Raw genomic sequence first — 72,089 nt, forward strand, 5'->3', positions numbered from 1 at the left:
AGATCTCCAAGTTCCTGTACCAGATCTGTCTTTTAGGGAACCACCCATACATCTTTGGGTGTGATTTTTATGTAGTTGACAGTTAAATTCTCAAAATGTTTCTTCAGACTCTCTCTAAAATGACAGTTAACTTTCCAAGTTCCCTACAAATTTGTTCTCTCTTGGTACTTGACCATCCAAGTCTCAGCAAAAATTACTCTTAGTCCTCTATTCCCTCAAAGGTGACAGTTAAGTGTCAGTCCTCAAGAGTCTATTCTCTCTCTATTAAAGACATAGTAATAATATTCAAAGACTCTGGGCTATTTAAGCAGGGGTTACACAGAAATCATCAAGACTGAAATTTGCCATTGCAGAATTGGACATAAGGTCTCTAGAATTTCCAGTTTTTCTGTCTGCTTAATTTACCCACCAAAATGCTCTCCAATATTCCCACCTATCATAGTACTATTTTTAAGGATATGTTCCCTGTTAATTTCTCTATGACTGTGTTGGGAATCCTTACTTCTGATGGCTTTGTATCTTCTCCTTCCTTCAGTGCAGATGAACATTTTTTATTTTCAGGAGGTCATCAGGTTCTACAAAATGCTTGGAGACAGGGCATGAACAATGAACCTCTTGCTAGTAGTTCCCATTTTGCTAGTGTTTTACAGTTCACAAAGTCAATTCTTTACAAAAATCCTGTCAAGTGGGTCATGCGAGCTCATAAGCTTGAATTATTCCTCTCCCTGCCCGTTGCTACTGCTTCAGGGCTCAGGAGGCTTTTGGGGAAGGGGCAGTTTGGTCAGTGATGTGAAGAGCAGGAGTAGGTTTTATGACCCATGCTTTTCTAAAACTCATAAAAGAAAAAGCTTGGGGCCCATCATGAGACACTAAGGGTGTAGGGTGGTTATATTGGTATGGTCAAGGTATGGAGGAGGGTTTATGACAAAATATACAGCTGGATTTCAGACACTGGTGTGATGGAGACAACTCAGTCCCAATTGCCAGGAAAGATTGTATTCCTTTAGATAGCAATTCCTGGAGAGTTAAGGGTAAAACTATGTCTCAGAGTCAATGGAAGATACCACTGGTCTGTGGGAGTGATGATTTTAGGATCATGACAGATGGAAGGAGGAGATACATGATCCTGAGAGAGGACTCCAACTGCACCTAACATCTAGATTACAGGAGGCTCTTGTCAGTATTCCCACTTCAGTGTGGGGAATTCTTGGGTTTCATTACTTATACCTCAAGGATAACTTAGTGAAATAGACAAGGGCTAGGTTTTTTTTTTAATTAAGGAAAAGATAGGTTCTTACTATGTCATGATTAATTGATTTTTCTGCCTCTGATTTCAAAGGTAGTCAATTAGCAAAGTTGAGTAAAAGCAAGGGCCATAGACCATGGGACCAGTAAAGGTGTGGAGGTACAGGTTGGAGTAAGGGACAAGTCTAGAGTAGAAGCATCCCCTCATAAGACAGGCTAGGTCCCCCAGATATGGCTTTTTTTCTTCAATCTACCACAATCCTCATTTAGCAGATGGAGAGACTGTACCTTAGAGACATGAAGTCACTTATGTAAAGATCATACATGTAGGAAATGGCATCTTACTTCATCTACTTCCCAGTTCAGCTCTCTTTTTACTCATTTTCTGTCAGAGACTTATATGTTCTCTTGCCATAGAATATTGGGGAGGGCGTTTAATAGAAGTTAGGTTTTCTTCCTATCTGGAATATTTGTGTTCACTTAGGTTGTCATCCTATTGGTCCCTTACCCCCACCGAGCTATTTTTCCAAACAGGGTTGGCCTTACTAAGAAGCAAAGTAGGTAGTTGCCTATAAGGTGTGATTTCCAACTTCTGTACCCAAAACTCTTTTCTTTGGCCTATTCACCGATTCCTGACATCCCTATGTCAGGTAACAGAGAATTTGATTACACAGAAATAAGGCATATATATATATATATATATATATGCATGTATGTATATATGTGTGTGTGTATATATATGTGTATGTACACACATATACACACATGCCTTTTATATACACCTTATTCCTATGTACATATACCTTGTTTCTCTCTCTCTATGCCATACATACATATATGTATATATATGTACATATACATATATTTCTATGTACATACACGGTAGGGGTAAAAAGGATGATTTGAATTTACATGAAGACTTAGAGGATTGATATCAGAACTTTCAAAAAAGCAGATTTTGATACTGTTCTGTTGAAAGTAGGGGTAAAAATTAGACAAACCCTGGCCCAAATTCCAAAGAATAGTATAGGTATAATCCTAAGTACTTGACATTCATATCCTAGAATTTATTTCTATCATTAGAATTATGTTATATAAAATTATCGCATTTTTATTACATATATAATTTTAGAGATAAAAGACTAATCATAAAGAGGATAACAACATCTAGAATTGATATAGCACCTTTAAGTTTGCAATGCAATTTTACAAACATTGTATCATTTTATCCTTAGAACAACCCTGGGAGGTAAAGGCTAATATTATATTCATTTTACAGATGAGGAAATTGAAGCAGACAGAGGTTAAGTTACTTGTTCAGAGTCACACAATGTGTGACGCAGGATTTGAACTCAGGTCTTCCTAACTCCAGGTCCCCTACTTTATCCGTTGCCCCAAGAGAAGTAGACAATTGAAAAATCAAATTGCAGTTAAAATGAAGAAGAGACTGTGAGAGTTTGGCTATGGCTGAAATCACCAGCATTCTGAAGAAACTTCTTAGATCACAGAGCTGGAAGGGACCTTTACAGCATGGATAGAATTCAGGGACTCAGTTTCCCCAACTGTAAAATGGAGCACCTACATCACAGAATTGTGAGGATCAAATGAGATACTATTAGTGAAGTGTTTAACATTGTACCTGTTACATAGTAGATGCTTAATAAAATGCTTGTTTCCCTCCTTTCTAGTCCAACTCTTTTATTTTACAGATGAGGAAACTGAGACCCTGAGAGGGAAATGAATTGGGCCAAGGTCACACCAGTAGTATGTGACAGAGACAGGACTGGACAATTTCTGGGTATATCCTACTCCTCCCCTTTCCTGGGCCTCAGCAAAGCTCCATGTAGAGATGCCATCTAGGAAAACATGGCAAGAAAATTGGGCTCCTGATCTAATTCATTAAATTATCAGGTAGAGAACTTAAGAGAATGTCTCCCTCAGAGCAGGTAGAGTTGGTTTTCATATAACCAAAGGGAAGCCTTCAGGGCTTGTCAAGCTTATTGTAGATATCACTTATATTTATCTTCATTCACCTAAAACTACACTGCTTCATTTATTTCTTATTAAGCAATATAACATCTTTTTGTTTTGTTTTGTTTTGCAGGCCAATGGGGGTTAAGTGACTTTCCCAGGGTCACACAGCTAGTAAGTGTCAAGTGTCTGAGGTCAGTTTTGAACTCAGGTCCTCCTGAATCCAGGGCTGGTGCTTTATCCACTGTGCCACCTAGCTGCCCCAGCAATATAACATCTTTAGGAGCAAAACACAATTCCTTTTCTTCTGTCTCATCAGAAAGACTATTTCCTTTTCTCTCATTTACAAAGAGGCAAACAAGCCATCAGAGTTGTGATTGTAAGTGCTTTGAGATCCTTAAACAAGAAGGATAGGATACAAAGTACCAGGTTCCCCTTTGCCATAATTTTGTGGGTTGGCTATCTTGATACCAGATTCTAAGACTATTATGGAAAGGATGCCCTTAAGAGTAAGCGTAAGCCCTCAGGGTATAGTTTCAGATAAGGAGGAGATAGCTGAGCCTGAAGGTATTTGGCTGGTTGCTGGCTAGTCCCTACAGGTCTGATCTGACCATATTACTGAGCTGCTTTTCTAAGTAGTTGAAGATATACTAGAGAATAAAGACTTTTATAACCACTCTCTCAGGAACATACATGGGAGGCATGAGAACATCATCTTGGGTGGTCTCTGAAACTTGAGGATAGTACCAATTGGTGCAGAGAATTTACAAAAGAGACAAGGGAATTGTGTATTGCCGTAGCTATGGTATTGATTTGGTATTCCATTCTCTTTTGTGTGATAGCTAGAATTGACATAGCACTTCAAGATTTGCAAAGTGTCTTACATGTGTGTCATTTCATCATTTTATTCCCATTTTTCAGATAAGGGAACTGAGTCTGAAGGAGATTAAATGACTTGTCCAGATTCACAGCTAGTAAATGGTAGTGAAATTTCCAAAAGTGTTTTCTGCTCAAAGTGAAAGCTCAGTTTTGATGGCATATAATTGGGCAGAATGAGTCTTAATAATATTGCCCAATTATATGCCAGTAAAACTGATAATCTAAGTGAAGTAGGTGATTCTATACAAAACTATAAACTGCTCAGATTAACAGAAGAGGAAATAGAATACTTTAATAACCCTTAGAAAAAAAGAAATTGAATAAGTTATTAATGGGCTCCCTAAAAAATATCCCCAGGAGCAGATGGATTTACAAGTGAATTCTACCAAATATTTAAGAAACAATTAATACCAATACTATATGAAGTATTTAGAAAAAAAGGTAAAGAAGGAGTCCTACTGAATTCCTTTTATGATATAAATGTGGTTTTGATACTTAAACGAGGTAGAGCAAAAACCAGAGAGAAAAGTATAGACTAATTTCCTTAATGTTGATGCAAAAATTTTAAATAAAATACATTTAATACAAATTTAAATAAATTTAAATAAGATACTAGCAAGATAATTACAGCAATATATCAAAAATATCTATCCTTTGACAAGGTGGCATTTAAAACAGGAATGCAGAACTGGTTCAATATTATGAAAACATTGGCAAAATTGACCATATCATATTGACCAATAAAAAATCAACAAAAATCATATGATTATATCAATAGATGCAGAAAAAGCCTTTGACAAAATATAATACTCTTAAAAAACAACTAGGAAGCATGGGAATCAGTGGAGCCTTTTTGAAAGTGATAAGTAGTTATCTATATAAAACCAAGAGGAAGCATTATCTGTAACAGGGATAAACTTGAAGCTTTCCCAATAAGATCATGGGTGATGTCCACCACTATTATTCAATATTGTACTAGAAATGCTAACTATAGCAATAAGACAAGAAAAAGAAATTGGACAAATAAATATAGACAATGGGGAAACAAAGCTATGACTCTTACTCTTTACAGATAATATTATGGAAGTTTAGAAAACCCTAGAGAATTAGCTAAAAAACCTAGTTGAAACAATTGACAACTTTAGCAAAGTTACAGGATATAAAATAAAATGAAATAAATCATTAGTATTTCTATATACTACCAACGACATTCAGTGGGAAAAGATAGAAAGAGCAATTCCATTTAAAATAACTGAAGACAATATAAAATACTTGGGAATCTACCTTCCAAGACAAGCCCAGGGACTATGTGAACACAATTATAAAAATACTTTTCACACAAAGACATATCTAAATGATTGGAGAACTATTAATTGCTCATAGGTAGACTGAACTAATAAGATAAAAATGATAATTCTACCAAAGTTATTTATATATTCAGTGCCATTCTGATCAAAATGCTAAAGAATAATTTTATAGAAGAAAAAATAATAATTCATTTGGAAGAATAAAAGGTCAAAATATCAAGGGAATCAATGAAAAAATAAGAAGGAAGGTGCCATAGCAGTGCCAGATTTAAAATTATATTATAAAGTGATAATCATTACCCTAATCTGAATATGGGCTAAGAAATAGAGTGGTGGATGAGCAGAATAGGGTAGGTACACATTACACAGTAGTAAATGACCATACTAATCTAGTGCTTGATAACCCAAAGATCCAAGCAAGTTTTGGACCATTTGACAAAAATTGCCGGGAAAACTGGAAATCAGTTTAAGAGAAACTAGGCCTAAGGGGCAGCTAGATGGCACAGTGGATAGAGCACTGGCCCTGGATTCAGGAGTACCTGAGTTCAAATCCGGTCTCAGACACTTAATACTTACTAGCTGTGTGACCCTGAGCAAGTCGCTTAACCCCAATTGCCTCACTAAAAAAAAAAAAAAAAAAAAAGAGAAACTAGGCCTAGACCAGCATCTCACACTCTATACCAATATAAGGCTGAAATGGATAAATGATTTAGACATAATGGGTGATATCATAAGTAAATTAGGAGATCATGGAAAAAAGATACCTGTTAGATTTATGAATAAGGGAAGACTTTATAACTAAACAAGATATAGAGTGATCCACGGGAAGTAAAATGGATAATTTTGATGAAATTAAAAAGGTCTTCTCAAGCAAAACTAATGTAGCCAAAATTAAAAAGAAAATAGAAAACTGGGAAATATTTCTTTTTGCATCAAGTTTCTCTAATAAAGGCCTTATTTCTTAAATATATAGGGAACTGAGCCAAATTTATAAAAATACAAGTCATTCCCTAGTCAAAGGATATGAAAGGCAGTTTTCAGAATAAAAAATAAATGCTATCTATAGTCACATAAAAAAATGCTTTTTCCCGACTGACTAGAGAATGTAAATTAACATAAATCTGAGGTACCACCTCATACCCATCAGATTGGCTAATGCAAAAGAAAAGGAAAATGAGAAATACTGAAGGAAAAAATAAGGACAGTAATAGATTGTTGATCGAGTTGTTAACAAATCCAACAATTCTAGAGAACAATTTGAACCTATCCTCAAAGGGCTATAAAACTTTGTATGCCTTTTGACACAGCAATACCACTACTTGATCTGTACCCAAAGAGATCAAAGAAAATGTAAATGGACCTACTTATACAAAATATTTATAGCAGCTCTCTTTGTGGTGGCAAAAAATTGGAAATTGAGAAGATGCACATCAGTGGGTGATTGGCTAAACAAGTATGGTATATAATTGTGATGGAATAGTATTACGTTTTAAGAATTGATGAGCAAGATGCTTTCAGAAAAACCTCAGAAGACATAGGAATTGATCTAAAATGAAGCAGAACCAGGAGACCACTGTACATGGTAATAACAATATTGTAAGGGTGATCAATTGTGAAACTCTTAGTTACTCTGATCAATAGAATGATTTAAGACAAATCCAAAGGACCCATAATGAAAAATGCAAATGACTTCCAAAGAAAGAACCAATGAACTCTGAATGCTGATTGAAGCATCCTTTTTTGACATTCTTTATCTTTTTTTTTTTTTGCATTTTCTTTTGCAACATGGCTAATATGGAAATAGGTTTTGCACAATTTCACATGTATAAATTGATATCAAATTGCTTGCCTTTGGTGGGAAAGTGATGGAAGGAGGGAGGGTGAGAATTTGGAACCAAAAATTTAAAAAAACCACATGAAATATTAAAATTTTTACATGTAATTTGGAAGTTTTTAATAAAATAAATGAAAAAATATTTTTAAAGAAGTGAAAGTTCATTTTCATTTCCAGATATGGGAACTAACTGGATAAGGCTGACCAGGAAGGGTCAGAATTGGGAGTCTAGCTAAAGAAGAAGCTGTTGAGTTCAGGTACAGCAATTAAGGAGGGGGAAGTCAATACAATATTAGAACCTTGATTAGCAGTGAGGCCCTTCATAAGTCACTTATCATATCTTAGTGTCATCTGTAAATGAGGATAATAATACTTGTAGCACTTACCTTAGCAGTTATAAGTGATTAAATGAGATTATGTGTATATGTATATATGTATATGTACATATGCATATATACATGCATACATATTTACAGATATGTTTATTTATGTGTGTATATAGTGCTCCAAAAGTTTTATATTAAAACTTAAAACTGCATTAATACTTTTGGGATAACCTGGAAATGGCTATGTGTATCCACACATATATATAGATATGTCCACATACAGAAATATGGGTATGTGTTTATATGTATGCATACATATGCTTTGTGACCCCCTAAAGTGCTTTCTTAATGTCAGTTATTATCCCAATAATATCAATTTAATTAGAAGCAGTCCAGGGGGCAAGGCCAGAGAGATTTGGGTTGCCTCTCATTCTTACCTTTTACTATATCAACACTGACCTCTTAAAGCTTCAGAGCCCTAGAAAAGCAAATTTCCTAGGGACTCTGATGTTCTACTATTATATAAAAAGATTCATATGATAGGAAAGCCTCCTTCAGGAACACTGGCCCAGATAGTCAGACGTAAAAGTGTCCTGGGAGTAGATTGAGTTTTCATTTCACTGCTTCTTCAGTGCTTATAATTTGCCACCTGTAGGTTAGATTACAATGAACCAGATTCTTTCCTCACCTTCCTGCCCAGGGCAATCGCTGACTAGCTAGAGGTGAGCATGAGCAAAATAATAGAAAAAAATTGGCATGGTGGTGATTAAAATAAATATGGCTTAACAGAGGGCCCCGTTCCTGTCTCTATCTATATTCCATGTCATGGGGCTGGCTTTATGACGACAGAGAGACTGTTTCTTATGCTATGTCCATGCTTGCTCTTCATTTCCCAATGACGGAGGAAATATATCTGCATTCTGCATTTGAATAGGGCTTTGTACTGGAGATGGATTTTGGAGTCCTGTGAACTCTAAATCTTAGGGCTCTTTTCCCAGGTGGCACAGACTGTCTTCCATTCCCCTGTGATGGAGAGTTTTGCTGGGAAGAACAGTTTCATTCAGAGATTACAATGGACAAGAGGGAATCAGTAATTCCCAGTCTGAGTCTGGGCCTTGTCACAAACTCTTTGTGAGACCTTAAATAAGTTCCTTAATGCATCCTTCCTGCTGGGTGTCAGGGGCTGAGACAGAGGCTAAGTGCTCCAGGCTCTTTGAGAACAGCTCCTGGGGATCAGGGCACTTAGGGAAGTCAATGTTCAATTTAATTGTAAAAAAAATTCTGACAAGGAGGCTTTGAGAACTTTTATAACTCTTCAGAGAGCCTAGTCCTCAGCCAGGACTGAAGTCATCAGCCACAAGTACCTCAAAATCCCTGCCTTGCTTAGGGAAGAAACAGGATCATGGGATAATAGCTAAAAGCTAGCATTTCTATCCTGTGAACTTCACAATACCCTTATGATATAGGTGCTCTGGTTATCCCCATTTTACAGAGGAGGAAACTGAGGCTTAGAGTGTCCAGGCCGAATTCCAGTTTTCTTCATGACAGCCTTGGAACTCACGCATTGGAAGTACCTTTCACCCCACCACCTCTTGCACTTATTGGATGGCTCTTCCCAGAACCTCTATTTAAAGTGGGCACCTGGTAACAGCTAGGTGGCACAGTGGTTTAAGCACTGGCCCTGGATTCAGGAGGACCTGAGTTCAAATCTGGCCTCAAACACTTGACACTTACTAGCTGTGTGACCCTGGGCAAGTCACTTAACCTTCATTGCCCTGCAAAAACAAACGAAAGCAAAACAAAACAAAAATAAAAAAAAAAAGTGGGCACCCATGCTAGTCTGGCCTCTTGCCTAGTCACTTTGTCTTTCCCCACCTTCCTCCCAATTGCTTTGTATATTTTGTATGTGCTTAAATATTTTTCTGAGACACTTATGAGATGGACAACTTTGGGCAAATCATCTAACTTTTCTGAGTCTCACTTTCTCTGTCCATACATTGATGGGCAGCTAGGTGGTGCAGTGGATAAGAGTATTGAGCCTGGAGCCAGGACTGAGTTCAAATCCAGCCTTAAACACTTACCAGCTGTGTGACCCTGGCCAAATCACTTAAGCCTGTAAGATAAGCTAGAGAGGGAAATGGCAAACCACTTCAGTATCTTTGCCAAGAAAACCTCAAATGGGGTCACAAAGAGTCAGACATGACTGAAACAACTGAACAACAACAATAACAATAATGGCAACAATGATAGGACATACTTCATAGTATTGCTTTAAGAATCAAATTATATAATATATACACATATAGTGCTCTGTAATTCTTTTTTTAAAATAAAATTATTTTTATTATTTTCCAGTTACATGTAGAGATAGGCTTCAACATTTGTTTTCATAAGATTTCCAGTTTCAAACTCTTCTCCCTCCCTCCCCTCCCTCCCTCCTCCCCAAGATAGCAGACAATCTGATATAGATTATATATGTATAATAACATTAAACATATTTCTGCATTTGTCCTGTTAAAAGAGAAGAGTCAGAGCAAAAAGGAAAAACCTCAAAAAAAAAAGAAAAACAACAGCACCAAAAAAGAAATAGTATGGTTCGATCTGCATCCATATTCCACAGTTCTTTTTTTTCCCCTGGATTTGGAGAGCATCCTCCATCATGAATCCCCTGGAACCATCTTGTACTGTTGCATTGCTGAGAAGAATCAAGTCCATCACAGCTAATCAACACACAATGTTGATTCTGTAGTGCTCTGTAATTCTTAAAGTACTCTATATATAGAATCTCATTATTTCCGTGGGCTTGGATCTGAATCCTGTTCTAATTAATAGCTATCATTTATATAGTACTATGTTCCAGGCACTGTGCTAAGGGCTTTTACAATTATTATCTAATTTGGTCTTCACAACAATCCTGGAAGCTTAGGTGTTGTTATTGTCCCTGTTTTACAGATGAGGAAACTGAGGCAAAATTTAAGTGATTTGCTCAAGTTAAGTGTCTGAGACTTAATTTGAACTCAGGTCTTCCTAACTCCAGGCCTGGTGCTCTATTCACTGTACTACTTAGCTGACTCAATTACTTCTAAATTAAAACAAAACAACAAAAAAACCATTTCTCATAATTTGAGCCTTATGAGTCTTAATGCTTGTGGGGAATTGTAGAGACCTGGAGACTTTTGGAAATTGTGTCTGATACTGAAGTTTGCAGATTGTCTGCACCAGATCTTATGAAATCTTATATGTACAACCTATTCAGCCCCAGTTTCTACCTGTTTAAGACTGTTGCTTTTCAGTCAGATGATACTTCTGGACCCTTCTGACCCATTTGGGTCTCTGGCCACTGACCTTGGCTGCCTTAATGTAGCCATAAGTCTCTATCTCATCTGGCTCCTCTGATTGAATCCAGCATTGTAGATTATGACCTTGACTTCATCACCCAGATGCATCTGGCCTCTTACCCTAGTAACTGGCTTTGTCTATTGCAGCCTATCACTCCATTGGCCTGGATTGGCTCCAGCATAGACTCCTCCTGCAGGAACTTACAGATGGTATTCTTTGAGGTAGTGTTGAGAATAGGAGGGGAGCCAAAAAAACTGGAGATGGACAAATGGTGTCCCAATTTTCAAAAAAGGGGAAGAGATTGGATTTTAAAAAGGACAAATTGATGACCTTGACATTAATCAATTCCCTTCCTCTCTTAGACTTCATGTGTCCTTTTGTAGCTTTCTAATTATTCGTTTTAGAACTCTCTAATGCACTTATTATTTAGTATTGCACATTAGAATCATCTGAATTGATATCCTATTTTCCTTGTTGTTCTTCAGTAATTTAAGTTGTGTTTGACTCTTCAAGATGCCATTTGGGCTTTTCTTGGCAAAGATACTAGAGTGCTTTGCCATTCCCTTCTCCAGCTCCTTTTACAGATGACAAAACTGAGGCAAACAGGGTTAAGTGACTTGTCCAGGGTAACACAGTTGCTAAATGTCTGAGGCCAGATTTGAACTCAGAAAGAGGAGTCTTCTTGATTCTAAACCCTTTCTTCCTGTTGTAATGTAAACTCCACAGAGGTAGGAAACAGACCTTCTCTAAACTGAATTTCCTCCAGAATCTATTGTGCACTGGAGGAAAGGATATCCACAATAAATGCTCATTATTGTAATATTTTGTAATATGGATAATAGAGTGATAGGAAGCTCAGAAATGAGCAGTGAGTGGGAAAGGGTACAGGTGGTGGCTGGTGAAGGGTGTGAGACATTTCCCTGCATGACTTCTTTGGTGCTGGGGCCATAGTGAGGCACTTATCTCAGTGGAGGCTGGAGGGAGTATTTAGCAGAGCCAGATGGTGGGTGTTTCCTTGTATCAGACCAGCTTCTACTTGGAGGTGAAAAAGAATGTGTGGAGGGGTTACGAAGAATGAATGCAGAAGGACTTGCTATGGTTTCAAGGCTCAGTTATACATGCAGTGCCCATGGTTAATAAGGCACGGATATCTCTCTCTTTGCCTATCTCTGAAGACATATAGGGAGAGATGGACTGGATTTGAGTCAGAGTATCTTTGTTTGGATCCCAAGTTCACTATTTTCTACCTCTATAATCCCGAGGAAGTGACAACCTCTCTGGGTCTCAGTTTCTTCATTTTTAAAATGACAGCATGTGACTATGATGTCATAGGTCCTTTCCCACTATAAATCCTATAATTGAATTTTCTCATGGGTGCTTGTGTTGGTCCAACATTGAGACTGATTTTGTTATAGAGTCCATACACAAATGTATATCAGTGTTAAAGTAGTAGGCTAATATAGAATAAGCTATCTGAACTATATTTGTTCACCTTACTGCCCTTTGAAAAGGGTTGCCCCAAAGGAAGCATATGACATTCATTTTACTCCCTTCCCCTTTCTTGTCACTTCACTGTTCTCAGTGAGCTTGCATTCTATGTGAGGAGGAGAAAAATATACAGAATAAAAAAATAAATGCAAGGTAGCTAAAAATAAGGTAGTTAAGGAAGGAGAGCAGTAGCAGTTATGGGATTAGGAAAGGCTTTCTGTGGGAGATGTTTGGGCTATATTTCTCTACCCCTTCTCTCCCCTATCCCCATTTCCAATTGCCCTCAAGAGTACTGACCTGAGAGTCTATTGCTGTAACGATGACTTACTCTCATCGGAATGAGACTGTAGGATATAAACTGGTGGGATTTTATCATACCCTAATTTGATGTTTTAGACATAAATGAGCTTCAAATCCATGGAGAATGTCAGTGAAAGTGGATATCTTCTTGTCCCAGGGACCACTTTTCAAAGGACCTCATTTTCCTGAGGATTGGAATAAAGATGTGAACATCTCCAATCAAGTCCCTACTTTTCTTTGCAGTGAGTGGAAAGGGTTTTTGTGAATGCACGAGGGATACCCACTTGTCCTGAGAGAGCAGGAGCTAAGTCTGTAGGAAAGTACAGTTTTATAGAAGAGTCTCAAGATGCAGCCACATCCATAGGACAAACCCACCAGAAGAAGAAATTTGCTCTACAACTTGAGTAGTTGGAAGTTGGGCAAAAGGCAACATGGTACAGTGGTTAGAGGGCCAGTTTTGGAGCCAGGAAGACTTGGTTGAAAGTCTGGCCTCTGATACATACTGGCTTTGGGATCTTGGTCAAGTCACTTAACCTGTATTCTAGGGGACTCTACGAGATGACAACTTATAGATGAGTTGCTACTTTACATTGGTGGTTGGAGTTTTCTACAGTGATGAAACCAACAATCCATACACTCTCAATAAAAATGTTAATCTCTCCAGTCTCCATCTCCTGATCTATAAAATAAAGGGTACAGAATAGATATTCTTTAAGTTCTTTTCTAGCTCTAACACTCTCTGTTCGTGTAATTTGAAATTCCATCAGCTAGGCATTATCTCTAGCTCCTGAATTGATCTGTGCAGTATTATGTGGGTGGGAAGTATGTATGGGGTCAAACCTAAACCATGCTTCCCCTTTACTACTGAACTATGACTATCATGAACAATGGCTACCTATTATATTGGATGAAAATTGTGGCTTTCAATAAAATGACTTCTTTTCAAATATTTCTCCCTTTATCTATTTTGTAGCTGTCATTACTTTCCTGTCTTGCCAAGAAGGAAGGCAACAAAGCAGATGCCTATTGATAGATGGAGTAATAAAGCTCTCACTGAAATCCAAGATTGCTTTTGTTTTGGAGTCAAAACAGGATCATTAAGAGAGATAAGTAAATAATGCCTTATAAAAATGACAAAACACAAACCCTGTCCTTTAAAGGAGTTCCCAATGTTGGCTTTTGATAAATGGACTGCCTGTCTTTGGATAACTGGCATCTCCATAAGATTGGAATGTTACATACCTTTGAATGTCTCTCAAAAAAGATAAAATATATTGATTGTCCCTATATTTTGGGTCCTGTACCTGTAATAAAATGTCAGTACTCTGGTTGCCAGATGCTACCAAAGGGGATAAGATTTTAATTAGCAGTCAATAAAATGCATTCTCATTTTTCATCATAATGGACCTGAAAGATGTTATTTCCACATATTCGCTATTCAGCCTGACTTAAAATGTCAGTAGTTAGGTGGTAACCTCCACCTATCAAAGAGTTTATTCACCACTAGCTTTTCCAGGTCTCCCTCAGACAGTCTTCTTATTCCATGCGGGTTTCTAGAAGAGATGGCAATATTTTATCCTGCCACGTATACTGAAACTTCACTCAAAAACTTTGTTTTCTTATATTGCCCCTAGTTCTTGTATACTGGATGAATGAGCTTCCCTCCACATCTCTGTTTCTCTCTGCCACTTTGTGCTTAATATCCCAAGAGCCCCTCAGTATGTCATGGGGATATTTTTTTCTTTGGGGCTTTATTTTCAGCTCTCTCCTAACTGCCATCATCCCATAGGAACTGCATTTGCCTTGGTACCACAGCCTCTGTAGCTCTTAATGAAAGTTGACAGGAGATCAGTGGGAAGATACAAACCCATTAGAACTTCCTTAAGAATCAGGACAGAGGAGACTGGGAGCCTGAGAAATTCAATGACATTTAGATAGACTCCTGCCCATTCTCCTTCCATAGTCAGATACTATTAAACCAACACTTTGTAAATCCCCATCAGGCTGTGGAGTTGACAATGAGAGCTTAGATGATTGAAGCATGCAGCAGTTAATACCAGCTTATTACAAGGCTGTGGGCGATTATTTCTCTTTCAATATTTCCCTTTTTATTATCCCCTGGTTTTTTTTAAGCTTAAATACTCTGTTTGGCCAGAGATATTTCCTAGTCCCCAAGCCACCTTCCATCTAATCTGAATCTATTTTATAGATTTTATTGTAGTAGTTGTTGTTTAGTTGTGTCCAACTCTTCATGACCTCATGTATCGTAGCATGCCCATATTTGTTCATGGGGTTTTCTTAGCAAAGGAACTGGAGTGATTTGGCATATCCTTCTCCAGCTAATTTTATAGATGAAGAAACTGAGGCAAACAGGGTAAAGTAACTTGCTCAGGGTCACACAGCCAATATGTGTCTGAAGCCAGATTTAAATGCAGGCAGGTCTAGGCCCAGTTCTCAATCCACTGAGCCATCTAGCTGCCTTTATCTTACAGGAACCTATTTACAAATATGTTGTACTCTTACCCTTCATTAGAAAGTATTCTCCTTGAGAGAGCAGACGATTTTGCCTTGTCTGGTACATAGCAAGTATATAATATATTTTTGCTGATTAATTCAACTCTTATTTCTAGTGCCTTGCCTCTGTTGATTATCTCCAATTTATCTTGCTTGCACATAGTTAGTTGTTTGCGTGTTGTCTTCCCTATAGGACTGTGCACTCCTTGAAAGCAGGTCCTGACTTTTACTTTTCTTTGTATCTATGCTGTGCATAGTGCCTGGCACCTAGTTGGCATTTAGCATGCGATTGATTGATTTAATTCTTAATTCTAGTACTTTCTATTGATTATTTTCTATTTTTCATGCATGTAGCTTGTTTGTCCATAGTTATTTGCATGTTGTCTTCATCATTGGATTGTGAGCTCCTTGAGAGCAGGGACTGTCTTTATTCTTTGTATCTCTAGCACTTGTGTAGTGATAGGTACATAATAGGTGATTAATAAATGTTTATTGACTAATAGACCACTGATGCTTTATGGGTGATGCCATAGATACCTTTCTTGTTGTATTGCAACATGAGGCCAAAGAAGATGTATTAAACTAAAATTTGAATGTGATTTTTTTTCTCTTCTGAGGCTGTGTGTGGTATGTTATTTGGCAAAGCCCGAGGATGTCACTTTGGGCTTGGCCAGACTCAGCATCATGGGGGGTGGATTTGAGAAAGGGATAGAGGGGTAAGAGAATAGAGGCTTAAGTGAGTTGCCCAAGATAATGTGGAAAATGAGTCATAGGCTTGAGATTTGAACCCAAATCTTCCAAGTCTGAATACAATTCCACATTGCAATTAATGTCACCTCTAGGACTTTTCACTCATTTGAAAAATTTGACCAGCAAAGCAAAAGAGTAATAGGGAGAGAGATGGAAAGCCAAGAATGTAAGAGTAGGGAAAGGGCAACAATAAGGCTTAAGGACATGGAATTATTTCAGAGTATTCTTTCATGATCTCTACAAAGCTTGCTGGATAAATTCCCACAATAACTGCTTATGAGATGTAGTTTTATACCCTGGTGGCTCATAGTCATAACTCTTTGCTGCAGCTGCTTCCTCCCTGCTAAAGAAAGTGAAGGGGTAGCTAGGAGGCTCAGTGGATAGAGCACCAACCCTGGATTAAGGAGGACCTAAATTCAAATCCAGCCTTAGACACTTGACACTTTTAGCTGTGTGACCCTGGGCAAGTCACTTAACCCTCATTGTCCCACAAAAAAGTACAAAAGTCTTGGGTCTTGGTCACCTCAGTTACTACTGGGAAAATTCACAAAGGACCCAGAGAGCAGTCATCCTTGATTATGAGGATGACATACTCATCATTTCTATTCCCAGCTATTTTCAGTGATTAGCAATTAGTGATGCCACATAGAATAATGTAAAGACCAGTGAACTTGGAGTTAGGAGAGACTCAAGGTCTAATTCTGTCCCTCATACTCACTAGCTTTTTGGCCCTAGGCAGTCCACTTAATGTTTTATTTTCCTCATCTGTAAAATGGGGATAATACTACTTGTTGTACCTACTTCATAAGATTGTTGAGGCCAAATGAGAACATTTAGATAAAGTCAAGTCAAGTCAAGTCAAGTCAAGTCAAGTCAAGTCAAGTCAAGTCAAGTCAAGAAGGATTTATTAAGCAAATGCTGTGTTCCAAGCACAAATAAAGACAAAAACTATCACTCTACAAGGGTTAGAGAGACAATCCAATCCCCAATCTAATGAAGGAGGCATTGTGCAAGCAGCTATGTACAAGCAAGATATAGATAGGATAAATTGGAGGTAGTCTTAGAGGGAAAGGGGTCCCAAAAAGACTTAAAGCCCAACATTAGCATCAGCTCTATTTCTATTATTTTATGATTAATGCACTCAGTGAGTATATTTATCATAATTTTCATTTGTTGAGTTAACTTATCTTCAGGGAAACCAATGTTAATTTCCCACCTTGGATATATTCAAATGTCTAGGCCCTGTGTAATTGACCTTGAGACTATACTTGACTGTTCAGGGTTCTCTTAACTTGTCACATAACCTGGAGTTACTTGAGATGATGCAATAACACCTGAGAAGACTGTCCTGCTTGATAGAATAAACTTTCTATTATCCATCAGAGTCAGGGGGTGTGGTAATAATAATTATAATAGCTAATATGTATAGATAATAAATGAGTTGGCATGTGTAATATGCTTTGTAAACCTCGAAGCACTATACAAATACCAGCTATCCTCCTTTCCATCATCGTCAACCATCATGCAGCCTTTTAAAATTTGCAAAGAACTTTACATATGCTATCTTATTTGATGCTCATAGTAATTTTGTAAGATAGGTGCTATCATTTTCCCCATTTTAGAAGGGATAGTTAAGTGATTTACCAAAGGTCTCATAGCTAGTAAGTATCTGAAACAGGATTTGAACTCATATCTTCCTGACTTCAAGTCTTTCTGCTATGACATGTAGCTGTTATATGGTATACTTTAAGTAAGAAAACTTTGGTTCAAGTCTTCATGCTTCCATTCAGAGTTGTAACTAGTACAGGAGGGATTAGGCTGTGCTGAGATTTGGAAAGGGTATACATACACACACACACATAAATATATATATATATATATAAAGAGAGAGAGAGATACACACATCTATCTATCTATCTATCTATCTATCTATCTATCTATCTATCTATCTATCTATCTATCTATCTATCTATCTACTTTTTTTTCCTTCAGCAATATTTGTCGCCTCATCTTACATCTTACCTTGTCCTCTACTAGCCCACACTGTTGGGGGGCATAAGTACCTACACACCCCCTCCATGCTGTCACTGAGGAATCCCATATCTATTGTACTTCTGTCCCTGATTCCAATATTCTATGTATGCTTTTGGGAAAAGGGCATTATGGTAAATTTGTTTTGTATGTTGTAGAGGATATTCACATGTTTTTTGGGGGTGGGGGAGTCAAGTTGGACCATATCATGAAGGGGGCAACATGATATGGTGAAAGGAAATCTTGACTTAGAATCAGAGGACTTGGCTTTGAACTATTCATGTGACCTTGGGTAAATCATTTTACTTTTCTTGGCCTCAATTTCTTAATCTGTAAAATGAGGGCGCTGGGCTTGATAATTCAAAAGGCCACTTTCAGCTTTAAATTTATGATTATATGAGTCTTTCATCTCCGAAATTCTAGGATTCAGTGTCCTGATTAGTGAGAGCTATTATGTATAACATATATGGTTGATTAATTGTCAAAGGATTAGCATGAGAAAATTCATTTAATGCTAAATACAATTGAATGTGATGTTACTCATTTTTATGATTTCCAGGGCACCTTGGGATTTTGAAGCACTTCAGGGGCATCACTGTTAACTATAATTATCTTTCCGTAGCTGAAATACAACTTAATAGCATGTTTTGGTTGGTAGGATAATAATAATGACAATAATAATATGCTTTACATAGTGCATTAAGGTTTGCAATGTGCCTTTCATACTTCATCTCATTTGATTCTAACAATAACTATGTGAGGTAAATTCTACAGTTTGCACATTTTTTATGGATGAGGAAACTGTCTCAGAAAAGTCACACAATTAATAAGTGTCAGAGGTGGAGTTTGAACTCAGATATCTCCTGACCCCAGATCCAGTATTCTTTTCACAACATTACTCTGGCCCATTTACAATATTCATAGAAATAAAAAAGAACCAAAGGTGCTCAGTAAATGCGGTCACTTTTCCAGGGAGGCAAGCCACCACGGACAAGAGTGTCTGCTGCTTCTAAGTCTTCTGCATCCCACTCTTAGGACACTGGGGATGCGAACAGGGATGGGAGTAAGGATAAGGAGAGAATAGGAGGCATATGAAAAGTTGTATACCTATGGTCTGAACACAAGGAACTTTAGCCCAAGGCAAGGAGCTGGGGGTGGGTGGGGTTAAGGGCAGGAGAACAAAACCATTGGGGAGTGAGTGTCAGGACCTTTGTTGTTTAACGTGTGTGTGTGTGTGTGTATGTGTGCAGTGATGATATTATTAAAATTATAATTTGAAAATGTGTATATATATTCATTCATGGTTTAGAGTAAAATATGTATGTATATATATGCACATACATCCATATAATATACATATGTATGTATACATAATATGTATATATGTATATACATATATATGTGCATATGCATACATATATACAAATATACACATACACACATATAAAGATCTCTAAAATTCTTCCCTTATAACCTAGAAAAGTAGGCAATACAAATATTAATGGGCCTGTTTTATGAATAAGCAAACTAAACCAGTAGAGAAATGAAGTGACCCACTAGGGTCACAGAGCAGATAGATCTAAGGTGGTGTCCTTTTTTTTACTAAGACAATTTTATTAACAGAAAGGGAAATAATAAAGGATGATCAGGTGAGAGACTGGAAACAAAGCATCTCCTCAGAGAAAGGTACTTATTCAGGGTCAAGATGACCTAAGTGTCTTTTTTTCCAGCATATATTTTATATCCAACTGACTCAATGATATTGAGATTCAAAACTGGGAAACTCTGAAACCTAGAACTATTTGTTGACTGTGGGTCAACTGTGTACTGCCTGTTTGTGGTGTGGCTGACAGAAACCCAGACTGAGGGTTCTTACAATAAGATAGAGGTGAGTCATTTCACACTTTGGTACTTTGGTACTGTGATTTGACCAAGACTTGAGAAAAATCCACAAAGCTGGGTCTAAGAAATGACCTCAGAAATGGGTCACAGAAAGAATTCAGAGCATGTACTTCCATAACACGGCATGGAAATGCTGATTGGAGGGAAAGCATTGCCTATTGAGGGGAAGGTAAAAGTAATCTATCACTTTAGAAGTGGAAACTCTCTTAACATTCCCCACCCTCCCTTCCCCCTCCCTTTGAAGAACAGCTTTTGATTGAAAGAATGTGATACTGCCTTAGAACCAGCCAAGGGGAGAAACCTGGACAAGGCCTGAAGATTTCAGGATTAGGATTCCCACTTTTCTAAAAGAGCTTGTCATTGCTCCAAAGACCATAAAAACAGCCCAGCAGGAGAGCTGAGAGGTTTAGAAGAGGAGTAGCACTACCTATCAATGAGCTGTGGAAGTAGCTGCCTCATATAAAAGTTACCCGTAGGACTGACCACATGAGCAGAGCTGTAGTTATAGTAGAGTGGCCTCCCCCATTTCTCTACCTGACACTGCTGGGGTGCAGTTTGGGGTGAGTACAGAATGGCTCTCTCTTGACTCCATAGTTCAGTGATCTTTATGTGAGGATATGTGGTACACAACATGAAGTCACTTTGCCAGAGGGTTGCTCGATATTCTTCCCTTCAGGATTCTAGGCATCACCCTGAAGGGCTGGGGTTTCTAGTACTCTAATTCAAGAACTTGAATGGGTGTACTTCCTATTGATTATCAGCCAGTAAGTAGCCTTAATTAGATTTTTAGTAAAGGGATTTACTGAGAAATTATAGTAAATACAGTTGGTAAAAACATTGCCCCCAAATTTTGGGTACTTTCCCCACTTACACAAGAGAGGCTTGGCTCCAACTGTCTGGTTCACTGTTGAAATCTGCCCCCCCCCACCCCATTTAAAACCCTCAGCAGGAGAGTGGCTAGTTCCTTGGGTGAGCTAAACATTACTCCTAGACACAATCAAAAACCATCCTGTTCATACATTTAAAACCTCATCAAGTATGACCACCTTTATACTTAAAGCCTTATAATCACATCAACCAGGACAATAGCAGCTCAGGACATCAGGACAGGACTTTATGTAGAAGAATTTGAGCTGATATTGGAGAGATGGGGAGGAAGATAGAAAGGAGATGGAGTGTTATATATGAGGAACAGCAAGAAGACTGCATGTTAGTTGGACTGCAGAGTGTGGAAAGGGAAGTAAATATGTAGTAAGGTTAGAAAGGAACATTGTGTCTTTGTATCACCAACTCATAAAACAGTATCCATCACATAGTAGGTACTTAATAAATGCTTGCCAATTGGTTGACTCAAGGCAAAAGAGTTGGCCTTAGCACAGTGCCTGGCATATAATAGGAACTTAATAAATTATTATTGATTGACTGAAAGAAGAGTTAGGACCGTTGTCTTTAACAAGTCTCTCTCCTCCCCCCCCTCTGTCTCTGTCTCTGCCTCTGTCTATGTCTCTCTCTCACACACACACACACACACACACAGATATATACACATACAGAATTCCTAGGATCATAGAATAATAGATATATAGCTGAAAGGGACAACCCACCCCCCCCCAAGATGCATAGAGTTGAGTTTGCAGAGGTTACCCAAATACGAACTTGCAAAGCCAGAATCAGCATATAGGTGTCACATCCAATTGCATTTTCCCACATGAACACATTCATTCAGTTTGGTGATATCAAGGCCATGATCCATGATACCTTCAGGAAGGCTGGAAATATTGATGATAATGATTATAGATACTAGAAAGTTGCAAAATGAGAAGAGAAAAACCAAATGACTTGGTTTAGCTTTGTAAAATAATACTAATTACCATCATTTGCATGAATGCGTTACTACTTATGCTTAATTACCATGCATGATAATGATTAGGTATATATTAGCACAACTTTCTATTTTACTTAATTGGAACAATGTACATATTGTCTATGTTTATGTATGGTTGTTCACTTAGCAATGTCCTCTGTTTACAATCTAAAATAGACAGAGAAGTCATTATTCTGAACCCTACATCCCCATAGAGAACAATTTAACATCTTCTATAAACATTTTAATTTTGATTCACTGAACATCTAAAAAGCAGTTTACTCAGCCCTGTGGGTGATGTGAAAGACTCCTATACTCAGAGAAAGAGGGACTTGAGACATCAGATAATATACCTTCCCTCCCCATCTTTCCACAGATATGAAAACAGTTCTCAAGAGAGGAAATGATGTAGCCAAGGTCACAGAATCACAGAATTTTGGTCTTCATCTTTTTCATGCCACTTCTAAGGCACAAATCATCATTGGACTGGAAAAGAGCACAACTGGGTAATAAACCAAGAACAAAGGGTAACTGATGGGCAGCTTAGCTGTTTCATTGGTACCCATGAAATAGTAAATGATCTCTAGGAAGGCCTCCAATATGTTGGTTATACCATATAAGAATCACATAATCCTAATTTATCTACTACAACCCATACCCCCAAAGGGTTCTCTACTATGCCATACCCAAATGGTAGTCATCTGGCCTCCTTTTGAATGCCTACAAAGAAGAGAAACCACTAAACACAGGTCTGCACATGTGACACCCCTGCTCAAGAATCTACACTGACTCCCTATTGCTTGTATCATATAATGCAAACTCCTCTTTTCTGGTATTGAAAAGTTACTCCAAATCTGACTCCAGCCCACCATACTTACATCATTATTCTCCTTCACACGAATATGGTTTCTGCTTGCTATTCTCTGTATATGACATTTCATTTTCTATCTCTATTCTTTCTATGGGCCCTACACTTATGCCTGGAATGGGCTCCCTTCTAATTGCTATATGGAATCCTTGACTTTCTTCAAGGTCCAGCTTTGGTGCCATATCTCATAGGAAGCCAATCCTTCTCTCCACATTTGCTAGTATTCAGCAACCCCCCTTGAGTTATTTTGTATAGACTTTTTGGTATAGACTTTTAAATAGATTTTGTATTTAATTTGCTTCATACATGTTTTCTGCCAATAGAACATAAGATTCTTGAGTGCAAGTACTGTTTCATTATTTTTTTTGTCTTTGTGTTCCCAATATTTAACATAGAAGGTACCACATTCATTGTTGTTCAGTCATGACTGACTCTTTATTACCCCATGGACCATATTTTCCATAAGGTTTTCTTGGCAAAGATACTGGAGTGGTTTGTCCTTCCCTAGTAGATTAAGACAAATGGAGGCTAAATGACTGTCTCAGGGTCACATAGCTAGTAAATGTCTGAGGCTGGATTTGAACTCAGGTCTTCTTGACTCCAATCTCAGTTCTCTATCCACTGTGCCACCTAGCTGCCTCCATATGCTACCATACAGTAGGCATTTAAAAATTGTTTTTGAATGAGTAAACGAATGAATCTAGTCCAACATCTCATTTTCTAATGCATTTTTTTTTGTGGGGCAATGAGGGTTAAGTGACTTGCCCAAGGTCACACAGCTAGTAAGTGTCAAGTGTCTGAGGCCAGATTTGAGCTCAGGTTCTCCTGAATCCAGACTCGGTGCTTTTTCCACTGTGTCACCTAGCTGCCCCTGTATTCTTTCTATAATGCCATGACCAGGAACTCACTAATTTAAAAGGTTATCTCTTATATTATTGGATCACTCTAATCATCCCTTAAATTAAGGATACATTTTCCCATAGTATCTTCCACATATTGGTTCTTATCCTGTGGACCCCCTTGGAATAAATCAAGTCTTTTTTTATACTTGTTTACAATACTTGAAAACAGTTAAATGTACTACTGTTTTTTATCCTTCTCTGAGTTAAGCATTTTCATTTATTGTACTTATTGTTGTTGTCGTTCAATTATATCTGACTCTCCATGACTCCATTTGGGTTTTCTTGGCAAAGATAATGTTGTGTTTTGCCATTTCCTTTTCCATCTCACTTTACAGATCAGGAAACTGAGGAAAATAGGGTTGAGTGACTTGCTCAGGGTCAGAGAGTTAAGTATTGGAGGCTTGATTTGAACTCAGTTCTTTTTGACTCCATGTCCAGCACTCTATCCAGAGCACCACCTGGCTGCCCTAATCAGCTTTCCTTTCAATCATTACATGTTAGGGCTTCTAGAACCTTCAACATTTTTACCACTACCTCTGAATTCAGTCCAATTTGTTAATAATCCTTCTAAAATGGAACTAACAGACATGGATACATTATTCTCAATGTATACTGACTAGTACAAAATATGGTGGGACTGTTACCATTTTTTCTATTAATACTGCCTAAAGTTGAATTAATTTATCAGCCACATCACACTATTAGATCATGTTGAGTGAAGAGTCAATTAATACCTGGACATTTTTCTGTATGAGCTGCAGTTAAGTGATATTGTATTTGAAACTAAATAGATTTATTCTTTTAAACTTTCATCTTCCTAGTTTTTTTATTATTTTACCCTGACAACATTGAATCTTGATTCTATCTGGATTCTAATCTTTAGAAACTTCATATAATCATGATTTTATGTGTTCCCTCAAGTCACTGATAGAAATGTTGAAGCAAAGTCAAAGACCAAACTCTGTGCCATGCTATTAGAAACCTCTCTCTAGTTTATTAAAAAGAATTGTAGTAGGTATAGTTCGTTAGCAATACATTGCCTATTTAAGTAAGCTGAATGCTGCCATTTAGCCTACATATCCCCATATTACTCAAATGAATATAGTGTATATATACATATATGTGTATATGTGTATATAAATAAATAAATATATACATATGCATAGAAATGTATATAAACATACACAGATCTATCTGTCTTTCTGTTATAAACCCACAGTAGAGTGTAAGCTCCTTGAAGGCAGAGACTGTTTTTGTTTTGTCTTTGTATTTACAGTGCCTAGAAGAGTGCTTTGTACATAATAGGTGTTTAATAGATGCTCATTGAATTGAATAAGAGAGGGAAAACAGGGATGACTGATGATGTAAATCTGGGTGATGTCATGCAAAAATCAATTTAATGTTTTCTTAATTAACTCATGCTGCCTTCCTGTAATCACTTCTTTTTTCCCTATAGGATAACAGTCTTCATCATAGAAAAGTCATATAGTCAAATGACATGGATAGAATAGTAAAGGCCTGAGTAAAAATAATCTGAAACTTGAATTTATTATTTTATTGATGTAAGTGCTGTTTTTATTGGTGCACATCACAACTCATATGTACCTTGAATACTTTTGGGAAAATGATTGAGGATTTAAAAAAAAAGTCCGATTAGTTGACATCCCCTCCTGTTTTATTCCATATAAATGGGAGATTAAAAAAACAGATCGTCAAACTAAGTCGGAAAACAGTATGCGCTTGTTTGTATTATGTGGGAATTCCAATTTGCTATGTAATACCTTCATTCACATAATGTAATTCTAGGTTATTAAGAATTACTGGAGGATTTGCCCATCAGTGGTAGAAGAAAACAAGATATTTTCAATTCATTGTGGCCAATTTTTTGTTATTGTTGTTGTTGATTTTAATAGAGAAATAATGAAAGGGAATCAGGTTTTTTTTGTGTGTGTGACCAGAGGTAGGCAGAACTAAGGATGTTCAACAAAATCAAATCTCTCAGGTAATTGATTTTGGTTTTGAGTCAGCAACCTGACAGGTAGCATTTCTTGATAATTAATGCCTACCTGTGGTTATTTAGCAAGTTAAAATTCTTTTACTTTAATACTAGAAAAGTATAAAGAAGAGGCAGAGGAAACCCAAAGCAAAATTGTCAAGAAGAAGGGGTTTGTCTTTGGTGGTTTCAGCCTGCCCATTCTTTCCTCTTTGTCACTTTGGTGGCAGCTCATCTTTTTTTCTTTTGAGTAACTGTTAGTCTTGCGTCTTTTCCTCCAACCCTTTGTTAAAGCCAGTTTCAGAGCCTTCATTTACACTGAGGTATAGATGACTTATAACTGTTTAGAAATCTCTAGAACTATCCAGAATATAAATATTCTAAGGGCATTTGAAGAATTTCATAATCCTTAGGTTAAAAGGATGAAGCTCTATCTGGGGAATTCCAGGCTTCATCTAAGGTTGAGGTGGACTAGGTTTTGGTATAGAGGAATCTTCTCAGAGTTCCAGAAATCATATTGCATAGGTATGTTTAAGAGTAGCCCTAGGCATATGAGACAGAGAAAACTTCTCTGTGATTTGATTTTTTCTTTGTATTTTATAGAACTGTGATTGTAATGATATAGGGAGTCCCTGTTGAGGAAGCATTTTATGGATGTAATTGTTCTGCAATTTCCATTCTTAGAGAAATGAGAGAATTTCCTGAATTGAGAGATTCAGGGTTACACAGTGTGTCTGAAGCCAAATTTAAGTTGTGGTCTTCCTTACTCTAGGCCTAGTGATCTATCAATTGCACCATGTAGAAAGTCATTCTTGGAGTTGACTCTTAACCAATCCCCCAATATGCAAGAGAAATATAAAATTTATTCCTTGTTTGCAAAATTTACAGGCTTGTTGAAAGATAAGACCTACATATATGAAAACAAAACAGGATAGCTTTTGATCACTGCCATTCACAAGGATTATACATGTAATCTCATTTGAGTATCACAACAGATGTGTAAGGTGAGTTCTATAGGGACTTTTATCTGATCGATTTTCCTGATGAGGCAAATGAGTCTTAGTGTGAATAAATGACTTGTTTGTGGTCACCTAGAAGCAGCTAGATCATGCAGTGGATAGTGTGCAGGATCTGAAGTCAGAAAGACTCATTTTCCTGGATCAGTTCAAATCTGGTTTCAGATACTTGCTAACTGTGTGACCCTGGGCAAGTCACTTAACCCTGTTTGCCTCAGTTTCCTTATTTTGTAAAATGAGCTGGAGAAGGAAATGACAAATTACTCCAGTGTCTTTGCCAAGAAACTCAACAAGGGGTCACGAAGTGTTGGATACAACTGAAATAACTGAACAACAACATCAATGTGGTCACAACTAAGAGAGAGAAGAACTTAATCCAAGACTCTGAGTTAAGCATGTATTCTATTATGCCACATCACCTCTTTAATAGTTAAGTGCTGAATGAGTAGTATAAATAGTAGGTACTGTAGGGTTTTAGAAGCAAGAAAAATGACTTTGGGAAAGAATGTTTAGGAAGGGTTCATGGAAAAGGTGAATCTTGAGATGCTTCTTTAGGACAGCTAAGATTCCAATAGGTGAAGAGGAGACAGAAAAGAATTCTTGCTGAAGGCAATGGTATGGGGAAGAGCCTAAAGACAGATTGTTTTTGCCTTTATTGAAATGATTTATTATAAACAATATTAAATATCAGTACAAGCAATTATAGCTGATGTGAAGACATTTGCATTCAAACAAATGAATTTCAAAGCCTAATATTCTTCAACAACATTTAGCTACTTGTGTCTAAGACTCCATCAGTTTTCTTTTTGGTCCATTGATTCCAGTTCACTTTTCCTCATAATATGGTAATGATTTGCATTCTGTTCTGTTTTCTGCTTCTGCTTTTGAAGCCAAAAATTACAAGTTGGTACTTAGCAATGACAGGGGGAGATCTGACTGATACCATGTGAAGGTTCAAGTGAAGAAATAAGTGGCATATAAGGTTGGAAATATGGGTGAGGTGAGATCATGGACTGACACATAATAGGCACTTGATAAATACTTACTGATTGATTAATTGATGTGTGCTTACTTTCCCCTCTGAACTCTGGGGCAAGGCTCTATTAACCCCATGCTAGTTATGGCTTTCTTTATATTGGATAGAGTAGACTGATTCAAAAAAGTCAAAGGTCATTTACTGTGAGAGGAGAACTGGGCCCTGAGTAGGATAATTTGGAAGTGTGCATTTGGGAACAGTTGTGGGGAGTGTGCTGCAGTATGAATCAGAGATAAATATAAGGATTGCTAAGAATCATCAGGGACTTGTTCAAAGGAAAACATCATGCTTTTGAAGGCCAAGTTTACATGGCTCCCTAAGTTTTTGCCACAAAGTTTTGGGGTTTAAAAGTAGGAGCAGAAGCAGGTAATGGTTATTATCTCATTCCCAGCTTGAGAGAAGGAAGAACCATGAATTTACAAGCCACAAACTGCGACTTGGCCTGAACTGAACTGAAGTTTGTTTTGGTTATCTCAGACAGGAAGTATATGGTTTGTCTCCATTCAAGTGTCCATTATGTACATGAGACAAAACTTGAGTTTAACTGTAGGGAAGGAGTTCCTCTTCATTATGCTCTCTGCCATGAAATCAATTGAGAATCAGGATTCTGATTGCCTTGTAGGCAGTCTTCTCACACTGTTCTTGGAATAAACTCTTTATATCACCATTTCCTGAGCTGCTGATTTGAGGCCACAGACAGCAAATCAATTGATCCTTTTGCAAATGTTCTCCAGAGCACCTAATAGAAAACTACATGTAATTAGCTTGGTGGGTTAAATGGCAAGGAGAGTGATGTCTTTCCTGAGTGCTGATTCAAGGGAATTGTTATACTTTTCAAAGGAGTACCAAGCAATTAACCCTTTGTATTTTAGTGGAAAAAGCACTGGATTGGGGTCAGAAAAGCTGCCTTGCTGTCCACTACTCCTGTGACTCTTTGAACATGAATTTCCTCATCAATAAAAGAGGGATATTGGACCAGAGGGACTGTTAGGTTATTATCATCTCTAAAATCTGTGTGCTTATGTTTGAATCCATAGTGACTCTGAACAGTCTCTAGCTCTGTCCATTCTAGTTATATGATGTTGGGTGAGTCGGTTAATCTCACTGGATCACAGTTTCCTAATCTATAAAATGAGTATAGTAATCCTTGCATGATGGATTTTACAGGGCAGGAGTGACTGTCAAATGAGATGATGCATATGAAATAACTTTGTAACCTTATATGTATTTCAAATGTCATTGCTTTTCAAGGGGAAGTATGTCACTTAAGAGTGGTACAAAGTTAAGCGATTTAATTGATTGTTTGGATGTAACTTTAAAAATGATGTCCTTTGTTTTTATATCACATTCATTTCCAAATAAATCTTGCAACTTTCCCATATCCAGTGAGACTTTTCTTGTAGCAAATATCAGAAACAAACAAAATAAAACAATTCAGTAAAGCCAACCATGCAATCAACTAGCACATTATGTCTTACAGTAAATGTAATATTTTGTATCACACCCTTAGTCTTCTTTTTCTGCACTGAAGGGAAGAAGCTATATTTTCTCAAATCTCCTTGAATGCCATTTAAAAATATTACATTGGAATTTAGCTTTTGCAACTTTAATATCTATTCTGAGATTAATTTCTCACTGGAACCTTATGAATTAGTAGATATAAATGATTGTAGTATGAAATATTAATATTTTAAAAGACATTCTCAAATTAGTATTTAACTGCTAGAAGCTACTCTTAGATACTTGCCTGATCCTATTTAATAAAAAGCCTAAGGTCCCAATAGTTCTCAAAGAACCATATCTATATCTCCTAACTTCATCATATATAATCATATGTACATCATGTATATATGATATATAATTTCTATCCTCTCCCTTTAGCTTTTTTCATATCTACCTTTTACATGGTGCTCATCTTGTTAAGTCTAAGGGTATGGCCATTATAGATTTATCTGACTGGACTCTCAGCTCAGTCCTCAACAACTTGAAAAACTGTCATCCAACCTTGGTACATAGTTACAACAGAGTTTAATTATGTGATTAAATGGCTTATTAAAGGTGACATAAGAACAGGTAGCCAGTGGTTCAGTGAAGAGAGCACCAGGCCTAAAGACCGGCAGATTCATCTTCCTTTATTGAATGTAAATTTTATTGCCTTATGATCTGAAAAGGATAAATTTAATATTTCTACTTTTCCACATTTGGCTGTGAGGTTTTTATGCCCTAATACATGATAAACTTTTGTGTAGGTGCCATGTACTGCTGAGAAAAAGGCTATCTTCCATTCTATTCCCATTCTATTATCTCAAGAGGTCTATCATATCTAACTTTTCTAAAATTCTGTTTGTTTCCTTAACTTTCTTATTTATTTTTGGCTAGATTAATCTAGTTCTGAGAGTAGAAAGGTGAAGTCTATCACTATTGTAGTTTTATTATTTCCTACTATAACTCATTGACCTTTTCCTTTAAGATATGGATGCTATACTATTGGGTACATATAAATTTAGTATGATATTACTTAATTGTCTATGGTATCTTTTAGCAAAATGTAGTTTCCCTGCTTATCTCTTTGTCTGAGATCATGATTGCTACTTCATCTGAAGCATAATAGATTCTGCTCCAACTCCTTACCTTCACTCTGTATGTCTCTCTGCTTTAACTGTGTTTCTTGTAAACACCTTGTAGGATTCTGTTTTTTAATGCATTCTGCTATCTGTTTCCATTCTATGGGTGAGCTCCTACCATGCACATTCATAGTTATGATTACCAACTTTATTTCCCTCCATCCTGCTTTTCTCCTCCTCTTTCTCCTTACCTTTCTCTTCTTTCACTCTATCCCTATTCAAAAGAGTTTTGTTTCTGACCAATCCATAGTGACTCTGACAATCCACCCTCCCTTCTATCAGCCCCACCTTCTTTTATTCCATTCCCCTCTTACATAATTTTTGTGAGTTCAAATCTGGCCTCAGACACTTTCTAGCTGTGTGACTCTAGGTAAGTCACTAAACTCTATTTGCCTTAGTTTCTTCATATGTAAAATGAACTTGAGAAAGAAATGGCAAACTACTCTAGTATATTTTCCAAGAAACCTCCAAATGGTGTCACTAAGAGTTGGGCATAACTAAAAAAGACTGAACAACATCAACATCAACAAAAATAAAAAATGGTCTAGCTATATTCAGTTTTTCCCTAATAATCACCGAAGCAAAAGTTTTGCCTTCTTGTTCTTGTTCTTCTCATTCTTGTTCTTTTTGATATTCTTGTTCTTGTTCTTCTCCTCCTTCTCCTTCTCCACTCCTCCTCCTCCTCCTCCTCCTCCTTCTTTTGGCAGGGCAATGAGGGTTAAGTGACTTGCCCAGGGTCACACAGCTAGTAAGTGTTAAGTGTCTGAGGCCAGATTTGAACTCAGGTCCTCCTGAATCCAGGGCTGGTGCTCTATCCACTTCGCCACCTGGCTGCCCCCAGAAGCAAAAGTTTTAAAGTGTAATATATTAAAATAAACACTATGCTGGCCATGCACTCACAGTTCCTTTTGGACCAAGGAAGCCACAAACATGTCTATAGGAATGCTGTAAATGCAGGTAATTCAGGAAAATATTTTATGCTTATTTCATACCTCCTCATCAGCCACAAAGATATTAGAAAACACCTTCTAAATCTAGTCCACTCACAGCCTTCTTAAAGCATCAGTGTCTAGTCACTTGGGGGATTAGGGAGCCATAGTAGTTTTCTGGTGCTTTTCTTCTTTGAATCACTCTGTCTCTGGTGAGACTACTGATCTTGTCCTCTAATTGCTTATTAATTCAAATGTTCATCAACTGGGCTTATTGGGAGTCAATTACTCCTTGTATTTTCTTCACCACAAAGGCAGTGATAGTGTCATGATCATAAGCATACCCAGATATGGAGAAAAAAACCTATCTGTGGCAACCATTCTTTTATATTATCCTTCATTGCTTAAAACTATGCTGGCTATATCATATATAATTTTTGCCCTGTCCTTTTGGCTTTTTTTCATTTATATCATCTTTCACTCCTTCCCTCCTCAAAAGGGTTCCACTTTTTACTGCCCCCCTACCCCAATCTGCCCTCTTTTCCCTCACCTCTTCCCCCTTCCCCTTCCACTTGCAGCAAAATATATTACTATATACACTTGAGTGTTTATGTTATTCCCTTTTTGAGACAATTCTGATGAAAGTAAGGGTCACTCACTCCCCCACTCTTTCCCCATTGTACCCTCCATTCCATAAGCTTTCTCTTGTTACTTTTATGTGAGCTACTTTACACCCTTCCACCGCCTTCCTTTCCCTTTTTTTCTAGTGCATTCCTCTTACCCCTTAGCTTTATTTTAAAGATGTCATCATGGGTCAGCTAGGTGACACAGTCAACAAAGCACCAGCCCTGGACCCAGGAGGCCCCAAGCCCAATTTCAGCCCCAGACATGAGCCACCCCAGTCTGCCTGCCCTACAAAAAAACAAGGATAAATGCTTTACATATATCATCCCTTCATATTCAATTCACACATATGCCCTTTGTCTAAGTATATTCCTTTCAATTGCCCTAATACTAAGAAAGTTCTTATGAATTGGAAGTATTATCTTCTCATGTAAGAATTTAAACAGTTTATCCTTTTAATGTCCCTCATGATTTCTTTTTCCTGTTTACCTTTTTATGCTTCTCTAGGGTCTTGTATTTGAAAGTCAAATTTTCTATTTAATTCAGGTCATTTCATCACAAATACCTGCAAGTCTTTTTTTTTTCATTGAAGTCTCATTTTTCCCCTGCAAGGTTATAATCAGTTTTGTTGGGTAGGTGATTTTAGGCCATAGTCCCTGTTCCTTTGCCCTCTGGAATATCATATTCCATGCCCTTTGGTCTATTAATGTAGAAGCTTCTAGATCTTGTGTTATACTGACTGTGGCTCCACAGTATTTGAATTCCTTCTTTCTAGTTGTTTGAAATATTTTCTCCTTGACCTGGGATCTCTGGAATTTGGGTTTAATGTTCCTGGAGGTTTTCCTTTTGGGATCTCTTTCAGGAGGTGATTGGTGAATTCCTTCAATTTCTATTTTACCTTCTGCTTCTAGAATATCAGGGAAGTTCTCCAAGATAATTTCTTGGAAGATGATGTCTAAGCTTTTATTTTGGTCATGGTTTTCAGGTAGTCCAATGATTTTCAAATTATCTCTCCTGGATCTATTTTCCAGGTCAGCTGTTTTTCAAGGAGATATTTCATACTGCCCATTATTTTTTTTTATTCATTTGGGTTTGCTTAATTGTGTTTTGGTTTCTCATAAAGTCACTACCATTTGTTCAATCCTAATTCTTAGGCAATTATTTTCTTCAGAGAGCTTTTGTATCTCCTTTTCCATTTGGCTTTTCAAGCTGTTGACTTTTTTCTTCTCATGACTCTCCTAATTTGCTCTCAGTTCTCTTTCCATTCTTTCCTCCACCTCCCTAAAATTTCCCTCCATCTCTCTTTCTCTTCAAAGTAATTTTTAAATGCTTCCATGGCCTGAGACCAATTTATTTTTTTGGAAGCTTTGAATTCAGGATCTTTAACTGTTATTATCTTCTTCTGAGGGTGTATTCTGGTCTAGCTTGCCCCCAAAGCAGTTTTTGATGGTCTGCTATTTTTTCTGCTTATTCATCTTGATCCCCTATTTCTTGGCTTTTAACTCCTTCTTAAAGTGTAGCATTATGTCCAGGATACACTGTTCTGAGCTACAGCTTGGTGCAGGGGGTGACTGGGCTTTTTTTCAGCCTGCCTGGCCTGTGAGTAACCATAGCCCACTTTCTCTTTGACCTAGAAACAGAAGTGTGATTGAAATCTGATTCTCTGTGGTCAGAAGCTTGGCACCTCCATGGGGTGACTGTCCCTAGAGTTTGCTTGCTGGTTCAGAATGTGGGTGCCCCACCCCAGTTTCAGGAGAGACTGCTGCCATTGCAGTCACCCACTGGATCCCCTCACCAGTCTGCAAGCTGAGCTTCAGAAGAAGCAGACAAAATTTTGAAGCTCTGCAGGCACTGCCTCCTTGAGGGTGGTTCTGCTCAGCTTGCCACACTCCTCTTTCAGCCTGAACAGCAGGGGATCCCAGTCACCTAATTAAGCTGTCTTTGGTTGGAAAAGAGTCTCACTCTGTTCTTATGTGGGTTATGATGCTCCAAGAGTTGTCTTATTGCATTATTTTTTTGAGGTATGTGGACAGGTTTTCAGGATCTGGGAGAGTCACAGCCTTTCTACTGCCATCTTGGCTCCACCCCCCTTTTGGCTTTTTTCATATCCACCTTCCTGAAAGTAGAAGCTTTACTTTCCTCCACTTCTACTACCCACAGTAGATTAGGGTGAGGATGGGTTACAATTACACAGATAAAGTTTAAGGTTGCAAAAAAGCCATGTTTCAAAAATATAGTAAGAAATATGAAAGTGAATTTGTTTCAATTAATTTGCAGTCAGAGTTTATCAGTTCTCTCAGAGGTGAATAGCATATTTTATCATGAGTCTCTTTAAATTCACTCAAGTCATTGTTTTGATCAGAGGAGCTAAGTCTCACATTTAATCATTGTTACAATATAGCTGTTACTGTGGACAATTTTCTCCTAGTTCTGCTCACTTCATTTTACATCAATTAAGTCTTCCCAAGTTTTTCTGAAAGTATCCTGCTGGTCATTTCTTATAGCAAAATAGTATTCCATCACAATCATATGCCACAACTTGTTCAGCCATTCTCTATTTAATGGACATCTCCTTAATTTTCAATTCTTTGTCACCACAGAAAAAACCTCATATAAATATTTTTGTAGAGATAGGTAGTTTTCCATGTCCTTTTATCTCTTTGGGATACAGACATAATAGTGATATTGTTGCATCAAAGGGCATACACAGTTTTATAACTCTTTGGACTTAGTTCCAAATTTTTCTCCAGAATGGTTGGAGCAATCTGCAATTTCACCAACAGTGTATCAGTGTACCTATTTTTCCACATCCCTGCCAGCATTTATCATTTTCCTTTTCTATGAGAAACATGGCTAGTCTAAGAGTCATTCTCATTAAGCCATGTTAGTAGGACAAAGCAGCCCTTCTAGCATGTTTCCCTGATGTCTAATCCTTTCCCGAATCTCTTCACATGTATATTCACTAAAGTTCTGTCCTCAATCCTCTATTCTTTTTCTTTAGTCTTTGTCTTGGTGACATCCATTCATTCTCATATCTTCCACTACTATGCCTACACAGGTATCTTGAAATGTTACTTCTGCCTTGTCTTTTCTGTCAACCTTCACACCTACATTCTCAACTGTCTACAAGACATCTGCACTTAAACACTATACCTTAAACTTACATATCTGAACCTGAGTTTATTATCCCTCTTCTATTCCCAACCTGATTGTACTTCTGACTTCACTTTTTCAATCTTTCATGATACTTAATCACTCATTCTTGACACCTTTGTATCACCTTCAATATTTCCTCCTCTCACTACTTCCTGTCAATCAACTGTCAAGCCTTTTAATATCTGTTTCCTCAATCTGTCTTGCATTTATATATTCTTCTCTAATTCCAGGACTCCTATTCTAGTTTAGGATTTTATTAATGCAGAAGCCCATAGACTGATGGCTGTGATTGGGTTAGGAGATGGCTTAGTGAATCCATATATGATTATATATAGAAAGAAATAAAAGTGGCATCAATTAAAAGAGCAAAACTTTGGGGAATCAGGCTATTAAACAAAAGATCAATCCCTTGGTATTCCTTGCATTTGGGTCCTCAATCAAATAATGACTTCTTGGCCCTAATTTCCATCTCTAACAATTGGTATTACTGCTCATCTCAGTTTTGGGTCCTCTACAGACACTGTTATAGAATTATAGCATTTTATGGTTAGAAGGGAATCACATAATCTCATGCATACCCCTCCCCCAAGAATCATTTCTACACTTGTATCAGTATACATTTATCAACATATCAACTAGATATACTATATATTTATGTTAGTAATGTGCTAGATATATTGTCAACTATATCTAGGATATTGAATTCAGTTCTCTGGCAACAGTTTAAGAAGAATATTAGTAAGTTGGATGTGTTCTAACAAATACCACCAGAGGAGTGAAGAGGATGATATGTTAAACTGAAGATTTTTGGCATAAGAAAGGGAAGACTCAAGCAAAAAGCATGATAGCTGACCTCAAGTATTTGAAAGCCTTTCATGTAGCAGATAGATTTGACTTATTCTGTTTGTGCCCAGATTGCATAGTTAGGAGTAATCAGATAGTTAATAAACATATATCAAGTGCCTCTATGTGCAGGACTCTATGCTAAATAGTGAGGATACAAAAAAGGCAAAAGACAGCCCCTGCCCTCAAGGAGCTTACATTCCAATGGGAAAAGACAACACACAAAATGAAACTGAAAAGCAGGGCGTGGGGAGAAGGTCCTTGCCACAGGGGCAAGAGATGTCCAGAGGAGTACATCTTGGTGGGAAATGAAGAGATGCAATAGTTAGAAGTTTCAAGGAAGTAAATTTCAGCTTGATAAAAGTCATGACTTTTTAAAAAAATAGAGCTATTAAAAATGGAATGGGCTACCTCAGGAGATAGTGTTTTTTCCATTCATTTATATAAACAAAAGATAGCACATTTCTTGGTACCCCTTCCACCCTGTACCCCCACCAATGCTTTCCCCCTTAGGTTACTTTCCCTCTATTTTCTATATATTTTTATTTATCTACTGGGTAAATACATGCATATCATTTCCCCATAAGAATGTAAACAACTTGAGAGCAAAGACTCAGCTTTTTTTGGGGGGGTGGGGGGAGGGCTATTCCCAGAACTTCTTACAGCACAGCTGCCATATAGTATAAGCTTATTAAATGCTTGTTGACTGATAGAACTCAAATGTCCTGGGAGAAAATGTCTGACCTAAGGCATTGGAAGAATTATGAATATCTGTTAATCAATAAAAAGAAAGGTACTCTTAGTCCTCCTTTTTTCCCCACAATACTACACTGTTTTTGAATAGAAATTAAAACCATTTTCTTTTGGTCTCAACTATTCAGTAAAAATCAGTTGCTCTCACCTTCTGGAACAATTTCAATTTATTATTTTGCCAGTGAAAACCTGGCATCCAAGAGAACCTAGTTACAACCAATAAGTGGGATATCCTGAGACAAGCTGTGGACAGCCACTGACAGATAACTTTTTTTTTTCCCTTTCAAATTGCTAACCTTTACTTAGCTTTCCCTGGACCCACCAGAAGCCTTTCCATAGAACTCCAGACAGTTTCTGTAGCAACTCCCCTGGTCCTGTTGATAGGGAATGATAGAGTGAGATTTGGTCTCCTTCATTTTCAGGAACTAGGCAGTTGCTTCTATGGGAGAAGAGGGATAGGGAGAAGAAAAACAGGGTAAAGTAATTGGCATGAAATTTAATGAGGTTCCATTCTGTGTTTCTGGATTCATGGTGTAATAGTATGGTCCAGTCAGTTTTTATACCTTTCTTATGAAAACACAAATAAATAACTAGTCAATTTTTGAAAGTAGATTGTTGCCTCCAAAAGGCAGACCCAAATATTTAAAGACAAAATGAGCTAGTTTTTAGTGTATATGTGGGGGTAACTGGTATCTCTAGTGGAAAAAAGATTATAGGGTTGAATCTGGGTGATGCGTATTTTTGTAGTGCAGTTTACTTCTTTTCATAGCAGGTAACTTCCTATTAAGTAGTTGTTCATTAGAAGTAGTGTGAAAGATGTCATCAGGGAGTTGCAGGAGCAGAAAGTGAGATCAAGAGCTAACCAATGGATAATCCACATGTTCTACTGTTGTTATCCACAGCATATGAAAAGATTTAGGGGACAGCCCCCATATTGTTGGGGACATGTTCCTTTGGAGGCTTTAAATGAGAAAATGGACAAGATTGGAAGGCATAGATTGGTTGCAATCTGCACAAATACATCTGTACAATCTACCAACATGGCTGAGAATTCAGATGTGAAAAGTATTAAGTTCTCAGTCTGTGTAGGTCTTCCATTAGAGGCTACTCACTGGGGACGTTCAAAGGGGATTCTGGTTCAGGTACTTTTTTTTTTTTTTAGTGAGGCAATTGGGGTTAAGTGACTTGCCCAGGGTCACACAGCTAGTAAGTGTTAAGTGTCTCAGGCCAGATTTGAACTCAGGTACTCCTGAATCCAGGGCTGGTGCTCTATCCACTGCGCCATCTAGCTGCCCCTCAGGTACTTTTTGAGATGAATCTTAAAGCTTAGAAAGAAATTTGGCAAATGGAATCCTGGTGGAGAGAGAAGCATGAGGAAATATAGAAAGACAATTCCCAATGGCTCCAGGAGTGGGGAATATATGTTCATTCCAGACTATTTCACCAGTTCATATAATCCTTTATGTTTTGGGGATATAATTTAGGATTGAGTGTCCTCTGAGGTTCCTGCCAGCTTTGAGAGTCTGTGAATGGAATTAGAGAGTTTTTGAGTTGTAAGGGGCTTAAGAGACCAATCCCTCCCCCAAAACATAGTATAGGCATTAGGTTTGGACTGGGGAAGACATGGATTCAAATTCTGCCTTTGGTACTTACTAGCTGTGGGACTCTGAAGACATGTTTGATTTTTTTTTTTGCTTCAGTTTTCCTAATTGAAAAAATGAGAGAATTGTATTTAATGCCTCAATAGGATCAGACTTAGAGCTATAAGGAACCTTAGAGGTTATTTTGTCCAGCCTCTTATTTTACAGATGAGGAAACTGAGTCCCCCAAAGTGAAGTGATTTATTGAAGGCCACCCTGGTAATAACTAACAGAGAGAAGATTTGAACTTTGGGTCCTTTGCCTTCATATCCCCTACTTTTGCCACTGTAACACCCTACCTCTACTCTGTGCGTTGAAGGCAAGGTGAATGGTGTAACGATTGGAATGACGCTACCTGCTGGAGACTTACTGTAGAAGAGTTCTGCCCATGAAGTGAAGGTCTTTGAGGGCAAGACTTTTCTTTGGCGTCAGGAAGTGACGCGGGCTAGTGGGAGGAAGAAGGAAGAGACTGGCGCTCGGTCTCATGCTCTTTCCTTGGGACTCTGGTGGAGAGCGGAGCTAGAAATGTGCTCTCCCTTTAATAGATAGGATTCTAGGCCTTTCTCTCTCTTTACCAAATTCTTATTCTCCTTAATAAATGCTTAAAAGTCTAACTCTTGCTAAAGCTTATAATTTATTGGCGACCACTCATTGGATATTTTAGACAGACTAGCTAGAATTTTAGCCCTTAACAATGGTATGTTATTATATTCTATAATTTAATAAAAAGGTGAGGAAAAAGAAAAATATGTTAATGCTTTCAACCTGTGTCACATTATACAATGCTAGGAAATAATCGCCATTGGGTCCAGTTTTTAAACAAAATGAAAAGAAAAAACAACAACTCTGCTTGCTGTTCTGAATTTTAATAATGGAATCCAGTGGCAGAAATCAGAATCTCTGTAGGAGTCAGCCCAAATAACAAAGGGGTATCTAATATGGGGAAGAAAACAGAAGGTTAAGTTCAGCATGAGCTAGGTGGTCTCCTTCTGGTATTGCTGGTGCAGAATTCTTTGGCATAAAAACCCACTTAGTTCTGATAGAGCCATCCCTCTGAGTCAGGCTCAATGCCCCTATCCCACTGTGAGAGATGATGGGAGGATTTACATGATTAGCTGACTAATTGGAAGCCTGTGGTCTACACACTGCGCATCTCCATCGATTGGATTTGGCAGGGAGTCAGGGAGATGCATTTGACAGATGGATGAAATACAAAGTCTCACAGCAAAATTCATCATTCCTTTCCTCCTCCTCCCCTTCCCACCCCCTAACATTTACCTTCAGGAAGCTCAACCCAGAGGCAGGGAGAAGGAAAATTAAGGGGCTTTAAGGGGAGATTTTGAATGGACTCAGGCTTCTTGTCATAATATAATTGTTGTTGTTGTTGAGTCATTTCAGTAATGCCTAACTCTTTGTGACCCTCTTTTGGTCATGGTATAGAGATCATAGTTAAATGTAAAGTCCTTTGTAATGTATTGTGTTCTTGGGGATTTGTTCAGTAGTCATAATTCTAGTACAGCTTTCTCTGTGGATAGCTATAACTTGACAGAACTCTATTGACTTAAGTGCTTTTTACTATTGGTTAACCTTACAGGAAGAGTCACAGTTGGCTCAGGCGGATGGGGTGAAGGGGCAGGGGGAGTTACCTGTGCTTGACTTTCACCAGTTTTGATAGAGTTCCTTACGTCTTGGGGCATTAAACTGGGTCCTTGTTAACTATGATTTTGTGGACAGCTAGAGAACTGAAAGGTGAACAGCTTAATACTCATTTATCACAAGTCCATGACCTTTTCCGCTTCACCACAAGCGTTTATTTGCAAGTCCCTGGACACTCATGTGTTTCACCATGGTGGTTCTCTCTTTCTCAGTTTTACAAGGAAAGAACAGCTTATTAAGCCTCAGGGGCCTCTAGCTTTTTAATAGTGGTCCTCCGGATTTAGGGATTAGCATATGGATGAAGTTCGTTGCCAATGGCAGGAAAATATGTGGCTGAAAAATCACTGGCAAAACTGCGGATAGTTCCAAATCTTGTGAAAGTCACTGCTGTGGATGTCAGATCTTATTTCTTGATATTTGACCTACAGAAGAGGAAAACCTATGGAACATTTTTGGAGAAGAGTTAATGATTCAGTCCCTGTTCCCCATTATATAGCTGACTAGATGGTCATATAGGTGTGACTTCAGGGTTGAGGATGAGATTACTATTGTTGGTGATGTAGATTTATGTGACTGATTTGGAGCGAACTGATGAATTTTGAGTCTTTATCCTTTATACTTTCCCCTTACCATGTCTGATTTTTCACAATTATACTGACAGATTTCATCCATTGTTTTTTCTTGTGGGGATAGTTAAGCTTACCTCATTTGAGTGATTTTAAATGAAGTTCATTTGCTGACACTGTCCTTCTTGTTTTTCTTTATACAAGACATAGCTCATGACTCAGAGAATTTCAGGCACAGGGGATAACCCATGAAAATACTCAACCTCCTCATGTATCCCACCTAGCTTCTCTGGCTTTCTTCAAGTCCAAGATAAAATCTTACCTTCTGCAAGAAGCTTTTTCTAACCTTCCTTAATCTTAGTGCCTTCCCTCTAGACTATTCCTAATTTATCCTGTGTTTGCACACAGTTGTTTTCATGTTGTCTTCCCTATTAGATAGATGGTAAGCGCCTTGAGAGCATGGACTGTTTTTTTGCCTTTCTTTGTATCCTCAATGCTTCAGGTACATAGTAGAAGTTTAATAAATGCTAGTTGATTAATTAACCCTTGGTGACTCAGGAAACAACCTAAGCGTACGAGGAATGAAAGAAGGAAATAAATATTTATAAGCATTTACTATATGCCAGACATGCTAAATATTGGGGATTCAAATTCAAGCAAAAAGAAAGACAATCTTTACCTTTAAGGAACTTGTATCCTAATGGGGGAAGATAATATATAAAAGCAAGCTGAAAAATGATGTGTGGGCAAAGGATAGAGGCATCCAACAAGGGGACATGGTTTTGGAATCCAGAATACAGGAAAAGGGGAATAAAGGCCAGCCTGAGCCTTTCCACAAAATGGAGCCTCTAGGAGGAACTTACCAATGACACAAGTAGGCAGACCTTACAGAAGGATGTTCCAGGTCATAAAGACTGTAGGGGTGCTTGTATATTCCTATGTAAGGAAACCTAAAGTGCTGAGGGAAGTTCCTGGGTTTAATATCCCTAGAAAATTAACACAGATCTCTGTAACTGACCAGAAAAGGAAGTGTAATGGTGATGTAGATAGAGCAATGGATAAACCATAATCATATCTTCTCCATTAGAGTCACTGAAATAGCAGGAGACCTAAAAGGAGGACCCTGCATGTTGGGTAGATCTCTGGGGTAGATTTGTAGGAGTACATGGCCAAGACTCACACAGCATGAAAAACCATGTATGGGTTGTCATCTATACCATTGGAAGGAAAAACATTATTGACAAGACCCATGGAAGAACTGAAAAAAAGTCAATGAATCAAGTTACTCACCCCTTCTCTCAACTTTGTAAAACACTTGTTTTCTCCTTTGAGGACATATTTGTCACATCATGCTTTGTAGGACTTTTCTCATTCATTCATTCATTCATTCATTCATTCATTCATTCATTCATTCATTCAATAAACATTTTACTGAATGTCTAGTGTGTGCAAGGTAATTGCCATGTTGCTCTCATGTGCTCCTTAACAATAGACAACATCTTCTCTTTATCATTGTAATTGTGTTAGCTAGATGGTAGGCTCTCTGGGACAAAAACATAATCTCCAAACTTCTTTGTACAGGGTTGAACAAATTTATGATTATGTATAAATAATAAAAAAATCAGACACCGAATTAGAATAACACATGATTGGTCCTCTTCAAGAGGGACAGAAAGAAATGGTAGTGGCTCCTGGAGATGCTCTGCAGGGACCCCTCAAAGTCATTCAGTTTGCCTGTGAAGCCCGGGGAAGTACAAGGTGGAATTTTCCAGCTCAGTGGCCTTTTTGATTTTTTAAACTTCAGCAAATGAAAGTAGAACTGAAGGATGTGCCTGGAAGACAGCAGCAGGGGAGTTATTCAAATCCCCAAAGTCATCGTTCAACCTTTCTCTTCTTTTTAGTTCTTATCAAAGCATTAAGCAAATACAGACTCTTTTTCCTCTGAAGGAAAAAAAAAGACAAAAAATGCTTTTCAGTTCATCAGCTGGAGGTCAGAGGATCTCCAAGGCTGTCCTTTCTTGCTATAGATTAGAAATATTTGCTCTCTCTTATAGTTCTTCCTGCTTTCTAAGTGCTTTGGGGGCATCTAGTTGGTGCAGTGAATAGAGCACTAGTCCTGAAGTTGAGAGGACTTGAGTTCAAATCTCACCTCTGACACTTACTAGTTGTGTAACCCTGGACAAGTCAATCAACCCCAATTGCCCTAAACATCTGGGGCCATTTGCACTTGTCTTGATCTATATTTTGTCACTGGACCAAGATGACTTTGGAGGGGAGAGTGAGGTTAGTGACTTTGCACTGCCCTCCCTCCCTCAAATCCAATTCACCACAAATCATGGCATTAACCTGATGTCATGGTCCTCATTGAGAACGAAGGACAAACAACAACAAGAAGTGCTTTATATTGGTTACTCAATGCATCTATAACAATAAGAATTGGTTCACATGCCCAGATTAAGAAGGAATTCAGCATATTTCTTTAGTAGGGTGAGAATGGAATAGCTTCCAAAGGTGCTTACCCAAATTTCATATGTTAACTACTAGGAAGAATATCTGTTTTCTCAAAGAAACAAAGTAAAAAGGGTAAAACAAAAGAAGAAATCTATAAATTAATAATGAAAATTCACGATTGACATTGGAACCATTTATTTTATAAGACTAGAGAGCCCTGCTGAGAATCTACTTATTGAATTGCCCTTCTGGATTAGGGCTGTAGGGATGATTGATTGATGGGGTCTTTTGGGGCTGTCATCAGAATTAAGGCCAGGGCAGAGACATGCCTCATCATGCATATGGTGGCAATGGAACCCATTTTTCCATTTCACTTTCATTGCTGATATGTGACTTTTCTATTTCTATGCTTCTGGTTGCAAATTTGATACCTGTGGTAATGCTGACCCTGGCTATCATATCTACAGGGCTCCTGTTTTTTCCTGTTGTCCACTGCTCACAGACTAGTGAGTGAAGTGCTTATTGGAGGACAAATTAACTATCAGAGGACCAATTACACTTTGTGTCCTTCCACTTGCTCTCTTAGTTGTACTGGTATGAGTAGTGCTGAATGATTATCTACTGAGTTGAAGGAGTTAAAGAGCCTCATTATGTGCCTTCCCTTATAGGCACTGGAGAATGGTTTTAAAGTCTATCCTTCCAGAGAGTTGTTGAGTGGAGACCCTGAACTATTTGATGACTCTCCCAATAAATCAAATGATAGAACAGAGCACAGACCTTTGTTTGAAGCTTCTGAAGAGCACTTGCCCATGGAGGGTAGGTGCCAAGGAGGTCCAGTGGTGCCATGAGTACAGGACAAAAGAAAATCTTGATTATGGGCTGACTGAGACTCAAGGGAAAGGTGTTTTGTTGGGTGGACCATCTCACTTTGTGATCTATAATAGTAACTAACTTGATAGCTCTCTCTTGTATTTTGACAAGACAGAAGATTACATAACGGAGCAAACCTTCTTTCTCTAAGCCATTATCTCTCCAGAAATATATCAGAAAGATGAGGAAAGACCCAATATTAGAAGTGCTTAGGTAGGGGGCAACTAGGTGGCACAGTGGATAAAGCACCAGCCCTGGATTCAAGAGGACCCGAGTTCAAATCTCACCTCAGACACTTGACACTTACTATCTGTGTGACCCTGGGCAAGTCACTTAACCCTCGTTGCCCTGCAAAAAAGTGCTTAGGTAGCATTGGAAAAGCTACAGGTCTTTTCAATTTCAATTGGCCTCGACAGAGACTTCAACAGAGAAGTCAGTGACTGTGTGGCTAGACAAAGCTGCTCAAGAGGTTCATGTTAGCCAAAGTGGAGGAATGATCAGTGGCTATTTTTTGCCTGATGGTAATGAACTCATAGACAACATTATTGAACCTTAATTCTTGTGTAAAAGAGGAGGTACTTTGAATTCCCTAGATAGTATCATTTTGAAATCTAACCTTCTAGCCAGAGAAGGATAAATTCTTGAGCAGTGCCTCATGGGTAATCCAAAAAGTCAAAGAAAAACTTGAAAAAGGACTTAAGAGCCATTTTATCTTTTACTCTCTATCACTGCCCCTCATACAGCCCAGAGAATTGATCTCTACCAGTGAGGAGTGAGACTTATACTACTGGTCTTTGGGATTGGAGTTCCATGAGAGTTTGGGGATCAGAACTCTGTATAGAGAAAGGGATTCTTTGATGTAGTTTATCCATTGGGGATAAATGGAGATGAGGAGATTGAGAATGGATACTAGGGCTAACAGGAATGACAGGTGTTTGGAAACTGGCCAAGGGAGTTGATAGCATATTGGGCTGAAATAGCAAATGTATGATGCTCATACAGTAGCAAGTGAGATGCTCACATTGATTCCACAGCCCTTTTCCTTCTCCCTCTTCCTTCCCTAGAGTATTGCCTGGGGAAGCTAGTAGTACTGATCCCATTTTTTCCTATCTGATTCTCTCATTTCCCTTATTCCTCTCTGACAAGATGGAACAGGTACATACATACACACACACACACACACACACACACACACACACACTATACACACATATACACATCTCTCTCTCTCTCCTATCTTTCTATATCTTCCCTTCCCTCAAACTCCATATTTGTCAACTACTGGAGCTAACATTTGGAATTCGTTTTCCTTTTGTGCTTATTTGCATTTTGATGTATTTGAAGATACTATTAAATGACATGACCATTTACCATGATTTTGCCTACAAGTACATCCTTCAAGAATAAGAAAAAAATTTAAACCAACATTGTAGAAGAAAATTTCCTCATGATTTCAGAGTCCTTTCTGGAATTGGGAGTTTGAATAAATGTGCCAGTTGTGCCCTATTTAACTAGCTGAAGACAGGCAGGAGGTACTGCATTTGTTTGAAGGTTTATACTTTAGCCACTGAACTGTGAATAGTGACCTGTAATCCATTCTCTGGAACTTCTAGTAAGCGGTCCCTGCAGAGTAACTCTCTGAAGAAATGACTGATTTGGGGAGACTCTTCTAGTAAGAGGCCTCAAGCACATTTCCTCAATCCTAGCAGAAATTGCTACTGCTTGTATGTGGCAAATTGAGTGTATGTTTTAGCCTAGAGGATCCTCTGGCTTTGTCATTTTTTGTGTTGCTTTGTTTCTTTCCCCTAGTATAGGAGTTCAAAGTCCGGTCTTAGTAGTAGCAGCATTCACAGTGGTTTTGCTGAGGGGAGCAGAATTAAGCTTGCTATAGGAGGACAAAGTCAGGCTCCAGCAGTACCACACTGTTGAAACCTTCAACGTTACTCTATCCCAGTATAGGGACAAAGACTTCAGGCCCTAGAGGTGGCAGTTGTTCTTCCCTGGCACAGGTGATGACAGTTGACCCTGGCACAGTGGGCAGCAGGCACAGATATGGCCCTAGTGGCAGAGGCTGGGGACAGCAGGCTTATATGCAAGCCCCAACAGTGCTGGTCAGGGGGCAGTGGGTAGACGAGTACCCCAATGGCAGTGGATTGCAGAGTGGCTACCAGAGACAGACACAACCCAGTGGCATGTGTAGTGGAAAAAGCAGGTCCATTGTAGCTTATTGTTTGCTGTAATATAAAATTGATTTCTCCTTCCCCCTTGCCCCTATAGACATTGCTCCTAGTATAATATCCCATGATCACTCTGCAGTTCCTCCTCAGGAAGAGCCAAGGGGTAGCATTGGAGTACCAAGGGGGTAGCATTGCTGGGAGAGTATTTGCTTTCTAGCAACAAGAGGGAGGTGCAAGTATCTAACCAGCCCCAAAGAAGATGAGGGAAATCCCTGAGACCTTTCATGAGGTAAAGATTTTATATCTCCCCCCACCCCCCATCTCTATCTTCCTGCTGCTCTGCCCGTGGAACTCCAAGGGAGGAGGAGATCCTGCCTAGTAGACCAGGAAGAATAAATGGGTAGTGGTATGGGGCAATTCTCCCTCATCTATACTGAGGTTTGACTGTTCATTATCCTTGCTGAAGCCACAAGCCACAATATTCTTTGTGCTATGCCTACCTTTTTACATTGAGTGGTACATTGTGAACTGCAAAGATTTGGCATCACCCACCATATTGACCCGACCATTTAGATATGGGAATTAGGCCTTCCTAGGACTCTCCCCAAATCAGTCACTACTTCAGAGAGCCATTATGCTGTTTGTTTTGTTTTTGCTATTTCTCTTTACCTTTTTTGTTGTTGTTGAGTCATTTAAGTCATGTCCTACTCTTTATGACCCCATTTGGGATTTTCTTGGTAAAGATACTCAAGTGGTTTGCCATTTCCTTCTTCAGCTCATTTTACAGATGAAGAACTGAGGCAAACAAGGTTAAGTGACTTGCCCAGGGTCACACAGCTAGAAAGTATCTGAAGCCAGATTTGAACTCAGGGTGATGAGTCTTCCTGACTTCGGGCCTGGTACTCTATCCATTGTGCCACCTATCAGGGTTCTTGAATATTAAAGGTCAGGATAGAACAGTAATAGCTCTAACATCATTAAAGTGGTTGAATATTCTTTATAACAGTGGTGTCAAGCAAAAAAAGTAGGGGCCACTAATCCATAATAAAAATCCCTGTGGGCCACATATTGACTTTAATGTCATCTATGTTTGATTATATTTTTATTTACTTTGTTAAATATTTTCCAATTACCTTTTTATCTGGTTTTGGTAACACTTAGGAGTGTTGGGGACTGCTTGTAGCTTGCCATACATGTGTTTGACATTTCTATGCTAGAGCAGAGCTTCTTAAACTTTTTCCACTGGTGACCCTTTTTCCCCTGGTGACCCTTTTTCCCCTGAGAAATTTTTACATGAGCCCAGATATATAGGTATATATAAGAGGCATACCAATCAAACATTTACTGCCAAATTTTCTGTGGCCCCCACATTCAGTTATGTGACCCCATTGGAGTCATGACCCACAGTTTAAGGTGCTTTGCTCTAGAAGATTTTAGGATCTTGCCACCAAGTGGTGGAATATGTTGTTGATATTATTGTTCAGTTGTTTCAGTTATGTCTGACTCTTTGTGACCTCATTTGGGATTTTCTTGGTAATGATATTGGAGTGCTTTGCCATTTCCTTTTCTAGCTCATTTTAAAGATGAGAAACTGGGGCGATTAGGGGTCTGACTTGCCCAGAGTCACACAACTAGTTAGTATCTGAAGCTGGATTTGAACTCAGGTCTTCCTAAACCCAGGCCCAGTACTTTATCTACTGTGTCCCTTAGCTGTCAGTAGAGTATGTTAGGAGCAATATTTTATCCTGCCTCTGACATTTAAAATGCTTTCAGATGGTCTTTGAATCTTGTTTGGTTTAGGGGACTAAAGGTTCAAGGTTTTCGATAACACCTCTTGCTACTTAAGTATGATGCAGCCTGGAGGAGCTTCTGGAATGCTCTGATGATTAACTGGTTTATGGATCCTGATGTAAAACTCAGGCAAGGGAATTTTGTTTAATTGAATCAATTGGAAGTATCCATAATGCTTATTATTGTTGAATATTCTTTTCCTGCTATATGGCTAAATACATTGCATTTTGTTAACTGTTGCATGACCTGTGAGTCTCATTAATTCCAGTATAAAACCTAAACTACCAAAGGATTGGCCTCAATACATGGAAGTAACTGGGGCACTGATAGATTTACCACAGAAGCATATAGCAGATCACACACATGTGTGTCATTACTTGGCTTATAGATAATGTTCATAAGCTCTAAATCTTGTGCTGAGGAGAGAGTATTTAATTTCCCTAGATAGCATGATACTGAAATATAGCCTTTTAGAAAGAGAAAGGAGAATTATTTGACAGTAGAGCTTGGTGGTTCAGTGGAAAGAGCACTGGGCTTGAAATCAGGAAGACTCCTCTTCCTGAGTTCAAATCTGGCCTCAGACACTTACTACATGTGTGACCCTGGGCAAGTCACTTAACCCTGTTTGCCTCACTTCTTCATTTATAAAATGAGCTGAAGAAGGAAATGTCAAACAACTCGAGTATCTTTGCCAAGAAAACACCAAAATGAGGTTATAAAGAGTCTGACAGGACTGAAATAACTCAATAGCATCACCAACTTCATTGATAAATACCAAGTTAGGAGAGTTTGGGATCAAATCTCTAGAGAAGGAAGGGAATTTCTTGATGTAACATATTCTTTGGAAAAGGAAGATGATCATCATGTTATTACTCTGGAAAATATTTCTTAGGGAGAAAAGCCAGTGAGTTACTTGTATAATCCAGATCTAATAGGAAATAATTCACTTATTCATCAGGCTTATGAGAGGATTCTAAACTACAGGGTGGTACTATGAGTCTTGGATGACTGTGTAGTACTCTGGGGAACAGGGAATACTGAAATGTTAGAGATTTATCTTGATAACAATTTCTAAGTTCAATTATTTTCTGGGAATGGCTGAGGGAACATTTGAGTATCTAATATATTTTCTGTATTTTTCCATGGGTTGCTGAGTTCTTTTTATCTTTTGCGTTTTTTAGGAGGTGAAATAAAGGCTGTCCCATACCTGGTATGTCTTAAGTTCCTATAGTGCCTGTATAGGAGTTGCAGTCCTCATTTCCTGCATTTGCCAAATCCTTGACATGTGATCTACCATAATGAGTATGTTAAATATTCCTGGAGCAACTCCAGATGGAGACAATGAACGAAGGAGAAATAATGACCCTCTTGGGGTCTTGCCTAGTAATGGACCCAGACCATGTGACCTGAGGGTTTTGAGGAGGGTCCTTAGCTTCTAGGCTACATTTACAACAACTTCATGAGGAGATAATTATAGAGGAAGAGGCATTCAGTGAATATAAGACTTAGAGATGGAATACCTAGGGTTGAGTCCCAGCACTATCACTTTCCAGATGTATAACTTTGGACAAGTTATTCAACTTCTCTGGCTCTCAGTTTCCTTCTCTGCAAAATGGGGAAATTTAATTTCACTTATGTTACTAAGTGTATGAACTGAAAGGGAATTTAGAAGTTACCCGGTCCAACCCCCTTATTTTATAGATGAGGACATTGAGACCCAGAAAGGTGAAATGATTTATCCCTGGTGACAGGTAGTAAGTAGTAGAGCCAGAATATTGACCTCAATCCTCTGAATCCAAAGCAAACTCTCTTTCTACTATACCATTTTGATTCCTTGAATTATTCTTCTTCTGTTGACTCCTTGAATGTATGATTTCTTCCTAATCTTTCTCACCCTAGGTCAACTTTTATATGAACCTGAAGGCACAGGAAAACCAAATAAATGCTGTCCATCCCAAGACCTCCTTCTAGAGGAATAAGGTGGTTTTATGTCTAATTATTATCTCTCTTCTGCCTCTCCACATATTGAGCCTCATGACTGGTGAACTGTGAGAATAGTAAGTAAGTTTAAACAATTAATCTTAGTCCTTTGAGGTCCTGGGGAAAACAAATGATGACATTTAAGCAAACAACATGACTAATAGGCACATAGGTTGAGGCTGGTGAAAATTTAATTTAACAATAAATAAACAGGAGTAAAAAAGTAGAGTCATAGCAGGTATCTAGTGGAAATAAATTATTTCTCTTGCTCCGTAGTTTAAAAAATTGATATGTCATAATAGCTAGGGAAGAGTTGTATGTAAATAATAAAGCCTTTTGGCTATGTAGCAGTTTGTTGATTTTTTAAAAATTGGGAATAGGGAAGTGGTTTATGTCTAGCGATAGTAGCTATAGTGTGCATCCTTCCAAAAGGATATGTGTGTATATATATATATGTATGTGTATATGCATATACATATATATGTATATATGTACAGATATATCCATATCCATATATGCATGTATAAATTGTGAATTATGAATGAATTATAATACACCAAGGGCTTATTTTATACAAAGAAGGATGGATTCCAGGGAAGATTTTATTTTTTACCACTGAATTTGCTCATCAATTTCAGTCCTTCCCGTTCAAAAAAAGGAGGAGAAAAGGGAGCATTTCCTGGGGAATAAAAGGACAAATTTAGCTCTATAGGGCAAAAGAACTAGATTAAAAACAGTTCATTAAATTGTCTGTATAGCTGATAGAACTGCAGGCCTCCAGGGGGATAAAACAATATTATTTTTCTTTAATATGTGAACTTCTAGAACTGCATTTGCATTTGACCAATTGTTTTCTGAGAGATCCAGTCTTTTACCTGAGTCAGTTCCACAATGAAGGCTCTTAATGTAAAAGCAGAGCTTTGGGCTTCAGCATGGCAATCAACAGGCTAATACAGCTTTAAGTTACATTAAGAGGGACAATTTCGAAGTCCATTTTTCCCTGCCCTTATCTATAGAACCATAATCTTGGAACAAAGAATTTTTTTAAAAACCCAAAAAAGAAAAAAAGACAATTCATCAAAACCAACTAACAGTCACTGTGCCTCTTATTCCCAACAATATTCCACACTCATTGTCCTCCTTGTCAACTAAGAATGGAGTAAGTTTCATTTTTTTCAATTCTTTTCCAAGGCCAAGCTTAGCCATCATCATTATGATGGTTTTGTTTATATCTTTCTCAGTGCTTAGCTTACAGTTATATATTCTTAATATCTGATTTAGAAACATCACTTGATGTCAAGTTTTAGACTGGAGGGTTTGGAAAGATGAGATTTGAGGGCCTTAATATAATATGATTTTTATATACATTTAATATAATAAGATTCATATACATGATCCTTTGGTAGGCCACCAATTTACTGATAAAGACATTTCAAGTAACTGTTGAATTTGAGTGAAAGCCCATCACTTTTGTTTTTTGGTTTCTATTTTTATTACCTATGACCCTACTAGTTCCTCCCTGTAGTCTTTCTATGTATCTACCCCCTCATCAACGGGCATGTCAACTGCTTTGGGTTAAAGTAAATATCTGAACCACCTTGTGTATTCTTTTCCCCATATATGCTCCAAGAAGTCAGGGATTATGTTTCTAATCTAATAATTTTCTATAATTCCAAATTATTCCCTATATCACTTCCTATTTATTCTGCTTCTCAATTGCCACCTTGATGAAGGCATCTTGTACCACTTGATGTGGTGTGCGTCTGAGTGGTACAATACGGTTCAGTCATTGGACTGAGCAGTCAGCTGTGTGTTAGAGAACCTAGTTTCTGATATCACTGGAGCATTTGTGTTACTGATCACTTACCTCTCAAATTTGGTATTGTGTAGGACAGAGTTGCCAGGTTGCTTGACTTATATTTTATCACAGAATCTAGGAACCCCCTCTCTGATGCATTGTTTTATGACTGCTTTTGCATGTTGTTTTAATTTTAGTTAGAGAGGGATCATTCATTCCTATACTCCATGCCTTCTGTATCCTTTGGCTACTCAATCTCACACTTAACCTATTTCTCATAACATAACCAATCTCTGCCTCTCCACAAGCTCTTTCCTTTCTACTTCTATGTCTCTCATCCTAAAAAACTAAAGGAAAACTCTATACCGAGGAAAAAGCCTCTCAAGACCCCAAATTCTTTGGTTAGCTCTGTTATCAAAGCAACTATTATTCTCATTGCTTCTACAGGTCTAGAACCAATAGTCTAAAATAATCCCACTGTATCTGCTTCCTCTCTGCCCATTATTATTTTATTATTTAATTTTTTTTGGTCAGGCAATGAGGGTTAAGTGACTTGCCCAGGGTCACACAGCTAGTAAGTGTCAAATGTCTGAGGACAAATTTGAACTCAGGTCCTCCTGAGGGCTGGTGCTTTATCCACTGTGCCACCTAGCTGTCCCCACCCCCCCACTCCCCATTAATTTTTTTTTGGGGTGAGGCAATTGGGGTTAAGTGACTTGCCCAGGGTCACACAGCTAGTAAGTATCAAGGGTCTGAGGCTGGATTTGAACTCAGCTGCTCCTGAATCCAGGGCCGGTGCTCTACCCACTGTGCCACCTAGCTGCCCTGTGCCACCTAGCTGACCCCCCCATTAATTTTTTAAAGTAAACTCTTCTGATCTGTTTTCCTCTCTCATTATCGATATTGGTCTTTCACAAAGGACTGATGACCTCCTAGACAAATCTAGAGAGGCATCATAGACTAGGGAAAGGAATGTTAGACTTTGAGTCTTTCCACAGACAAGTGGCCTGACCATGATGAACCTTAGTTCCTCATCTCTAAAATGGGGCTAATCCTCTCTGCACTGCTTGGTTGAAGAAGTTATTGTGAAACTTGGTAAAACCTAACCCCCCCCTTCATAACCTTAAAGTACTATGAAAGGTATATGGATTAGAGTTGGAATTTCATTGTCATAGGTGACTTTTCATGAGGTAACTCCATCTACCAATGAGGTAGACAGATTCTCTGAAACTTACAGTAGACAATTGCCTAGAGCAAAGAGAGGTTAAGTGATTTGTCTGGTATTGAATAGACAGCATGTTTCAGAAGTGGAATTTGAACACAGGTCTTCCTGTGGAAGATGGGTGGGTTTTGGGGAAAAGATAATGAGTTTTCTTTTGGACATGTTCTATTTGAGATTCTTACCATTCAGTTAGAAATTTCCAATATGTAATTGGTAGTGTAGGACTCAGGTTCAGAAGAGAAACTGAAGACAAGTCTAGTATTGATCTGTTGTTCATCTGCAAAAGGATGACAGTTCAACTCATTGTAGCTAATGAGATCACACGCACAGCATGAGAAAAGGTCTCAGAATAGATAGATATATCTATTGAAATTCCCTTTTAATTGGTAACTTTCCATCAAGTCTCTCCATTATCTAACAATCCTCCACATAGCTGTCAAACTTATATGCCTAAGTCCCATGTCTAATCACCATCTCTCTTCTACTTAAGAAACTTGAGTGACTCACAATTGCCTCTAGAATGAAATACAAACTTTTCTCTTTGGCATTAAAACTGTTTCAAATGATGACTTCCAATCTATCTTTATTGACTGATTTCATATTAGTCCACCTCAAGTTGTTTCCTTCACCTGTTATCATAGCCACTGCCTCTTTCTTTGTAGAGTCTATCCTTAATATCCTGAAATGCTCTCCTCCACATCTTAGAATTCCTAGTTCCTTTGAGGCAAGGTCCAAATTAATTTTTGTTTTTGTATCCCTAGTACAAATTTCTGTTTTTGTGTCCCTAGTATCCCATGGTGTCCTGCACATGGTAGGTGCTTAATAAATACTTGTCGAATTGGATTTAATTGAATTGCCTTATGGGTAAATATTCTGACCCGATCTGAGTTCAGGGTCCTATTGTATTTTAGCTCTTAGTTTCTCGTATCCTCAAATCTACTGGCATCTTTCTGTTGCTTCTACACATGGAGTCCCCTCTTCTGTCCTTGGACTTCCTTGTCACAGATGAGATGTAGTGAAGAAACGATAGTTTTTCTCCCTAAAGAAGTTACTTTGATAGTGCACTGGCCCTGGAGTTCCACTTATATATAGAGCTAACTATATAGATCCTGAGGAGAGAAAACTTATATCTACTTCTATGACTACAATTCACATTTACATGACACTTTTCTCATAACAATTCTATGTGGTGGATAGTAGGAATATTAGTTCTTCTGGTTAAAGTCAACCTCTCCAATCCTCTTGACACTCAGAAAAACATCTAACCTGGGGCTCTTGTCCCAATTGCTGACTGCTGCTCTTGAAAAACAATTTCAAGAAAGCCCCTGTCAGGGGCAGCTAGGTGGCACAGTGGATAGTGAACTGGCCCTGGATTCAGAAGGACCTGAGTTCAAATCTGGCATCAGACACTTGACACTTACTAGCTGTGTGACCCTGGGCAAGTCATTTAATCCCAATTGCCTCATCAAAAAAAGAAAGAAAGAAAGAAAGAAAGAAAGAAAGCCCCAGCCACCGTGTTTTAATTTACTCCCTACTCTTCAGTCATCTTTTCTACAGCCTTCCCTCCAAATACGTACCCTTTCCTGCCCATCTCATTCTCCTGTGCCAAACCTGGAATGGACATGATCAAATCAAACATGCCATTTTTCTGGGATAGGATATGCCAGTCTATCAATGCATATCCACATTTGCCACCCCTGTAACTTTTTAAAGTAAAGTGCTCCTCTCCGGGCATTAATCTCCTTTATGTGTTGTCTCTTCAAATGTAAATTTCTTGAGTATTGTGTACTACCTTTATTTTGATATTTGTATCCCTGGTGCTTGGCACACAGGAAGTACTTAATAAATATTTCTTTCATTTTCTTTTTATAGATGTAACAGATTTTATAGAGGTTAAATACCTTCTTGTGGTCATATAACTCATTGTGTCAGAGTAAGAATTTGAACTCAGGTCTTCTGATTTCAAGATCAATCTTTTTTGAACTAAAAAATACTTTAAACCTATGATTTTATCAATCTAGGAAATGCTTGATATAGAAAGTCCTTCCACTGATGAAGATCACTAGTTCATCTGACATGTATCTCACCAAATTTCCTGGGACACTGATAGGTTCAGTGACTTGTCCATGATCTCAAAGCAAGAATGTTCCAGAGATGGGACTTGAACCACAGTCTTCCTGGTTCCTTTTATGTTCTGCATCATAATGACTCAATGGTTCTCTAATCCCAACCACCCTTTGATGACTGAAATCTCCAGATGCACAGCAAAGTTTCCAAGTTCCTCTATAAACTAGCATCAATGTTTTCCCCCATTATATCCCAATGTACACTCATTTCTTACCTCCCACTCAGGTCAGTCTCCTTGTTGCCCTCCACATGCCATAATTAGTTTGCCTCACTATTTTGACCCAAACTGCTGTTACCAGGACAGCTGACAAACTAATGGACAGGTTTTGTGTGTGTGTGTGTTTTGTTTTGTTTTTGGTGGAGGAGGTAGTCCTTGGAAGTTAAGTATACTTTTATGCCTAGACAGTAGCTCTTTCATTTATTATAGAGATGAAACCAGAGGCATGATGGGAAGAGGAATTTAGGAACAGAATATTCTAAGCTCAGGAAACTTATATATGCTCCCTCACATGAATAGTGGGGCTCTGATGTCCTCCTACTCCTAAGAACTAACAAGCACAAGTCTTAAAGACAGGAATTAAGTGACTTTGGAGTAATGAGGACAAGGATGGGGAATGAATGACTACATCCATCATGAAGAAAGATTTCTAAGAGAGGGCTTCAGGTTGTACTTACGAGTTCCCAACAGCCACTGTAGGGGAAAAGAAGAGACATTTTCTCACTAAATGTCTTTTCAGAATGTTAAGCCTCTTCCAGAAAGATGACAGATCATGATGTTACAAACAATCCCCCCTCCTTTATCTCTTTTCCAAATCCCCAAAGGAGAAATATTTAACAAGTTCTTTCCCAAAGACCCCAAATAAAAAAGATAACATACTCTGAAGGGTGACACATAGTCATTCTCTTCTCACCTTGGTGCTGCCCTCATTTAAAAACATGCCATCAACCACAGGACAGAAAACCCATTTTATTTTCTTTTGAGATTTGTCTTTTTTGACAAGTGTGCAAAGGGGGAATAATTTTTCAGGGGACAAATTTCTGTGTAAGCTGTGTAATAGTGACTACTCTGGCCCCCACTGAATAGGAGCTAGGAGCAATTTCTTTCACTCCTCACCCAGGGTTCTCTAGTACACTTAAGGGACTTGAGGGGTTTCTATTATTTGTCATGAGTTCAAACCCTTATTTAATACATACTTTTAATTTTTAAGGCTCCAAGTGCCCCAGTTCCATTTAATAACTTAACAATCGGATTAGCTTTTATAAAGGAATACTTACTTCAAAGGTATAGCAAGAAGAACAAAAGAATTTCCTCTGCCCCCAAACACTGGGGAAGTAGCAGATTAGTTCAGTTCCCATATTTTTATATGGCATAAGTTCCTTTTTTTGTGGGGCAATTAAGGTTATGTGACTTGCCCAAGGTCACACAGATAGTAAGTGTCAAGTGTCTGAGGCCAGATTTGAACTCAGGTCCTCCTGAATCCAGGGCCAGTGCTTTATCCACTGTGCCACCTAGCTGCCCCCATGGTGTATAACTTTAGCTCAGCTCTTATATAGCATCAATTCCACCAAATTCAAAGTCCAAAGCCTTCTTTCTTCACTCGGGCTTGTGTTTCAGTACTTCACCTTTTCAGGGCTTCCTTGTTGGATTGGCTATTAAATCCATTCTGACTTCTATTTCCAAGGTCACTATAGTTCAATCTCCATGTCCAAGATTCTACTTCCAGTACCTAGAACTAGAAAAGACAGCAAAAGAGACCCCCAAATCCCAAGCTCATTTCTAGAGGCCACAGGGCCCATGGAGAAGGAGAAAGTGGCCTTTCCCCACCGAAACAATACATGGTGCTCCTGGAAATCACCAAAAAAGAGCAAGTAATTTCAATGTGATAGATTTAAAGATGAAGGTCGCTCCTCTGTACCGCTAATGGAAAGAGGCAGCTCCCATCTACATGGATGGGAAACACAGAATGTCTCCTCACAGGAGCATATCCCTGGAATCTTCCATATGGGTACCTTCACATTAGGTAATCTGGGCATTTGTTAAAACCTGGTTATAGAAGAAATTTTACAAAATCCACTATTTGAATGGATTAACTTTGTCAATAGAACAAAATGGTCCTATGAGGTTTCTGTGAGCTGACATTGTTTTTAAAATTCAAAGGACAAGTTTTGGGAAAATTCATCAATAAATATTACATTCATTCATTTATTCATTCAACAAAATTTTGTTAAGCACATATGTGACTTCTGCATACTGAGGGAGAGGAGTAGGATATACAGTACATTCCACTCTGCTTCAGCTCATGTAGGACTCTCCAGGTTTTCCTGATAGCATCCTGTTCATCACAACCTCTATATCAACCTTAAGCTTGACAGAGAATCTTCTTCACAAAAGCCCAACAAAGTAGGTACCATACATTTTGCCATTATAATCAATCATCATAAATATTTCCCTCCATCCCACTCCCTTCCCATGGCATTTACTCTATCTTTTTTTTTTTTTTTACCTATTCCTCCTCAGAGCTGCCTTACTTCTGACTATCCTCTCCCTCGCTCTGCACTCCCTTTTTTTCACCCTCCCTTCCTTCTCCTCTTCCCCTCCTATTTTCCTGCAGGGTTAAATAGATTGCTCCTCCCAATTGGTTATGAAAGCTATTCCCTCCATGAGCCCACTCCAATGAGATCAGGGTCCCTGAGCTAATGAGAGGAGTAGGATAAAAGAGCAAATAAGACCTGATTTCTACTCTGAGGGAACATACAGATGATATTATAGAGGATATAGCACAGGAATCAGGAGACTCAGTGTTCAAATCCCAACTCTGATGCTTATTAGCTGTGTGACCCTGGGAAAGTCACTTAACTTCTTTGCGGTTTGGTTTCTTTATCTGTAAAATAGATAATTATTCCTGTCTACCTACTCCATGAGACTGTTGGAAGGTACAAGTAACAAAATATCTATAGAGTGGTTTGCTAGTATAAAGGATTATAGAAATGGAAGTTCTTATTTTGAGGGATGATAAGCCAGACACTGAGATAAATATAATAGACTATCTATTATAAATGAATGAGGAGGGGCAGCTAGATGGCGCAGTGGATAGAGCACCGGCCCTGGAGTCAGGAGTACCTGAGTTCAAATCCGGCCTCAGACACTTAACACTTACTAGCTGTGTGACCCTGGGCAAGTCACTTAACCCCAATTGCCTCACTAAAAAAAAAAAATAAATAAAAAATAAATGAATGAGGAGTTCTATGTATTCCTAAAAGAAGTACTATGAGATTAGAGGATTAAAAGGAAAGAACTAGTCCAAAGGAAAGGGATTTATGCTAGTTTTCAGTTGGGAAATTAATGAGGATTCACTTGCAACATGGGGGACAAGTTAGATGTAAAGAAGTCTTGGCTGGCATAGAAATCAGTTATTGGGGAGGGATAAAAGGATGTGGAATTCCCTTCTCCAGAACCCTTTAAAAATATGACTTTTTTTTTCACTAGTATTTAGTGGTATACAAATAACAATTCCTGAAACTCTCTTCCTCTAGGATGGACTTAGTTACTTCTCAAGTTCCATTCCTGAAACTGGATTTTATGCTTGAGTAAACATGTTGAGTCTTTGCACTGATGGAATGGGTGACTTGGCCTATTAGACTTGTGCTATCATGTGTGAGATGATCAGACCAGACATATTAATTTACAAAGCTCTTGGCCCTATGGGTTCAACTGGACCAGAGCACTGTGATAAGGCCACAGATAAAACCAAATGTTAGTTAAAGGTTAATGTGATCATTTCCAATACTGAAAAACGATTCTAAGGATGGTCTTTTGTTCTTGTCTTGTGAAAAATGAAGACAGTTTAATTGGAGGAAGATAAAAAAGCTGAAGGAAACTGGAAGAACTTAATGGAGATTGCTGGAATATAAAGCCATGAGTCCAGGTGTCAGACTTGGAGTGGAAGGAGCCAAAATTCATCAAGGTGAAACATGATATGTCAAGGAAGATGATAAAGATGGAGGGAGTACTAGGGATGACTGCCTCTCCCACTTTATATTGGAGGTGCTTGATAATGGCATATATATTTTAGAACCAGAGATGAAGGGAAAAGATTCAAGTAAGTGAGACACAATCAGCTAGTTTGACCAAGGAATACAAAATAACTTATGTAATAGTGGGTTGAGGTTTACCTAAAGCCCTGTCCTCTCTGTCCTCATAATGCCCATGAAAGTTGATTAAGTATTATTACTCTCATTTTGCAGATGAGGAAACTGAGATTAAAGAACTAGTTCAAGGTTATACAAAAGGTGTCAGAGCTATAATTTGAATAAAAACTTCTAACAAGTTTCTTTCTCCTATGCGGCACTACATCTCGATGTTAAATACTCAGGTTTCTCTTTCTTCCCTCCCTTCCTTTCCCCTCCATACTCTGTCCTCTTTCTTTCTTTCTTTCTTTCTTTCTTTCTTTCTTTCTTTCTTTCTTTCTTTCTTTCTTTCTTTCTTTCTTTCTTTCTTTCTTTCTCTTTCTTCTTTCTCTCTTTCTTTCTTTCTCTCTTTCTTTCTTTCTCTCTTTCTTTCTTTCTCTCTTTCTTTCTCTCTTCCTTTCTTTCTCTCTTTCTTTCTTTCTTTCTCTCTTTCTTTCTTTCTCTCTTTCTTTCTTTCTCTCTTTCTTTCTCTCTTTCTTTCTTTCTTTCTTTCTTTCTTTCTTTCTTTCTTTCTTTCTTTCTTTCTTTCTTTCTTTCTTTCTTTCTTTCTTTCTTTCTTTCTTTTCCTTCCTTTCTTCCTCCCTCTCTCCTTCTCTTTCTCTCCTTTTTCCCTCCCCTCTCTCACGTATGTGTTAAGTGACTTGTGCAGGTTTGCACAACTGGTAAATCACTAAAGCAGGAACATGCCCTTCACAAAGTAAAGTGCACTTCATTTTTGTAATAGTGAGAAAATGAACTCTACCTTGGTTGGATGCATCCTCTTTTACATACCCATTTTACTAGACTTGCCTTGTGGCTGATCTCTAAATCCTGACCTTTAGGAATAACTTTCCAGAAGGGACTTTTTCTTTCCTGGATATCTGCTTGTTCTCTTATCTGGCCTTTCCCCAAGATCTAAATCTTACCCCCTTTTGCATTTCTAGATACATTTGTTCTCCTTTAGTCACATTTTATGGAATGCAGGAAAGAGCAAATAGATGTGGCCTATGTTTCATGCTTGCAGTGCTACAGGCACTACTTTGTAGTGAGTGTAGATGAAGGATTTGAATGATACTCCTTCCAGGTGTGGTTCTGCCTAGCTCTGAGATCTTCTGGTTCTATGTGTTGTTCATTGCCCATTTGGTTCCTGTACTCTCCTGAAACAGTTTTTTTTTTCTCACTGAAATGCAGCCCCTTTGAAGTTTGGATAGAAATAGGGCTATGTTGTCCAATAATTTCTTTTTTTCATGTCCTATTATATTTTTGTTATTTTTGTATAATATTTCCCAATTACATTTTTCTTTTTTTAGTATTTTATTTTTCCCCAATTACATGTAAAACAATTTTAACATCTATTTTAAAAACTTTGAATTCAAAATTCTCTCCCTTTCTCCCCACCCTTTGAGAAGGCAAGGAATTCTATATAGATTATACTTGTGTAGTCATACAAAACATTTCTATATTTGTCATATTCTAAAAGAAAACAGAAAAAAACCCTCAAGAAAAATAAAAAAATATGCTTCAATCTGTATTCAGGCACTATCAGTTCTTTCTCTGGATATGGATAGTATTTTTCATCATAAATCCTTCAGAGATATCTTGGATTATCATATTACGCAGAATAGCTAAGTCATTCACAGCTGATCATACCACAACATCGCTGTTACTTTGCATATAGTACATTTCATTTTGCATCAGCTCATGTGTCTTTGCACATTAGTACAATAGTGCAATCACATACCACAATTTATTCAGCCATTCTCCAATTCATAGCCATCCCCTCAATTTCCAATCGACACCAGCAAAGAGCTGCTACATATATTTTTGTACCCAAAGGTCCTCTCTCTTTCTTTTTTTAAAAAGCTCTTTTTGGATATAGACCCAGCAGTTGTATTGCTAGGTCAAAGAGTATGCATGGCTTTATAGCTCTTTGGGAAGAGTTCCATATTGCTCTACAGAATGGATGAATCAGTTTACAACTTCACCAATAGTGCATTAATGTTTCATTTTCCCCACATCCCCTCCAATATTTGTCCTTTTCTTTTTCTGTTCTATTAGTCAATATGATAGGTATGAGGTAATTCCCCAGAATTGTTTTGATTTGCATTTCTCCAATCAATAGTGAAAGCATTTTTAATCGGCTATTGATAGCTTTGATTACTTCATCTGAAAACTGTTTATATCTTTTGATCATTTATCAGTTGAGAAATGGCTCTTTTTATAAATTCAACTCAGTTCTCTATATGATTGAGAAATGAAGCCTTTATCAGAGAAACTTACTTCAATTTTTTTCAGTAACTATTGCTACCTGTATTTTCCTCCATCCTATTCCCCACCCTCATTTATTCTATTCTATCTCACCCTGTGCCTCTTCAAAAGTGTTTTACTTCTGACTACCCACTCCCTCAATCTATCTTTCATCATCCACCTAATCCCCCCATTATCCCTCTCTCCTACTTTTTTGCAGAGTAAGATAGATTTCTATACCCAACTGAGTGTATATATTATTCCTCTTTGAGCCAATTCTAAGGAGAGTAAGGTTCACTCACCCCACTCACCTCCTCCATCTTCCTCTCCACTGTAAAAGCTTTTCTTGCTTCTTTTATGTGAGATAATTTACCCCCTTCCACCTGTGCCTTTCCATTTCTCTCAGTGCATTCCTCAATCTTATTTTTTTTTAGGTATCATCCTTTCAAATTCACCTCATACCTGTGCCATCTGTTTATATATATATATATATATATATATATATATATATATATATATATATACTCCTTCCAATTGCCCTAATAATGAGAAAGTTCTTGAGTTATAAGTGTCATCTTCTCATGTAGTAATGTAAACAGTTAAATGCCTTATGGTTTCTTTTTCTTGTTTACTTTTTTATGATTCTCTTGAGTCTTCTATTCGAAAGTCAAATTTTCTTTTCACCTCTGATCTTTTCATCAAGAATGCCTGAAAGTCCTCTTTTTCACTGAATGCCTATTTCCCCCCCATGAAGGATTATATTCAGTTTTGCTGGATAGTTGATTATTGGTTATAATTTCAGTTCTTTTGACCTCTGGAATACTCCAAGTGCTGTGATCCTTTAATGTAGAAGTTGCTAAATCTTTTGTTATTCTGTTGTGGCTCCAGAGTATTTGAGTTGTTTCTTTTTGGATGCTTGCAATATTTTCTCCTTGACTTGGGAGCTCTGGAATTTGGCTATAATATTCCTGGGAGTTTTCATTTTGGCATATATTTCAGGAGGCGATTGGTGGATTCTTTCAATTTCTATTTTACCCTCTGGTTCTAGAATATTAGGGCAGTTTTTCCTTAAAAATTTCTTGAAAGATGATGTCTAGGCTCTTTTATGATCATGGCTTTAAGGTAGTATAGTAATTTAAAAATTATCTCTCCTGGATTTATTTTCCAGGTCAGTTGTTTTTCCAATGAGATATTTCAGTCTTTTTTTTTTTATTATTTTGGTTTTATTGTTTCTTAAATTTTTATAAAGTCATCAGCTTATATTTGTTCAATTATAATTTTAAAGGAATTATATCCTTCAGTGAGTTTTTGTACCTCCTTTCCAATTTGCCCAATTTTACTTTATAAGGAGTTTTTTTCTTTAGTGAATTTTTTGTGACTCTTTTACTATTTTGCCTAGTCTGTTTTTAAGGTCTTTTTTTCTTTAGTATTTTTTTGTGTCTCCTTTACCAAACTGTTGACTCTTTTTTCCCCATGATTTTCTTGCATCACTCTCATTTTTCTTTCAAATTTTTCTTCTACCTCTATTTATTTTCAAAGTCCCTTTTTAGCCCTTCTATGGCTTGAAAACATTTCATATTTTTCTTGGAGGCTTTGGATGTAGGAGCTTTGACTTTGTTATCTTCTGAGGGTGTGTTTTGATCTTTCTTGTCTCCATAGTAGATTTCTATGGTCAAATTTTTTTTATTGTTTATTCTTTTGACTTTTAACTCTTTGTTAAAGAAGGGTTCTGCTTCCAGGATGGAGGGAGAACTGTCCCAAGCTTCAGGAGTCTTGTGCAGCTGTTTTCAGAGATACTTCTAGGGACCCACAGGTGTTCAATGTTTCCATGGTAGTATGATCTAAGGAGAGGTGTGTTGACTTTTCTCCTGGCTTGTGCTCTGTGAGAAACCACAAGCACTCTCCTCTGCCCTGGACCAGTGAGGAGGGTCCCTGTTCCACTGTGATCACTGCAAGCTCTGGTGTGCTTGTGCTCCTCCTTGCCTTGGGACTCCCCACTCCCCCAACTGTGACCTGGATCAGAGTATGTGCAAAGCAACAGAGTCCTGCCTCATTGCTAGCAGAGACCCCTGTAATCTCCTTTGGACCAGTTGTTAGCCCCCCTTACCCTCTATGGGCTGAGAGCTCCAGAAGCGGTAGATGCTGCTACTGATTCATGGGCTCCCAAGGCCTGCTCCTTGCTTGATGGGACTTGGTCTTTGCTGGTACAGCCTGAGCTGTACTGTGCTTCATTCACCCTGGTATAACAGACCTTTCCTACCTACCTTCTAAGTTGTTTTTGGCTGCAAAATTATTTCTCCCTGTCCTCTTTTGGGTTCTGTAGCTCCAGCAATTGTCTTATGACATTGTTTAAAGGTATCTGGAAAAGTTTTGGGGAAAGCTCAGGTGACTCACTGATTTTCCTCTACTATGTTGGCTGTGCTCCTCAAGGTCCAATAATTTCAAAGAAATGCTCACAATTCTAGTCTTATATATCAGTGGGAAAATAAACTTCCCAATATGTATCTTTTTCTCTCTAGATGAAAAATGAATATGACATTTCCTGCCAATTTAACTTCCCAGGAATACTTTGAGAATTTAGACATCATTCATTCAAAAACAATTTATTAAATACCTATGATGTGGTAGGCACTGCCCTAGGCAGTGGGAATACAAAAACAGAAAGAAAGTCTCCCCACACTAATGGAACTTACATTCTACTAGAGGAAACAACACGTACACAACTAAATGCAAAATTAATTTGGTGGGGAGTAGTCATAGATCTAATATGAAGAGTAGCTTATTACCAATAGAATAGAGGTTCCAGAAGGCAAAAGGTTAGTGAAAAGTGGAATGAAGACATAGGAGGAATGGATGGGGCTGACATGGATAAGTACGAGGAAGCAGAGATGAGGGAAGGGTGCTTCATCCTAAACAGCCTATAACTCAGAAACAAAGGGATATTCAAATGAACCACAAGCTCTGAGAATGATCAGGGAATGAATTTAAGTGTATATTTTGGAAATAGCTTAAAGGCACCATCCTCTGCACAGGACTGGTCATTTATCCTTTCTATTTTGTTGGTACAGGGTGACCTGTGGAAAAATAGTTTGATCTTTTCCAAGAAAAGCACTCCAGAAAGCCTTGTTGTGGAACTTCTATTAGGCATTTTGGAGTAGAATAAATGGAAGTCACAGACTCTGTCTGCAAAAATGGTATGTCAGGCACTAATCAAGGTCAGGATTAATCATACTATGCCTAGGGCCATTTTCCTTAGCATTCTCCCATTAAGAACTTGAAGGTAAATTATAATTTCCATATTTTAAACATTCTGGCAGTTTGTATCATAATAGGTAGTAATACTTATACACTTGAGGGTCATTAAGAATTTAGTCCCACAGACTCCCCTTCCATACCAATAAGAATGAATTGGAAGATTAGAGCTTTGATCAAATTAACTGAACATCTCCTGTATCTCATTGCTCAAATTTGTGTATGGTCATGCAAAGTTTAGCACAACTAATGAGTCCTCAGGAGTTTTAGCCAGGCAAGATCTTCTACCATAACCTGTTGTCTACATTTCCAGGATAGAGGGAGATATTTTTTCCCTTTGGTGGGAGCAGCAGGAGGAGCACAAGGAGTCAGTGATCTATAGCACTCACCTTTTGTTTGCATGGTCACTTAGCTTTAGTGTTAGACTCTGACCTTTTAGGTGAATGCTCTCATTTTGTAGAATTGTCTTTGTTAGTTAAAAGAAAAGGAGAACTTGAACCTGGGAGCATGAACATCTTCCTGGGGCATATGAATTGTGTGAGTAGGACTTACCAGGCTAAGCAGGCAATTTGGTTTTGATTCTCCATAAAGTCACTGAATCATAGATTTAGAGCTGGAGGAGACCCCAGAGGTCTCTGAGTCCTAAAGCCTCCCTGTAGGTTTTTGTTGTCTTTGCTTCTTTTCAATCTTGGCCCTGTGTCCAAATGTTAGGGGGTATCCCAAGCTCTAGCTCTTTATGCAATGTTATAGTTAATGGTTCACACCTTCTGGGTGTTTGGATAGGGATAGGGATAATAGAACATATCTCCTCTATCCCATACTCTGGTATCTTGAACATAGCAATGTTTCTGCAGGACTCACAGATTGAGGGACTCATTTGTTATTGAAGACATAGAGCAGGACCCTCTTAATTCAATATTACGTCCCTTGAGCAGGGAGATGGATCTCTATTTATTGTAAAGAATTAATTGTTATTTGAGGTTTTTATGACCCCACCTTTTGGCTAGAATTTTTAAATAAACCTCAGCATGTGCACTGGCCTCTGGGGCTCCACAAATGGCTTGGTGCTCCACCCACTTGTTGTAGCCGGCGCCATGGTGCTGCCACCTCATGTCATCACCACTCACTGATGTGTACATGGGCCTGGCAAAATTATAATGATTGGAAGCCCAGTGAGGGCAGTCATGTAACTATCAGAGTGGCCAGCCAATTGGCTGGGGGCTTTGTGTGGTCAGCCTGGGGTCTGCTGGGAAGAAGGGAGGTGTTTTCGCCATTCTAGCTTGAAGCTAGAAGGCGACAGGATGCTACTGTGTGTTCTCAGCTGATTCCTGGGCAGTGGTGTTGTTCAGGTTGTATAATTTCCCTTTCCCTACTTTATTTCCTTTCCCTTAATCCTACTGATCCTGTTTGTGGTGGTTTTTTTTTTTTAAGTTCGTTCTTGTTAAATAAATCCTGCTCTGTTCTGAGGGAGGCTGTCTGTCTCCTTCCTTGTCCCAATATTGCAGTGAGCCACTTAGCTAACACTCCCCAATTAAAAATTGGTCCCCACATTATTTAATGGGGATTAGACTCCAGACTTCCAAGCTGACTTTTGTTAATAGGTCTTCTGATGTGGATAGACATTGCATAACATCTGTGATCTAGTTTTCTTTCCTCTTTATAGGAATAATTATGTGTCTTTTATGTATAGGATTATTGGGAAGGCTTGTATTTTTATCATGCACAGATAATTATTCATAGATTTATATATTGTCAAATTAAGAATTCTCCTGACAGTATGCAGATTAGTTAGTAGAGCTTTTACTAGATATTAGTGGAATAGATTAGATAAATAATGCACAGTAGCAAATGACCATGCTAATCTAGCATTTTGGACAAGAACTATTTGGCAAAAATCACTGGGAAAACTGGAAAGCAGTTTGCACTAAGATAAGGTTAAAATGGGTGCATGATTTAAACACAGTTTGATAAGCACAGTAGAGGAGCACAGAAAATTTTACTTGTCAGTTCCATAGATAAGAGAAGAATTTATTACCAAACAAGAGCCATAGAGGATCACAGGAAGTAAAATGTATAATTTTGGTTACATTAAATTTAAACAGTTTTTGCATAAACTAAACCAATGCAGCCAATATTAGGAAAAATGCGGGCAACTGGGAAAAATGTTTTACAGCATGTTTTTCTGATAAAGTCCTCATTTCCCAAATATACAGGGAACTGAGTGAAATTTATAAGACTATGAGTCATTTGCCAACTGAAAAACTGATAAAGGATATAAACAGTTTTCAGAAGAAGATATCAAAGCTATCAATAGTCATATGAAAATGATGTAAATAACTATTGAGTAGAAAAATAAAAATAAAAACCACTTTGAGGTACTACCTCATACCTATCAGATTGATTAACATAACAGAAAAAGAAAGTGATAAATGTTGGAGGGGATGTGGCAAAATTGGGATACTAAAGTACTGCTGGTGGACTTGTGAATTGGTTCAGCCATTCTGGAGAACAATTTGGAACCATGCCCCAAATGCTATAAAACTATGCAGAGCCTTTGACTGAGCAATACAAGTAGTAGGTCCATACCCCAGAGAGTTAAAAGAAAAAGTAAACTGACCTATTTGTTTAAAAACAGTCTGTGCAGGGGCAGCTAGGTGGCACAGTGGATAGAGCACCAGCCCTGGTGTCAGGAGGACCTGAGTTCAAATCCGGCCTCAGGCACTTAACACTTAACTAGCTATGTGACCCTCGGCAAGTCATTAACCCCAATTGCCTTACCAAAGAAACCAAAACCAAAACAAAACCAAAACAAAAAATAGTCTGCAAAGGCACAAAGATGGGAGATAGAATATTATGCATGGGAAACACAGATAATAGGAATGAAAAGGGGAAAATGGAGCAAGATACTCAGTCTGCTTATTGGTTTAGACTCAGTTCTTGATATTTAAGAATTTCCCAGAAAATATTTTCCTTTAGTATTCATCCAGACTATCCAGGAGCCACTTGATTATTGTTATTTAAATTAAGCCTCCAGATATCTAGTGAAGTGCCTTGGGGTATGTCCTTGGTCTTGTGCTGTGTATCATTTTAGCTAGTATGATGTGGAACAGACATTACATTTGTTTTTCTTGATCTTAGAAGGGAAGAACTAGGAATGATGGGAAGCAATGTGAATGAACAGATTTGCTTGATAAAAGGAAACACTTCCTAATCATTAGAGCTATAGAGTAGACTGCTTCAGCAATCAGTGGGTTCTCCTTCACTGGAAATATTCAAGCAAAAGATGGCTGACTACCTTTTGGGGATATCAGAGAGGGGATTTTTTTTTCCAGTTATAGGTTGGACTAGATGCTGCCTAAGGTCTTTTCTAACTCACACATTCCATGATTCTTTGACCCAGCTATTATTTTCATAGTTTATAGCCTCTTCATTGTTAGGATTATGATAGGTTGGGAGAAGGACAGATAATATTTTAGAAAAAAGATTACGTATGAAGGCAGAAATCAGCATGGTATATTCATAAGAGAGTAAGGAAATATATGAAAGTAGAGAGACCAATATAGTGTGTTTGTAGTAGCTATTCCAGAAACACATTTTGGATCAGATTGAATTGAAATCTCTTATTCCCATTTCCTATTTGTAAAATGAGATAACTATATTAGGAAATGTAGGAACTATGTTAAAATTACTTTTTTTTTTTCAAGGAGAAAAGGGGGACAGAAAGCTTGTATTGAGAAAAAGATATTATGTGGGGGAATGAAATCCCATTTATATATTAATTGCCATGTTAACAGATGGGAATCATGGGCTTCTGCATTTAGGAATTATTTCTATAGATGACCACAATATAAGGTGTAATGCTTAGACCATAGATTTTAGAAAACATACTTGAACCAAGCCTTCAGTTTTGTGTAAAGGAGTAATTTTGTTGAGTGTGGCATTTTTGTCACCATCTATTAACAGTATTGGGACTCACTGGTTTCTCATAATTGTTCTGGAGATGCTATTTGGCTCCTCAGGACTGTGAGGCTCCAAGATGCAGATAGCATTAGGGGAATAAGCAAGTCATAGAAGTTTATGGAAATATGGTAAGAAGGCCATAAAAAGAATCTGTTAAGAATTATATTTTGAGTTTATTTCTGGATCATTGCTTTTTAGTTATCCCTAGGGACTGAGATGTAACAGAAGAAAGTGGCCAAAGGCAGCTAGCTTGTGGGATATAAGGTCATTACAATATCTCTTTAATTCAGTTTTCAATTTGATCTCACAGGCTCTTAAGATGAAACTTGCAAGACTTAAATCCTAGACTGTAAACCTAATAGGAATTTGGTTCGCTTCATGAGTCAAGATAATTGTACTTTGAAAAATGTTTTCAATATAACATTAATTCTGACCTTTACGTGAAGTTTGACATAAGTGTGTTTAAAATGGATATTCATGCATGACACAATTTCCATTATTGTCTAATAAGATTTTTTGCGTAGGGTGCTGTGGTTGATGGTTGAGGTACTTAAAATAAACAATTTCTTATTTTTATGGTCTTATAGAGATGCTTTGTAGTGATTGAATTTTTTTTCTCAAGAAAAGGTATGACTGTTCATAATTCTCAGAATTGTGGACTGTAATATAAATCATTCACAGATACTCATTTCTCAGCATATTTGCTTTGTCAGTTGTAGTTGATGTTAATAAAAAACAAAACATTAGTTCATCTCACATCACTGTCACACTATTTCTATTTGATTTATTCACTGAATATAATCACAGTCAAACTCAAGACTTTCCCCAAACAATTCAATAAGTATGTATTCAGTGCTTACTACATGAAGGGCAATGTGCTAGGAATTGGGGTTATTCTAGATTCATGGGAAAATTCTGAGGGCTGGAGAGCTTATATGGCTCTCCTCATGTCCCAGTATTTAACAGATAAGGCTATGTGAATATGAGAAACTTTACCTGGGTGTGATGAAAAGGTGAAAGCAACTTTTACCACATTATTTATGTGTGTCCCAATGAGATTTAACGACCAATATGAGTTATTGCAGAGTTGAATTCTAGTCAGATGGTTGACATATGGATGGCTAGTGTTTAAAGTGTGAATGTTGGTCTGGTACCCTTGAGTAGTTCCTGATGAAGGACATACTAGTATGGGCTTATAAAGTTTCATCTGATATGGTTAGAGTCTTCCCTACTCTGATTCAAGTACCTATATCTGTGTGAAGGATATAAAGATATCTTGTACAACAATGTGATTTGAGGCTGGGTTATATGTGTTTAAAAAAAAATTAAAGGTCCATTTCTGAGATCAGTCCTTATTAATGAGCCCAATCGATTTGCAAGTATTCTTGAAGATTTATGAGGGCTGATTGGCCAGGTGGCATGTATATGGGCTTGTGAACAATCTTTTCTGATTGCTATTTGGCCAAAGCACTTGAGCCAGGACTGTGGAAAGTCTTCTCCATGTTCATTATTTAGCTTTGACCCCTACTGGTCTAAGAGATGCTACCTAGGAGTAGACCTAGGATGAACTAGCCATCATAAATTATTTAAGAACGATGAACAATTAGTGATACTGGGAGAAGCCACTGTTCGCGTGAGGTGAGGACTATTAGCATGGCATGAGGACTTTGCAGTTAAGAAAAAAGAAAGCAAAAATGCAAAACTTGTGAGGTTACATGTATCCATTTTTCAAAAAAGAAACTGTCAACTCTGAATATGCCCACAGAACAAAAAGGATTATAATAAACCAAACTTGATGCAAGTTTCTTCTTATGAAGGTTTACCAAAACATGTGTCTCACAGTTTCAGTGTGCAATACATAGTAATAAAAAAACCAAAAAATAATAAAAATGAGAATGAGATAACAATGATAATTATGACAAAAAGAATATTGACTTGATCCATTATTTAGCTTTCTTTCTACTGGTCATTTTTACATTAGTAGCACCTCCAATGTGAAGTGAGTTACAACAGTCAAAAATAAGGTATTGGCTGATGTGAAGAAAAGTCATCTCAGTCACAGATAAAATAAAAATAGTCTTTACTTTCTATGTGCTTCTATTTTATTGGAATAACATAGTATTTACACAAATATGTTAACAAAGTATAATTAAAGTAACACAAAATAGTTTAAAATGGGAGAGTGGCAGGATAAGGGAAAACCTTAGGTAGGACATGGCACCTGAGTTATGGCTTTAAAAGAGCATAGGGGGGGGGCAGCTAGGTGGCGCAGTGGATAGAGCATCGGCCCTGGAGTCAGGAGTACCTGACTTCAAATCCAGCCTCAGACACTTAACACTTACTAGCTGTGTGACCGTGGGCAAGTCACTTAACCCCAATTGCCTCACTAAAAAAAAAAAAAAAAGAGCATAGAGGGGGGGCAGCTAGATGGCACAGTGGATAGAGCACTGGCCCTGGAGTCAGGAGGACCTGAGTTCAAATCCGGCCTCAGACACTTAACACTTACTAGCTGTGTGACCCTAGGCAAGTCACTTAACCCCAATTGCCTCATTAAAAAAAAAAAAGAGCATAGAGGGGCAGCTAGGTGGTGCAGTGGATAAAGCACTGGCCCTGGATTCAGGAGAACCTGAGTTCAAATCCAGCCTCAGATACTTGACACGTACTAGCTGTGTGACCCTGGGCAAGTCACTTAACCCTCACTGCCCTGCAAAAAAACCCAAAACCCAAACCAAAACAAGAAAAAAAAGAACATAGAGATTCCAATGCAAGGGGTCTTGCCCTGTGCTCTACTCATGCCTGGATTACCTAACATAGAAGCACTCTGCTTCCTGATGTTTACCCTGGTGGGGGTGTCTTCCTTTGATTGTCAGTGCAGCAGTAACAGGCTGCATCTAAAAAAAAATGAAAAACAAAAGTTTATACCCCCTCCTTTTACTCCCAGTTCTCTGGAATGTTTCTCGGGCCTCTATTCTGTTTATATTTGTCCTCACTTTCAAGTGCCACTGGTGATCAGTACTAGGCCCAGAAGTTTAAGCCATGTCAACTTTGGATCCAGGATTCCATATAGGATTTTGTAGCCAGCCAGCCTGCAAAGAAGGCTTGATTGATTGATTGAGGCTGAGAAGCATAACACCTCCATAGTAGGCAATGTTGGGTATGCACATGACACATAGTAAGCCTCTTTACACCAAGAAGTGGAGGTAAAGAGGGAGTGCATTTTAGACACAGAAGGCAGACTGTGCAACAGCAGAATAGAGAGATGGATATTCATATATGGGTCAGTTTGATTGGAAAGGAGAATGTATGAAGAAGAGTAATTTTAAATGTCTGGAAAGATAGATGAGAGATTGTGGGAAGCTTTAAATTCCAGGAAGAGAATTGTGTATTTTATCCTGAAGCAATAGGAATCCATTGACAATTGTTGATTATGGGTAATATGCTCAAATAATAACAAAATCATACCAATTTGCTATCTATGTAGGGAGGAGAGGAGGTCTAAGACAGGGAGACGAATCAAGACACTGTTTCTTTTTTCCCTTAAATTTCCAATTATTTTATTTTTTCCAGTTACATGTAAAGGTAGTTTTCAACATTCCTTTTTATAAGATTTAGAGTTCCAAATTTTTTCTCCCTCACTCCCTTTCCTCCCCTCTCCACAAGACAGCAACCAATCTGACATAGATTATATATG

The sequence above is a fragment of the Dromiciops gliroides genome, chromosome 2, assembly GCF_019393635.1.
Source record: "Dromiciops gliroides isolate mDroGli1 chromosome 2, mDroGli1.pri, whole genome shotgun sequence".
Taxonomy (NCBI): domain Eukaryota; kingdom Metazoa; phylum Chordata; class Mammalia; order Microbiotheria; family Microbiotheriidae; genus Dromiciops; species Dromiciops gliroides.